At 39.0% G+C, this 71,593-nt stretch overlaps 5 protein-coding genes across 5 annotated transcripts; 1 reads left to right on the plus strand and 4 right to left on the minus strand.

Annotated features, from left to right (window-relative positions):
- Positions 1 to 5,243: 5,243 nt before the first annotated feature.
- Positions 5,244 to 12,480, plus strand: ccnd1 (cyclin D1). Its single transcript, XM_026930325.3, has 5 exons — positions 5,244 to 5,784; positions 7,172 to 7,387; positions 7,776 to 7,935; positions 9,481 to 9,629; positions 9,724 to 12,480. The coding sequence occupies exons 1-5, from the start codon at positions 5,587 to 5,589 to the stop codon at positions 9,877 to 9,879; spliced, it is 879 nt and encodes a 292-aa protein (XP_026786126.1). The 5' UTR covers positions 5,244 to 5,586; the 3' UTR covers positions 9,880 to 12,480.
- A 5,550-nt stretch (positions 12,481 to 18,030) lies between these two features.
- Positions 18,031 to 23,370, minus strand: lto1 (LTO1 maturation factor of ABCE1). Its single transcript, XM_026930851.3, has 5 exons — positions 23,205 to 23,370; positions 21,160 to 21,265; positions 21,018 to 21,088; positions 20,783 to 20,900; positions 18,031 to 19,108 (listed from the first exon to the last, which is right to left on the minus strand). Exons 1-5 carry the CDS (start codon positions 23,267 to 23,269, stop codon positions 19,037 to 19,039), a joined length of 432 nt encoding a protein of 143 aa, XP_026786652.1. The 5' UTR covers positions 23,270 to 23,370; the 3' UTR covers positions 18,031 to 19,036.
- A 4,701-nt stretch (positions 23,371 to 28,071) lies between these two features.
- fgf19 (fibroblast growth factor 19) lies at positions 28,072 to 31,222 on the minus strand. The gene is made up of 3 exons (XM_026930795.3): positions 30,794 to 31,222; positions 30,346 to 30,449; positions 28,072 to 29,495 (listed from the first exon to the last, which is right to left on the minus strand). Exons 1-3 carry the CDS (start codon positions 30,978 to 30,980, stop codon positions 29,181 to 29,183), a joined length of 606 nt encoding a protein of 201 aa, XP_026786596.3. The 5' UTR covers positions 30,981 to 31,222; the 3' UTR covers positions 28,072 to 29,180.
- A 12,762-nt stretch (positions 31,223 to 43,984) lies between these two features.
- fgf4 (fibroblast growth factor 4) lies at positions 43,985 to 48,850 on the minus strand. Its single transcript, XM_026930737.3, has 3 exons — positions 48,121 to 48,850; positions 46,652 to 46,755; positions 43,985 to 45,518 (listed from the first exon to the last, which is right to left on the minus strand). The coding sequence occupies exons 1-3, from the start codon at positions 48,395 to 48,397 to the stop codon at positions 45,342 to 45,344; spliced, it is 558 nt and encodes a 185-aa protein (XP_026786538.1). The 5' UTR covers positions 48,398 to 48,850; the 3' UTR covers positions 43,985 to 45,341.
- A 6,819-nt stretch (positions 48,851 to 55,669) lies between these two features.
- On the minus strand, positions 55,670 to 60,680 carry fgf3 (fibroblast growth factor 3). The gene is made up of 3 exons (XM_026930757.3): positions 59,351 to 60,680; positions 57,884 to 57,987; positions 55,670 to 57,313 (listed from the first exon to the last, which is right to left on the minus strand). The coding sequence occupies exons 1-3, from the start codon at positions 59,613 to 59,615 to the stop codon at positions 56,885 to 56,887; spliced, it is 798 nt and encodes a 265-aa protein (XP_026786558.1). The 5' UTR covers positions 59,616 to 60,680; the 3' UTR covers positions 55,670 to 56,884.
- Positions 60,681 to 71,593: the final 10,913 nt, after the last annotated feature.

Consider the following 71,593-nt stretch of genomic DNA (forward strand, 5'->3'; position numbering starts at 1 on the left):
AGTTCTCTAAAAGGAGAAATTGAAAAAAAACATTTGAGAATGACAATAACAGGTGGTAAATGAGATGACACTAAAGATTACATAACTCTATGATTAATTGTTGAATGAGCGATTCTGCTGGTCAGAAGGGATCAATTAATTTTCTATAACAGCAGATCTGACAAAAGTGCCAGCTGCAATTCAAACTGCAGGTTTATATTAATGCACGGTGTTAATACGGTGTCATTTCTTCAGTAACAGATCATTCACAGGGACTTGTATGGTGGACATCTAATAAAAATTGGATTGTTGTTATCTAAAAAGAAAAACGTATAATCATTCACAGGAGATGTTTATTTAACATTTATGAAAGGAGTCTCCAGTGTCAGTGTTCTGTAACAGTCAGTAGGTTTTCTGCCACTGTAAAGTCTTCAGGACAGAAGAGTTTGTGTTTTCCAGGTTGTCAGTTTCCTGACCAGTTGCGTGTGTGTGTGTTTTTTTTTACCTATTCACTTCAAGAAAGGGAAAAAAGACAGGTTGGTGAGGGAATGACTGTTTATAATGCTGCTATAAGGTAAGCAATATCAGGAACTAACTTGTCGTACAGATGTTCCACATAATTATAAATGGTTAAAACATGTTGTTCATTAGTAAATAAAAAAATATTTGAATCATTGGAAAACCACTGTGGTATAAGAGGACTTGAAGACGTGACATTTTTTTTTAAATAGTCCACTTCTGGTGATAAGAGTGCCTCCTCCTTGTGTTATCTTTGTAGCTGCATCACACCAGCCCACTGGTGATTATTTCCTGAAACCCATTTCAGTAAGGTCATGAGCATACTATGTGCTTGAAAAAAAATGGATTTGTTGGTGGTTCTGAACAACTGACAGTGGACATGTTGCCAAAACAGGCTAGCAAGGAAGTGTGTTCTTATAGAGAACAAGGATCTTTGATGAAGAACTAGGTTCTGAATTAGAGTCGGGGTTGGAGAGCGTTTCTTCATTAACGAAGGAATCATGTGCGAATCATTGCGCTATTTATATGCCTACAGGATCATGAATAAACAAAATGAGGTTGTAGGGACATGGGATGGCACCTACAGCCCATGTACATGCATACGATCTTTCATTTAGATTTTGGTCTCTGTGCATAAGGAAATATCTTAAGGAATATATGCCAAGTTTTAGCTAAACATGAGGTCCCTGGCTGCTACCCCGAGTGCCCAAACCCATACACAAAGTGTCCCAGGCGAAGTTGTTGGCCAAAATACTGAGGAGACAGCCATTAATCTTTGATACCTGTTACACAGAGCTTTACCACTCCCTCTGTATTTGGTTCTGCATTATAGAGCCATGATTTATCGTAGCATTCAGGGGGGTTGGGGGCCATTTCCAGGGCACAGGATTTATGATTTCTGAGACATCGCCGCTCAGACGTTATTGAATAGAGAGCACCGAGGTGCTGGAGTCCCACTGTTTGCTCTATGCACTGAGGATCCTCGCCGGTGGCCTTCCTTTGGTGTCACACGTTGTCTTCACTTTCTATAATAAATCGAAATATTCATTATGTCACAACCTATAAACACATCTGTATACAAGTATCTACACATAGTTTCATTAGATAGGTGTATTTTCATAAAGTCATATGAGACATCCTGTTTTACTTGTATGAGGAAATTAGTGGGAATTGGCCTGGCTAATACTTCTGAACTGTGGAGATGGGCTTAGTGTGACCAGCAGGAGCTTAACGAGAAGCAATATAGAACAGAGCAGGGTGGAGATGGCAGGTGGAGTCAGAGGGACCTGCAGGTACATCGCCGGCTGGAGGGATTAGTCCAGGTGATTGACGAGATCTAATGCTCTCATTAGGTCACTGATAGTCCTGCAGTGTGTGGTGATGCTGGTTTAACAACCATTAAAGTTGTAGACATGCCTTGCAGTGCTTGTAAACCCACACTAATACAGGATCACTAACTTCTCAGTTATTACTTGGTGATCGCATAAAATTAATACTTTTTTTTTTTTTTAAATCCCTCATACTCTAAAAAAGCTATGTAAATGAAACTATATAAGTGACTCTACTTGTGTTATTTTGGTAAAAACAGGGATTGTGAAAAAAATAATTATTTGCAACACACACACACACACACACACACACACACACATATATATATATATATATATATATATATATATATATATATATATATATATATATAATGCTTTAGATTTAGAAGTTGATTGAAAATGTTCTCACTGGCTGCTGAATTTTACACACCAACCCACGTCAGACGATTTCAGTTCCAGCGATATCAGCCAGCGATTTCTCGCGGTGTCTATAAACTAAATCTACACTGACACTTTGTCAGAGAGAAAGCTGAACTTTTCTCCTTTTCCATTCTTTAAAAATACATTTTAAATACTTTGAGGAAGTTTTGAAGAAGTAAAGACAAAGAAAGACAGTTCAGACTCACTGTGTTGTGTACAGTAACCTGCGTGTTGTGTCCCTATGAGCAAATAATTTCATTTACATGGAGATTGCAGTGTGAACAATGGGTCCAAATTGGGGCTGAAAGGCGTAAGATGGGGCTGCGGGGTGGAGGAGAGGGGTGCTGAGCACTGAGCAGCAATTAGACCGGCACCCTGTTTGAAACCTCGAACAAGGACCATCTTTTGTCCTTTTGTTTCCTAATCTTCTGCTCTCTCCTGGTCTGACGACTGCCGCTTGCCCTTAGGTATCCAGAGAGAGTTATTTATTATGCCCTCACCCTCACGTTTAAGTACAGACAAGCATGCCCGCTTTAAATGTGCTCCTAATGGAGAGCGTATTTGAGCCTGCGCCTCAGGGTTACCTGGCGTTAATGCTGGGCGCTCCGTACCTCGCCCCTTTGTTATAGCCTTCAACAATTTTTATTGCTTTCCTCAGAAAGAGTCCTAATAAAAGTAGTTCTATTAAAAAGTCTACAAGTGGCAATACCTATCATGTAACCTATTATAGGTCTGAGCAGCAGATTTTCACCCACTTATTCATAGTTATTACTATTCACTTACAGGAGCTCATTTTAGTACTTTAGAATCACAGTGCATTAAGATTTTATAACACCGTAACACAAATCGGTGATTAAAAAGAGGCTTTGCCAGCTAATGAACACACAGCAGTTTGGCTGTATTACCTGGATTAGTATGATTAGTACTAATCACAGAATAAATACACAACATAAGATGACACTGTACTTTCTGATACTATCTAAATTCAAACAATGCTCACAACTTTTTTTTTTTCTCCAAAGAAATGGGAAACTACTCTCAGCTATTAACTGTGCACACATTTTATAAGCTGTATAAATAAAACTATATATTCTAATGAGCTATTTTATTATTTAAGCTCTTCCAGTGTTTGGACTACTTACTGATTGAAAAATAATAAATTAGGACTCAGGGAGAGTTGTCTGTGGTGAAAGGAGCATGTGCAAGGCCTTTAAACTTCCTATCCATTTTACCGTAATGGCCATAAGAGGAGTGAAAGCAAAAACTCACATGGCCTTACACTCAACAAAGACCTGAATGTTTCTGTGTTGAAGTAGGCATAGCACTGAGCAAAACTTTTGCAGTTGGAAAATGTGGGTGCTGAATTAAAAAAAAAAAGCTATAAAAAGAAAGTTTCTTGATAATATTTAGGTTCTGTAGCCTGAATATTTTTTAAGTAAACATAAAATATGTTTTTATTTATTATTTTGTCTGTCTGTCTATCTATCTATGAATATTTGTCTGTTTTTTTAATTAATATCTGATTATGCCTAATAGACAGAAACCAGTAATTAGAAAGATAAATATATTGAATAAATTATTCTCAGAGTTTACACAGGCAGGTCTGGAAAACAAAAGAATAAATCATGATACCTTAGAAGAATCTGAATAAAATACTACAGTTCAATAAACCAGTAACAATGACAGAATAAGGTTTAAAAGCACCAGATTGCATTTGTGTCACTTTTTGATTGAAGCAAGAGAGTAGCAAACTGTTGGTACACTGATTCAAGTCAATATTAATATTAAAAAAAAAAAAAAAAAAACATTTCCATCTCTTATTTTATGTGATGGATGTTGATATGGATATTTTACCATTTAAAAAGTAATTTGCTGTACTTTAGGTTAGTTCAGATGTCCTGAGTCAAGTTTTGGTTATAATTAGAAAGAGATGTCACTGTATAAAGCAACAGGTAACTTTTTTGGGGGGTTGGTGTATATTAGGTGTTATACGGTACGTGAAAGTGCAGTGACAGGAATGTGAGGAATTTGAAAGGCTCCGATTCATCCTGAAGCGACAGCAGTGAGGTCTTTAAAGTGAGAGCGCCCCTATTTGAGCAAAACTATTACCACCAGACAAGTTTTAACTCGCGTCGTTTCTTAGCAAAATGTCATGCTAATCGTTTAAAAGAAGATAATTTCATGAAGTTTTGGGAAGTAGAAAGTAGAGAAGTATTTAATCTGCTTGGAAACATTGCAGGCTGTAGTCCTATAGGCCTTCTGCTATGCTATGCTATGAGCTTTCATATGTGAGGTGGTGATAAGTTATGGCTGCTAACAACAGGCGTTTGTGCTAACTGTTGGTTTTAAAGTGCACGTGATGAAATGATGGTTGGAGTTAATGTGAGAAGGTTTTGTCATTGCTGCAGAGTAAAGCGAGGCGCAGTTCTGCCTGGCAACTGAACTTTCCCCTCATTGGTTTAGGCTCATTTCTGTTTCCTCCTCTTTCTTGGTGTGGGACAAAGGATTCCTGAGTTTTAAAACTTATTTTTCTGGTTAAATGATGCACCAGAGTGGGTTTAGAAATACTACTTAGGGTGTGAAATGTTTTTTTTAAAGGTTACTGAACCTTTAAAGGTTATTTAAAGGTGGTTGAAAGTTGTGCAGCAGAAACTTGACTTAAATGAAACTTGGCTCCCATGAGTTAGTGAGCAGTGTGTCGCTTAATGAGACAGGGGACGATTATACACATTTAGTCTGTTATACCGCCCCCTACCACTTTTTTCACCAATGCACATGTTCACACCACTAAACAGGCTTTTTACCCCCATCATTTAGGAAAAAGCCCCCTCGCTCCTCCTCTGTTGCCTGCCCCCGTTTTTCACCCCCATAGCCGTTCGCCACCCGGGGTAAAAGGACCTCCCATTTCCAGACTGGAAGCAATAGGAAGGGCCGCAAAAAAGTCATTTAAGAATTATCTTTTCTACGCTCAAGCAGACAGCCACTCTCTCTCTCTCTCTCTCTCTCTCTCTCTCTTTCTCTTTCTACCTCTCTCTCCCCCTCTCTCTCTCTCTCTTACTCACTCACACACTCACACACACACACACACACACTCACACACACACAGGCCGCTGCTGTCGCTTTGATCTTCCCTTAACAACAGTGCACGTCACAGGCTGCATCGCACAGAAAGGGAGTTTTGTCAGGCGGAACGCGGCGCGAGACTTGTTCAGTGGCTTGCGAGCAGCACAGACGGCGAGAGCGGCATCAGCACAAACCTCCGTCCTTGCCGAAAAAAGAAGACATTTTTCTCTCCTCAACTTTTTTCTTCCTCCGTGCCAAAGTCAGCGCCGAAGCCATGGAGCACCAGCTGTTCTGCTGCGAGGTGGATACCATAAGAAGAGCTTACCACGACGCCAACTTGTTGAATGATCGAGTTTTACAGACAATGCTCAAAGCGGAGGAAAACTATCTCCCCTCGCCCAATTATTTCAAATGCGTGCAGAAAGAAATTGTACCCAAAATGAGGAAAATCGTCGCCACATGGATGCTAGAGGTTTGTAGAACCCGACATTTGTTAACATTACACAACTTTGTCTCAAGATGATTGTCCCTTATGCTCTTTGGACCCGATCTCCAAATGCAGGCCCATTAGTAACAGGAATATTTTCTCATCTTTCTATCTCTAATCATCTTCCTCTTTTGCTGTTTAAACGCTGCAATCATTGCTGAATGACATGTTTTGGGGGTTTTTTTTTACGAAAGTAATATTCCCCACACTTCAGGGGATTGATGTCGTTTCCCCTTAAACATCACCACTGAATTGTGTAGAATTCTTTAAACTCTGCATGGTTCGTTTCGTCTGAAACCAAAGTAAGGTGAAATGTATTTTACTCGAATTTATTTCAATTTAATATCAATGTACACGTATGCAATCCCACTCGTGCCAGTAGCCCATTATGCGCCATCTTTGCTGTGGTGTGGAGAAGTTGTTTTAATATCTTAAAAATTCAGAAAACGCCTAAACATTGACATTTCTCACATATTGTTGTTCAACCTCAGACCTTTAAGTCATATGTATAAGTTAGTGTCGGTTCCTGGAAGTAGACTTTATATTTATACGCTAAAACTTTTGTTTCATTTCGCCATGCCTCATGCACAACGTCCCTGAAGGTCGGAGTATAAATAAGATATTTACTTCGTTTCCGACGATAAAATCGTGATATAAATATTCGGATTATGATCCTCATCGGTTATCTTGGATTTACATGTGCTTTATGTGCGATTTTGTCCACTAGAATAATTTATATTAATTTTTGAAATGTGTGCGGAGTGTAAATGCGGCATGCTCCGCATCATTGCGGACACCCTGCGAAATTAAATTAATTTCACTCGCTTTTCGTTATCAAATTCAACAGATTTTAGTTGGGACCGATAGAATATACGTGGCGGAACATTTCCATGTAACGTAGAAGCGTCGAAACAATTTTATTATATTTTTAAATGTTTTTTGAAAAGATGACGAACTAGAAATTGCTTTCTGGCGCCGGACGCCACCTTTGTGTATTAGGAAGCAACGACCACTAGCATCTACTGCTAACTTCAACTAGTGTACTATCAGCCTAAAGCCTTATGAACAAATCCATCGATTGATTAAATACTTTACACTATATTTCATTTGATAATCAATCATCTGAATGCGTTTTCTTTAACAAGCAGAGACTGCTTCACATCAAATGCAAAACAAACCTGGTGCCATAACTCGATTTTTCAATTTAGGCCAAAAGCAAAAAAAAAAAAAAAAAAAAAAGTTTTTGATAATGAGATATTTCGAGTTTTTTGCTACTGAAAAAAGCACATTTTCTTTTTTTTTCTTTAGCTGTTAGACTGTCTGTTCTTGCTTGTGCTCCAAGCGCTGTATTCTCATATACGTTTCTTACCAGGTGTGCGAAGAACAGAAATGTGAAGAGGAGGTTTTCCCTTTGGCCATGAACTACTTGGACAGGTTTCTGTCTGTTGAACACACTAAAAAGACGCGACTGCAGCTGCTGGGAGCCGCCTGCATGTTCTTGGCCTCCAAAATGAAGGAAACCGTGCCATTAACAGCTGAGAAGCTTTGCATATACACAGACAACTCCATCCGCCCCTGCGAACTATTGGTAATTACCTCTTAATGTCTTGTTAATTAGGTGATTCTGTCACCCATCAGTTTGGATCCTTCGATGCATTCATTTTGTGCAGGTTGTTCCTGTATTGCCTTAGTTTGCAAGAAGGACAAGTTACACAATGCATGCAGACCTGAGTCTTTCTTCATTTTGGTGCACAACATTTTTCTTTGAAACTATCTCCAGATCAGCCATCAAATCCTTGTATTTTGTAATTGGCCCTAAATTGAGTAGCTTGAGTCAGGAGCAGATAAGGCCATTTGAGGAAGGACACCATCTAGAGGCCATATGATAGAATGCTTTATGAACAAAAAAAAGTACTTCTCTAGAAACTTTTGAGGCCCTTTATGTCAATCCATGCACTTCCATGTCTTCCTCACAGCAAATGGAGCTGCTTGTACTGAATAAGCTGAAGTGGGATCTAGCCTCGGTGACACCACACGACTTCATTGAACATTTTCTCACCAAACTGCCCATTCATCAGAGCGCCAAGCAGATCCTGCGCAAACACGCACAGACGTTTGTGGCTCTCTGTGCAACAGGTATGCACCTTTATACCTTCGTTTTGATCTGTGTAGATTTGTGGTGTTTTGAAGTGACATGCAAGATTATTCTTTGTTGCGAAACACTTGAAAGGATTTAAATGGAGCGTTTAGAGACATCACTTCTGTTTTCCTTTTTCAATTTGCAATCAGAATGCGTTTTTTATTGGGGTGGAAAGAACTGCCCTAATTCCTCGTGCAGAGGTATTATAAACTGACCTGAGTGTCTCAGAGTGAGAGGAAGTCTGTTTCCTTTTGTGGTGATTGCTGTGTCTGCACCATGCCTCTGCAGAGGCCCAAGAGCTTCCCAGCAGCAGCCTGCTAATGCACAGTCTCTGAACATTTGACAAAAAAAAAAAAAAAAAAAGAGGAAGCTATCTGGTACTTCTCTGTGAAATGCAGGAGATATACAACGTGCTGTGGAGCTGAGTTATTTCGTATAAGCGAATGGAGCATGCATCTGCTTTTTGCGTAAGGGTGTAACTCTTCCCCCAAAAGATCCTTTTTTTGGTTTGTGACATGTGGAACCCCATCAGTCTCTATTGTTATGTAACCTATTGCATTCAGCTCATGGTCAGTTTATCGTCTGTCTGAAGTAGCCTTTAGTGTCTCAGGAAGGAATCTCTCTGCTTTAGCCCTTTCATTCTTTCTTTGTCCTTCTTTTGACATGGTGGGTATCACTGCAGCTCACACAACTTTTATGTTTATGACCTCAATTTCTTTTGGGAAGTGGCCTGGGATAGCAGCCAGGAAGATTGTGCTTGGGTGGGTAGTGAGGAAGGGGGCTAGCCATGGTCATGAATAGATTTCGGTGACGGCTCCCGTGCCTTTATGTTCAATTTGTCTTAACAGTTGCCCTCTCGTCGCTGGGTTAGCAATGGTAGACTGCTACCTATGAGAGGGGCCGTTGTGTTGCGCTGCTGCGCGCTCCATGTGTGGGCAGAACCCATAGTGAGTGAGTGAGAGAGGGAGAGAGAGGGGAAAAGTCCCTACTTTGATTTATAATGTCTTCCCTCTCATGCAGGCAGTGTGGGAAGACGAGTTACCACTGTGCAAGCACTCACATTATGTAGAAAGGAAGTCATTTTCTTGGGAACATAACTGAACTTGGATATAAAGGTCTATATGCTCTGGGTGTGTTGCACTAAAGATATATTTGTGTGTATGTTATGGCTTTGTTTTACTGGAGAGTTTCTGTTTGGTGGTAACAGAGTTAGAGTAGGGGTGGGGGGTACTACCCTAGGACCTACAGCAAAGTTTCCCACCCCCCAAAAACCCCTAAATGCCCGGAGTCGCAGTCTGGTGTCACCTCAAAATGTCACGGACTGTCCCCTGCCCTGCCACGACCGCCTTCATTGTGATTTAGTCATGCTATGCTCCATTATGAGCCCTCCCAGAAACATCCCCCAACTGCGGGTTTCCTCTTTTAGATGGCTAGTTTTAGTGGGTTTTGCATTGTTCCCTCTCGATTCTCATCACATGTTTGAATCGAATGCTCAGCCTGGTTGATTCTTAACAAAATGGCACCATTTCTGTGATCTGCAGATGTCAACTTCATCGCAAGCCCCCCCTCGATGATCGCGGCAGGAAGTGTTGCCGCGGCTGTGCAGGGACTCTACTTGAAGGGTGCCGACAGTTCTTTATCCTCCCAGAACCTCACCAACTACCTGTCCCAAGTTATCAGGAGTGACCCAGTAAGTTCCACACTTCCACATTGCTTTTTTCCAAACAACTTGTCTCAGTACCAAGTTTCAAATTGATACTAAATGTTTCTGGTTCCTTCCACAGGACTGTCTTCGATCGTGCCAGGAGCAGATCGAATCTCTGCTGGAGTCCAGTCTGAGGCAGGCGCAGCAGCAAAGCAATTCCACAGAAAGCAAACGCGTGGAGGAGGACGTGGATCTCTCCTGCACTCCAACAGACGTCAGGGACATTAACATCTGAAGGTGCCGGCCTTCGTCTAGAGTCTTGTTTTTTCATTGGGGTAATGGGCTTTGACCATAGGCTTCATGGGACTAGAGGGCACACAGCCCCCGCACCACCAGAGCCCACACAGACACCTCGACCAATCCTAATCAGTCCCTCAGAGTGCCCTCGCTGTTGACCCCTCAGTGGCACCCCCAGTGCCTTCACGATTGGGCTGTTGCTGGCCAGGACCACCAGAAGAGGACAAGGGAAGGATAAAAACCTTGATCATCCCTTCCACATTGCTTATTTCTCTCTTTTTCGAACCCTCTTCACATAACTTGAGTCAAAAAAAGACAAAAAATGTATAGTTAATCTAGGATTTTTTAAATTGCAACAGCTGCATATATTATTTATGTAGTTGGTACTTGTCTAATGTACAGACAAGGAAATAGGTTGGTAATTTTATTTCAAGTGTATCAATAACCATTATTTGAAAGAGAAGAGGCATTATTTTTGTTTCATTTTATCTCTTTCTTTTAGCTATGTCACACATGCTAACAGTCACCCCAGCCATTTCTTTTTTTTTTTTTTTTTTTTTTTTGCAGTCTAGGCATGTGTATGTATCCCCGCTTGCTTATGCGTTTAGTCACTTTATTCTATTGTCTAGACTTTTAAAATCCCTAACATGTTTCTTTTTCTTTCAAAATGGCTTGTGTAACCCTAGTATATTTTGTTAAGCATGTGTTATTCTATGTTATGATTTAGAGGCCTGTGGATTGCCAAAGCTAAGGCTTTAACTTAACACCAGACAGAACCATTTCCATTTTCCCCCATTTCTTTGTTTTTTTTTTTTTTTTTTTTGATTGTCCTCACTGCCAATGCCATCACTGGTTGTGACACAATAAGCTTCTCTCCTACCCGCTTCCTATGTTACATTCGCAGTGCAATCCACAGTCTACTTTCTGTTTAGATTTATGTATTATAATCTAAAACCATTCCATTTAAAAAAAAAAAAGCACTTTCAGTTCGTCTTGTAAGGCTGACTTATGAAAAAAAAATCCACATTTGTAAAACAAAACTGAAAAAAAAAAAACTTGGAATGGAGTAGGATTTGACGACAGGTTTATTTCCTGTCTGCAGCATGGAGCAGGTCTCTTTATGGTGTTATAGTTTAGAGAGAGAGAGAGAAACGGAGAGTTGGAAAAGAAATGGATTCTCAGAATAGTAGAGGAGCATTACAGCAACCGCCACTATCCGACTGGCTGAGATGGATGCTGGAGAACGTTGAGGTGCTCTCAAGCCTGCCACCGTTCAGTTCCAGGTGCATTGATGCATTTAAAACACTAAAGTTAAAAAAAAAAAAAAAAAAAAAAAAAGCTATATCAAAGATTGAGAACTATTTATTTTGTTCTATTCCCCCTCGTATAAGGCCAGTATGGAATGCAACAACAGGATGCCTGAATTTTGAAGTGTGCTCAATGCACGACTGTTTGCTACCTTGTGTGAAATGGAGAAGCCCCATAGTTATTGTTCAGAGCTGACAAACTCTGGATGAGAAACAAACAAACAAAAAAAAAAAACAGAATTACAAGAGAAAACAAAGTGCTGTGGCCTCTAGAAGATTTTGCACAAACCCCAAGATGTAATGTCTTTTCTCAACTTTCGGTGGAGGAGAAAACAGGGACGAAGGGGGACGTTAGAGGTGGCAGAGTGAGACGTTAAAAGGGGTGACGCCTGGACATCAGAAAGTAACTGCAGAACTAAACTAAGGTGTTTGTACAATGAGAAAAGAAGAGAACACGGGAGCACACACTCCTCATATTTAGCTGCTATGGTGGGATTTCCGGCAAGTATGAAACTTTGAATGAAAAAAAAAAAAAAAACAAAAAAGAAAAAAAAAAGGAAAAGACATGCTTTGTTCTCTTGTCTTGTTTTGCTGCTATTTTTGGTTTTGTCTATGTATAATGTCAATATACTGCCATAGGTTTTTAATTTTCTCATAGAAAATTATGATATTGACATCTGTTTCTTTTGGTAGTTTTTTATGTGATCAGTTTTTATTAATGTGATTTCTGCGCTATTCCAAAAAAGAGGAAAAAAAGAAAAAAATAGACAAATGTTCCTGTTTTACCCACAATACCTCAACCAGTCATGATTTAGTAATGATGATTTTTTTTTTTTCCTCAGTTCTGTCTTTTGTTTTACTTCATTATTCAGTGTCTGCTGGTCTGGTAATTGGACACCCATTATACATTACATTCTCCTTCTGGGTCCTGATATGAGCAAAAATAAATAAATAAATAAAAATTTAGCATTAAAGCTAAAGAAAAGCATTAAATGAAATTGGTGCCATAAACAGCTTGATTATATAACTCATATGAGTTTTTAACTGTTTCATTAAAAGAGACTTTTATGCCCCTGCCTTTAGGCCCCTTTGTGGCCTGGTCTAAATGTATTTATGAAGCTTTTGTTCAAATTGAAAGCAGATATGAATTTGTGAATTTTACAAAGCCATAGTATTGTAGTAATTTAACATGGATCCCATGTCAGAAGCTGGATATGTTGCTTTGAACACAGGAAGCTTGGCATGTTAACATCACATGTGTCAATATCACAATAAATGGCATGTAGATGCAACCAGCAGTAGTTCTTTCCTTTTTCATATTGCATTCATGGGATGTTTCCAAAATTGTAAAATTCTTTTATTTTAAAATATCAAGAGTTGATCCTTTTCCCCCTTTCCCAGTCCCGTTCCCTTTTAGCCATAGATATGGTGCTGCTATGTGTTCTACATTGTGACTGGAGATAGTACTTTTATATAAAGAGGTGCAGCTTGGAGTTGTAGGGTGAGCTACTGGCTAACCCAGGACCCAGGGGGACAAAACCACACATTATCCTCTGTACAGTATCAGGAATGCTTGTTACCTCAAGACAAAAAGTCTGATGAGCTGCGCGTTTCGCAAGCCAAGACATATAGGTTTTTAAATAAATAAATAAATGTAAAAGAAAAGACAAGCTGGTGTGGAGGTTTTCACCCCAGTTTTTCTTTGAATGTGCAAAGGAGAGAGATTGACTGAGACAACGTCAGAGAAGTCATTGCATCCTCCCTTCCCCAAACCCTAAAAAGCTTGGCTTTGTGTCTTGTAAATGAGAGCAGTTGCTCTTTTTAGTCTTTTTAGTCTTGAATGGTGTTAATCAAGGAACACTCTAGTAAATGTGGTGATGACCCAGAAATAAAATGTCACTTCATGTGTTTTTTTTTTTTTTCTTTGCTGGTCCGAAATGCACAATCTTTATTTGCAGACCCGTTCTAGACATTGTTAGCTAGAATTAAAGTTGAGCTTCAAAACTGAATGTCTTACCTTGTCTGTTTTCTGTCTTTAACAGCAGCCAAGAAGTACTTTTAATACTTGTTGGGGTAGAATTTTATTGAGGATAGTTTATCTAGTCATAAATAGGAAATAAAACACTTGGGGTGTGCTGTTATAGGAAAAAAATAATCAGCAGCAGGGTGGTGACGCAGTGGGGTTACTGTTACCTCCCTGAAGTGGGTTATTTTCCAATAACAGCATGGCCTGAAAGTTTTATTCCTCTTATACCACAGCAATTTGCCAGTGAAAGATACATGGTGCTTTCAACCATAATTAGTTATATTTAATGTCGCGGAACATCCACGATCTGCTATCACACTGCATTGCAGCAGTGATAAACAAGTGTTAGTCAATCCATCATCAGACTTTGGTTTTTTTCCCTCTCTTTTGATGTTAATATGAGAGAAAACGCAGCTTGCGATGTTACCAAGAAACCGGAAAGTACAAAGACCTTCCTGTGGTGAAAAGCTAAAGTTTCAACTTTACCTCTGATGGTTACAAAACACAGACAATGGGGACTCCTTTCCTAAATGTTAAACAAACGTCTGACCAATTAGATTCGAGAATTCAACAGCGCTGTGGTCTAAATATTTGTATAGTTTTTAAAATAATCATTAAGTTACAAATAGAACCATTATCGTCCTAACAGAAAAGGGTTAAAGTAAAACCCCAAACTTTCCAAAGAACACTTGAAGGGTTGTTTTCTATCGGTGCAGTATTATGCATTACAAAATGATTTTTTTTAATTGAAATGAAAGAGTTCATTCATAGCCTATTTATGTTTTATATACCTAGCAAATATGAGCATTAGACAATATATCACAGTTCAATAATCAACCCTTTTAAAATACTGCAGGTTTAACAGTGCTCTGCTGAATGAAATCACCATTCTATTCAAGCTTTTCATATTTTCTAAGATATTACTAATCAATTTTGGACATATAATGCAGCGCTATAGATGTCCAAGTACTTATAAAGTACTTATAGTACTAGACCAAGTACTTATAGAGGTCCACTCTTACTCAGAACCTTGTGAAAAATGCTTTTGATGACTATCCATAAACGAATAAGTAAGTTAGTAAATCCCACACATGTGCATAGAGAGGAGCTCAGATCTTTGTCTTGTCACGGTACAGTCAGTCATACAGACTTTGTTTAGATCATGTCCTTGATTTATTGGAAAAAAAATCATAGGAGAACAACTCTAACTATTTCACACACTCTCCTCACTGACTAAGGTCTGTGATAATGCTGTGTCTTTGGCACTTGGCATCCTCGTGTTTGCGGTTTTTGGAGGAGGGAGCAACATTTCTTCCCACACTCTAGCAAAGGCGTAGCGAAAGGCTAGTCCGAACGTGTGACTTCCACAGCACGAGCACGAGCGACTGTGCAGCTTCCAGCCTGGCGCCTGTAAATTTAACTTCAACCCGAGCCGTCACAACAAAGCATCCATCTTCAGTGATGTGGTTTACCTGCACTGAGGAGGCCAGTCACACACACACAAAAAAAACATGATCTCGTGTGATCTCTGAGCAGCTCTGCTCTGATCCATCTGAGAACTATTCCAGAGAGCAAACAATAGATGGAGGATGATTAGCGGTTTCCATGGACTTGGATTGAAACGTCAAATTTGTTAGAGAAATTTATGAAGCAGGATTTCCTATGGGGTTTTTAAGAACGTTTCTGTGCCAGTGCCAAATTTGCTGCATAGTGAGTTAACATAATAAATAAAGAGTTTAATCTCACACTGTGCACTTCCTAATTATACAATGCAATAGCTTGAATGATATCATAGTGTATTGTCTAATGGTTGTTTACTTTATAGGTCATATAGGAATTTGAAAATGTAATACAGCTTGTAAAGAGTAAGTGGTTTGACCAAGCTGTCACATGAACAATCCACCCTGAATTAATCTTTGTAATTTAACATGTGATCTTCAATAGCATCCAATATTTATTCTGCAATGAAATTTTGAGCTTTTTTTTTTCATCTACATGTTGGTCTATTTTCACTTCTGTTAAGTTTCCTACATTACCCACAATGCTGTTCACTAAGTCGGGAAAGTCTCCTCAACCCCAAGTTCAGCAAGTGACATCATGTCAACATGGCCACTCACACTATCAACTGTAAATAAAATATCACTTGACTACTTTAAATGAGTTCACAGGAGGATATCCTCCTGATCATTCAATATAGACGCATTAGTCAGTTAAGTCTATAACACTGACCATACAGTGTGCTGTTTTGAGATCATGATCATCACTAACGGTAGCTGGCTAGCTTGTTACTAACAGAACACACACTTTCATTGAGGCGTCTGTGTTTTTCCCACTTTGTAGCTCAAATGTGCTGAGCTCGAAAATGACAATTATGAGTTCAGACTTCACACTTCTGAGTTAAATCATCTCTACCTAAAGAGAGTGATGCAGCGGCACTTTAGTCTTTTAATGTGTTCAGCTCAAAAAGACGCACCCCTCTATCTGTAAACTCTGCTCAAACAGATCAACTTCCAAAGCTTCAACTTTCATGCTAATGCTAATACCACCATCAATGCCATTGGTCCTGTCATCTTGTAGGTTGCTAACTAGCCAAGCAGATTCTCTGCTGTAACGCACTACAACTGTGTCATTTAACTGCATTGCATTCTTTAACTCTGAGCCCAACAATCGCACAAACATCTCCACCATTTCTACGTTGGATTTCTCATTAATATGACATTGAATATAGCTGGAAAATGGTGAGTGAGAAAAGAAGCTGTTGCTCTTTTGCTTTTAGGAGCAAACAGTGAAACCTGAGAGAGAGATCACAAATATTTCAATATTAGTCTATTTAATGTATTACAAGGATGGAGTTTTCCTTTAACTATATGTTAACATGCAACTATTAAAAGTTGCAAATAAAGCGAAGTAGAACAACTTTCACACATCTGTCGAATTAAGTGCCAGGACCTTTCTGGTCTGTGCTGTGAATAGGAATTACACATTTTATCATCCACATCATGAACTATGCAGGCAAGCGAGTGGCTTAATGCTGAGATTGGAGCTTGTGCGTCTGTCTATGTGTGTGTGCATGTGTGTGTGTGCGCACGAGGGTGGGGGGTATGAGGCACCGAGGAGGAAAAAAAAGGGAGATACTATGCCACCATTCAACCAGGGGCCTTTTTTTCTGGAGTGCCCGCCGGTTGCATTTGTCACGTCTTCCTTTCATGTCACCACTCGCCACCTGCTCCTGAAATTCCTGAACATTTTCTGAAACCTTCCAGCGTCCTCCTTCATTTGCTCGGCCTTGCTCCCTCTCGCTGGCCCCAGCCACTCGGCTCGGCCAGCTGAAAGAAACCAAAGAAACATCGCTCCTCAAGCTTTCTTTTAGCCTTCGTTCACCAGCCCCCCTCCCCATCTTCATGTTCTACTGTGCTGCATTCGGAATGAGTCAGACACACAGAAAGTTCTAGTACAGATCCATACATAATCATTAATGTGAGTATCCTAATGAAAAAGTCCAGCTTTCAGTGTGTAATCAAACATCCATTATTTCAATACAAAAACAACCCAATTTCTATAAAATTACTGTACACACACACTATGCCTTAATTATAATACCTTAAAGCACATCTGTAAAAAGAAGGCCGTCACATAAATCTCTATATTTCACACACACAAAGGCAGGTCACACTGGAAAGAGCGTTGCCGTGTTGTGATTGGAGGCCTTTAGGGAAGAGTGCGGTTTTATCTGTCAATGCTCTGAAGGTGCCGCCATCGGGCCCCGTGTTCACCTGCTGCTGCACAGAGCGCAGACCAGCTGCCACTTCCAGCACCACCCTCTCATTCTCTGCCAACCCGGCTGAATTCAGAGCTGCACCTCCGTCTCAAAGCGCCAGCAGAGTAGAACAAAAAAACGGCAGTGCGTTGCCCGGCCCCTGCCCTCTTGCGCCGGCCCCAGCGTGGCATTGTTGCAGTCGAACGCTATCTGTCAGCAGACTTTTGCTGACCACCCGTGAAACGGCATTGAGAGACCCAGCGGAGGAATTTCATGGGGCCCGGGGTTGGTTAACCAAAACTAACAAAAGGTAACCGGGATTTAGGCCAAGAGCAGGTGTAAGCATTCGCATGATAAAAATCACACTCGTTCTCTGGGGGGAAAGGAGGTAACTAATGATCCAGTGTGGCGGCACTTCTACTGAAATCCAAGACACCTTTGAAGCTTTTATGGCAGCGTTCTTCAACAAAGGACGAGGAGAGAAGGCAAATTCTCAAAGAAATTAAAAATATTATTCCAGAGTATACGAGGTTCAGTCCTTTATTGCAAAACCTCACAAAGCACAGAACTACAGCAAACTAATTTGGGAGACACACAAAGGATTTACCAGATGCGCAAAACTGGATTAATGCCAAATGGCAATGTGTATACAGATTACACACTGAATTAAAATTTTAAGAATGATGTTATTTTGTAATCAGTTAAATATATTTAAACCGTAGCAGTGTCGAATACTCAAATTTGATTGAGCAGAAGGTGTTGATTAATTTCCGATAACAGCAGCTATGACAGTAGTGCCGGCTGCAATTCAAATCACAAGTTTATCTTAATGCGCTTGTTCTAATACGTTATCCTTTCTATAGTAACAGCTCACACAGGAGCTTGTGTAACAGTAGTGCTACATAAACAGTTGAAATGGTGAAGCTTTCTGTAAGGAGATGTTTCTTTAGCATTTTTGGAAGGAGTCTCCAGTGTCAGCGCTTTGGAACAGTCCGAGATAAAGCTGTAACTTTAGGTTTTTCAACATGGGAAGATCTTCAGGAGTTTACGATTTTGCAGTTTCTCAGTAACACGACAAAATTGTTTTTTTTTTTTCTTGATTAGAGAGGTTCATAATCTAATTGACAACAGGAGCTAACTTGTTTTGTGGGCATTCCACAACTTTAAAGGTAACTACAAATGGATATATAGTATGACATGATGTTCTGTAATAAATAAAATATTTTGAGTGTTGGCAAATTGATGTTGTTTAACAGAAATAAAACACTTCAAGATGTGCTAACATCGCACCACCCTGCTGATTATTATTTTCCTATAACAGCACGCCCTATCATCTTTTGTTCCTTAATTATGCAGTTATTAAATTATTACATCATCAAAGCGTCTTGCTTAGTGTAACGATACATGCAAAACTGGCAATCTTACCCAAAATCCCTTCTTGGATATCCCACACTTCTGATCATTATATTAATTTATTTATTTTGTTAATAATACGCAAGACACTTCAAATGTTCACAAACATTTTTGTGTAATTCTATTAAGAAAAATCTCAATTCTGAGGGCAATATTGTTGAAATGCTGTATAATAGGTGTTGATTCTGTAAAATAAAACTGTTAATAATCTAGTTCTGATTTGCTCCAGCAGATGGAGATGTGCATCCATTAACATAAGCATGTCTGCTGGTGGCTCTGTTTTCTCCACCTTCACCACCAGATGGTGTTCACACACCAATTCAAGCAGAAAGCCAAAGTCAACCAGTAACTGATCACAGATCAGCACATACTCACCTTCTCAAAAGGACTAACCCAAGATCCTAAGAGTCATCGTCTGACTCATTTCCTGGCATATTTACTGTATGAGGTCACAAGGAAGCATCGACCTTTAACACCACAGCATTATTTACCAAAAAACATTCCCACTGTTCACTTCTCAAGCCTTGACTCTGCATATACAGCACAACTGCACCGTGTCTCGCTTCTCTTTTCGGCTGGCTGTGAGTCGAAGTTGTCTCGTGATGTACACTGCAGGAGGACGCCTCAGAGCAGGGTTCGCCTCTGTAGTGTTTCAGAATGACATTCCTTCTGATCCAGAAACATACTCACGGAAGTCTGCAGCCACGCTGAGTAAAGAACACACCTATGGCACAGAGAAATGTTATAATTGCGCAAATGCACATATTCTGTATTGTTCTAGTTCACCCAATGTTAACATCATATACAATATTCCATCCAGGGGTGGACAAATCATAAATTCAATAGCTAGCCTCCGAGCAAGTCAAAGCTGCAATGTGCCCAGAGTTCCAGTTAACTAGGCTAAAAATGCAATTTAACTCACAAATATGACAAGCTAATTATATACAGACTATGGAAAATGGAAAACCTGAATCCCTATGAGGGGCGACTTTATGTAGTCATAGACTCCTTCTACTATCCTGACAATTTCTCTGGTGATGAAGGATCTTATTTGTAGAAAAAGTCTTTGGCTAACATTTCGGGAATACTCTGAGCTGTGGTGTTTTCTCGTCGCACATAAAGACGTTATTAGAGTCTGTCTAGCATCATTTTTGCTTGATGAAGTGATGAAATGTGTGGTGACTGTGTTGCTGTGTTAGCATTAGAGCTATATATAACAGTTTTTGTGCTGTATTTTACTGAGTCACTGTTTCCTCACCTGTACTTATTCCCAATTCTGGAAACAGTGGGCTGTATTTATCACTCTTTTAGTAAAGTTGAGTGTAAATGTTTGCGTAAGCCGAACCGAACTAAACATTTCCGCCCGATTTACAAAAGTTTCGGAAACGCTGATTTTCTTCAAACTCGTGTAGTAATGTTGATGAATGCCAATCACCCGTAAATTACCAGGCGAATGAACAGCACAGCTGATTTGCATTTGGTTACAGATATAAAACTCCTTAAAAGGCAACACTCACACAGCTGAAATAAACTTTCTCAGTGGTAGAAGTGGATATTATTTTGACACATGTCTATACCAATAAAAAATGTTATGTAACAGCGTAACATCTGAAAGGCCAAAGTCTGGAGCCAAATTATGGAAAAAGAGAATTAGAAGTGAAATAATTAGGTGAAAAGAAAATAGTTTGACATGAAAAGGGAGGGAAAAAATAGATCTGTACCCAGGTGACTGTGCACATGACACAGAGAAACCGCTATGATTAACTGTTTGTTGTTTTTGTTTTTATTCAAAGCGACTCTCGGCCTGAAAGTGTAACCTATATATAAAAGTGTAATAACTCATCACGATTTATATGACTTGAAGCCAATTAGTTAGTCTTCTTATGCGTAAATTTACACACACTCAGGAGCATGAGTGGGATACGAACGTTACTCCAAAATTACGAGATTTTCATTAATACCGAATTTCTTGTGTAAATGCTCGTAGGAGCGATTTACGAATAAATCCGTTCATATTCAGCTTGATAAATGAGGACCGTTGTCTAGCATATGTTCAAGCTAATTAAAATGCCTAGCCAAAATAGTTTCTAACAGCGAGATTACATCGCCACTTTGTACATGCAGTGCAGCAGGTGCTGGGATTTGGAAAAGAGTAGCACTGAGCACAGAGAATTGGCGCATGCTGCATTTAACTGAAATTTCACATGATTTTTAATTAAAAGGTTCTCTATGGAAAAGTTAATATAAAGTAGTAAGGGAAAAAAAAGGCTTACTGATATAATATCTGCGGCCAACTGTGAATAAAAAATAGTCCAGATACGTTATCCACTTGTCCCACGCACCCAGGCTAGTGATTTGTCCACCCATGTGCATCATTAAAAAACAGAAACGCCTCTACCTGTCTAAACTTGGCTCTCACTCTTTCCATGTGTTCCTGGAGGTTCTCATACTGTGGGTCTTCATACGGAAACTTCTGGATCATTGCATTCAATGACTCAACAGCTTTCAGTCGTTTTCTGGGAAAACAATCACACTCAGAATGTCTTTATTCCACAAATGTACAGGACACACAGAAATCTGACCTGGCCTAAATGGAGGTGAAGATATTTCCATGCAAATCCCAAACAGCCTACCTTGCTTTAACATCTTCAGTGTTTTGTAGAAGACATTTCCATGTGAGTGCAAAGCCATGATAAAAAGAAACCTAAAATGACGGACATCAGTTTAAAAACATGGAAAAGCACAAGTCGTGGCGTGTGATGTAATTACGAGTACCTCAGCTGAGAGTTTGGCACCGTGAAGCATGCCGTGGTTTCTGCCCTCGATCAATCCCTGCTGCATTCCTTCCTCAAATCCTTCATGGTATCCATCTACATGGAACCTGCAGCCATGAGAAAAAAAATGTGCACTCCTTGGAGTTATGTGCTTTACTGTATTAATCAATGACAATGTGATTTAACCTTGATCAGAGTCCTAAACAAGTACAATGTTACTGAGGTCACAGAAAATTGATCGGGGTTGGTGCGAGCCTTGCAATATACAGTATATTTTTTGTTGGTGGTGCAGCGGGTAGCATTGCCACCTCACAGTTCCAGGGTTCCTGGTTCGATCCTGAGCTCAGGTTACAGTCTGCGTGGAGTTTCTTTGCAATTTCTCCCCATGTGGATTTCCTTCAGGTTCTCCAGTTTCCTCCCACCTCCCAAAAACATGCCTGTATTGTATAACATACCCTACATTAAATTGCCTCAGGTGTGAATGTGTGTGTGTGTGTGTGTGTGAATGGTGCCCTGGGATGGACTGGTGTCCCATCCAGGATGCGCATTCCTGACCAACACCCGGTGTTCCCGGGATAAGCTTTGGTTCCAGAAAAAAAAAGAGGTAAAAATGAGATTCCTGAGACAAGGAAATTACCAGGGAAAAGTAGACAAACCATTAGCACACAGAGTCTAGGGTTAGACTTACGGTTAGAGTTAGGATTTTTTTTTTTAATTTCTTTAAAATAAAAGTCACTATAACTAATTACTAAATACTTTTTAATATACCAACAAAATAAAAAAAAAATAGATATATAAACCTAAAACGATTTATATAAACCTATATTAGAATAAACTATTATCTAACTCCATAAAATAGAGCTATAGAAAAAAGTAAAGATTTTTTTTTAGAAATAAAAAACTAAATAAAGTTCTTAAATCATGGGTCTGTTCAAATACCATTCAAATACTATTCAAATACTGATCTCAAAACAGGAAGACTTTTTCCTTTTAATGCACGGGCTCACCGATTAGAACTCTCCTCTCCTTTAAAAAAAAAAAAAACAGAGGAGAAAAACCAGGGGGCAGGGGATGAAATGAGATAACACTACTCTTTTCTGCCTGCTCACTTCTTTCTCAAGTTCAAGGTGGACCAACCAAAGTTACAATACTCTTGGCCCCTGCACACTATTCTTCCTAGGTACAGAGGGAAAGGAAAAGATATGAGTAGTTTTAGAAGAAAAAGAAAAGTTATAATTAGGGGTTATGGTTACGGTTATGGTTAGGATTAGGGTTAGAGTTAGGGTTAGGGTTTGTGGCTTATTTGATTCTGGTGTTTAAATCAGTTCAGGTTAGGGTTAGGGTTATAGTTAGGATTATAGTTAGGGTTATAGTTAGGGTTTGCAGCTTATTTGAGTCAGGTGATTAAATCAGGTTAGTGTTATAGTTAGTGTTATAGTTATGGTTACAGTTAGCGTTAGGATTATAGTTAGGATTATAATTAGGGTTAGGGCTCAGGGCTTATTTAATTCAGGTGGGTTATAGTTAGGGCTATAGTTATAGTTAGGGTTAGGAGTACAGTTAGGGTTTGCAGTTTATTTGAGTAGGGTGTTTAAATCTGTTCAGGTTAAGGTTACAGTTAGGGTTATAGTTAGGATTATGGTTAGGGTTAGGGTTATAGTTATAGTTAGGATTATGGTTAGGGTTATAGTTAGGGTTATAGTTAGGGTTAGGATCAGGGTTTGGAGCTTATTTAATTCAGGTGTTTAAATCAGTTCCGGTGAGTCTAATAAGCCAAATGACTCATTAAGCTATTTAACGGATGCTTAAACAGCAGCAGTAAATCTGATACGACGAGCTAAGAGACATTTGTTTCTCAATTTTAAGGAAATTTTACCACACAGCTAGCGGGCTAAAAATATGGGACACTAACTGTTGAAACCAACATGTTGTCTGCTAATTAAACTGTACTGTAGAAACGTCGAGAAATCTCTTACTGATTCAAAGTATTAGCAAAACACCGTTAGCTCGGTAGCTAGTTAGAAAAATGTAATATAGTTTTTTTACCTGTCGTCTGCCATTATAATTGAGTCGAACAAGTCGTCTGAAACATTATGCGAAAAACCTGCCATTTTAATAAAACAGAAATATAGTATTTATCCTGATATTTTACTTAGAAACTGCACATATAAAGTAAACACGCTACTGGCTTCCGGAAGGACGACTTCTTCCTCAGGCTCACAACAGTTAGTGATTATCGCCACCTTCTGGAGCGGAGCGAATACATTTACCGTAATGTAGATAATATGACTTAAACAGTCTTAGTGTAAGTTACAAGCTGTGGCCTAATAAATATTTCTAAATTGCACATGTACATTGTAGGGTTGTTTAGTGCCTGAAATTCAGGAGTCGACTCAGAATCGATTCCTACTCCCGAAGTTGATACAGATGGAGTCGATTCCAAGAGTCGATTCCATGCAAAAAAATATTCTAGATTTACATGATGTGCTGTAAAGTATAGAGTACAATATTAATTAAGAAAACAATAAACTTTTACTTTTGACTGTATGATTGACACCTTTATTAACTTCATCTTAACTGTTTCTTAGGGACACAAGATGTTATTTGAACTGTTTTGTTAATTATTAATATGCAATGAAAAAATGTTTATCTTCACAAGCGTAGGCCTATTTGATGTAATTTCTTTAACAAGCACTTATCAAGCAATTATTTTTTAGGTTTAATACAACAAAAAAATGTGTGAAGAGCTAGTACAGTAAATGAATTTATTAAAACTAAATGATTTCCATTTAAACAAACCTCTATAAAGTCAGTAGACTTTTTCACTAGAAAAGCACAATAACAGTGACACCGGAATCTCCAATCACTCTGCATCAAATCAACCAAAAAAATTTTGGCCCATTTGGCCCAAGCCCAAAATGGCAAAATATTAAGCTTTTAATGGTCGTAACAACAAATCATTTTTAAGAAATTAGCAAGAATTAAACAGATACATAAAGGAACTTAGTATGGAAGAGCTTTTCCCTTTGATTTCTCTAAATGTTTAAGCTTTGTGGCCCTCGATGGGCTGCATCAGGTGTGGCAGATAACCATATAATGACTAATCTTTTAAGGAAAAAAAATCCCAGAAAATATTTTTGGAAAATTTTGTACATTCAGACATGTTAGTGTACAAGAAGACTATATAAGTAAATCTCCCTGTTTCTAGCTTTTTAACAGTTCACTGCAGCAAAAGCAAACCCGCACATAGTGGCACAGGAGCTCTCAGGAGTGCACTTGTTTCATTCTTGCTCATTTTCTGACCAGTGATTTGTTAAGATCATTAAAAGTTGAATATTTTTATTTTTATTTATTTAGTTAGTTAGTTATTATTATTGTTATTATTATTTATTTTATTATTATTTATTTTATTATTATTATTTTATTTTATTTTATTTATTTTTTTTGCCCAGGATTGTAGAATCGACTCCAAAGCTTAATTTCATTCTGCTTTTACAGTGACACGAAATGTATTCTGTAAAGGTTTAACAACTTATAAACTAAATATTGAGCATTTGGATTGCAGTAATAGCCAGATATCATGTATCATGAAAGATCATATTCTGTAAATGGGTTTTTTATGACATTTACCCTATGTCTGTTTTAAGATAGAATTCATAATGAAAAAAAATGCGCTCACAAGATCCAATTCGCATTTTATGAAAGGAACATTTGACATACAGTATTTACATTTTTAACCACAAAAACAAACAAACGAACATAATTGCAATTAGGCAGCAAACCACACTGTCAATGTTAATTATTTATTTTATTTTATTTTATTTCTTTGGTCAGCAGTCCTGAAATAATCTCAAAATAAAGCCATGTATTTAATGTAAATGTAGTTAGACTACGTCACCACTAGAGGAAGCCATAACACCACCAAACATAGTAACTGGTTATAACAGGTCCATGCAGAGTGATCTATATAACTCATATTATCATGTGAAGATGTAATTATTTTTAAGCTCTGGTGATTTTTGATGATAATTATAATAATGAATTCAGGTATATTGGGACATCAGGTGTGTTGGGACAGTTTAACTTTTATTTTCTGGCCTGATAAAAGAAAGTCAAAACCTATCTTAAGCCCTTGCAGAGAGACTGATGAAGCCACTGGTCAGCCATAACATTAAAACCACTGACAGGTGAAGTGAATAACATTGTATCTCATTACAGTGGCACCTGTCAAGGGGTGGGATATATTAGGCAGCAAGTGAACAGTCAATTCTCGAAGTTGACGTGTTGGAAGCAGGAAAAATGGGCAAGCATAAGGATCTGAGTGACTTTGACAAGGGCCAGAATGTGATGGCTAGACGACTGGGTCAGAGCATCTCCAAAACGGCAGGTCTTGTGGAGTGTTCCTGGTATGCAGTGGTTAGTACCTAGCAAAAGTGGATCTAAACATTGTTGCACCCTTTCATGGCAGCAGTATTCCCTAATAGCAGTGGCCTCTTTCAGCAGGATAATGCACCCTGACACACTGCAAAAATTGTTCAGGAATGGTTTGAGGAACATGACAAAGGGTTCAAGGTGTTGACTTGGCCTCCAAATTCCCCACATCTCAGTCTGATTGAGCATTTGTGGGATGTACTGGACAAAGAAGTCCAATCCATAGAGGCCCCACCTCACAACTTACAGGACTTAAAAGATTTGCTGCTAAAGTCTTGGTGCCAGATACCACAGCACACCTTCAGAGGTCTTGTGGAGTCCATGCCTCGACGGGTCAGAGCTGTTTTGGTGGCACAAGGGACCTACACAATATTAGGCATGTGGTTTTAATGTTATGGCTGATCGATGTATATGTAACATGATTTAATTAATTTAACATCATATGAAGGGGTGTGGTCAAGCAGATCAAACAGGAAGCTGACCCCAAAAAGCTTGACGCAAAATTGACAAATGCTTTGACTAGTTTTTGACATGAATAATAAACGACACATACTGTATTTAATGTGCATATACAGTTGAGGTCACAAGTTTGCATGCACCTTGCAGAATCTGCAAAAATGATTATTTTCTTAAAAGATCTTATTTTTTTCATTTAGTACAGAAGCTACATAAGATATTTACATGTTTCCAAGAAGAGAAAATAATAACAGTTTACCCCAATCATCCTGTTCAAAATTTTACACCCCCCATGGCTTTTAATGTATCATGTTGCCTTCCTGAGCATCAGTGAATGTTTCCACCTACTATAACAGTTGTGCGCGAGTCCCTCAATTGTCCTCAGTGTGAAATGATAGATTGTAACATCATATTGCCACTGGAAAGGGGTCAAATATGCAGAAAATGCTGGAAAACCAAATAATGTGCAGGACCTGGAGGATTTTTCTGAAGAACAGTGGGCAGTTTAACTGCTCAGGCCAAACAAGGGCCTCATGAACAACTATCACGAAACATAAAAACAGTCACTGATCATCCAGCTAACAACACACAGTATTAAGAATCAAGCATATGTAAACTTTTGAACTGGTTCATTTGTGTAAATTCAGTTATAATTTTGTCTTGTGGACTATCTGTAAATATCTGTTATGTGAAATAGCTTATTCAGGGCTGTACTAAATAAAACACAAAATGCAATTTTTATGATTCCTCTTATTTTTTAAAAAAGAAATTATTAACATTTTGCAGATTCTGCAAGGCGTATGTAAACTTATGACCCCAACTGTATAAGTACATAAGATAATACAAAGTACTACAGTAACAAAATGAGGAAAAGTGAAGAGATTTAATGGACAAAGGTATGAATAAATAAAATGTATGATAAATTGTATTCATTGTATATTACGTAGTGTTCACATAATTTTAGAGATTGATGTAAAGTTTTTTTTATTATCCTTTTTATGCCACTGTTGAAAGAAATTGATTTCCGCTGTGATATTTACTTAATCGGTTCATACTGAAATTTAGAAATAATTTTCTAAACCTGTTCGTGCTAAATTTTAGATTTAAGCTATAAAACATTTTATTGCTGCTATTGCTGTAAGAAACAAATTATAGAATGTTACTTAGGCCAACACTGTAATATCGAATTGATTTTACTATCTTCATACAATAGTTCACTATCTTCATACAATTTTAGAATATATTAATGACTTTCAATTCCTGTTCTAGAAATTTCATTTTTAAATGTGTCATTAAGCATGAAAGTAAAGACCTGACCCAATGAAGATGTGTCCTACATTTCTGTCATTAAAATGGTTTTCAGTCAGTTTTGACAAAAAAGGGGTAAACTATACTTCTCTAGGATATAATAGAAACATTTTTTCTATAGATAGTCATTTCAGACTATCTATCTATCTATCTATCTATCTATTTTTTTTTTTTTTTGCACTGCAAAAAAAATCTTATCAAGTGAATATATCTTGAATAAAGGAAAAGTTAATTGATATTTCTCATTATTAGAAATGAGAGACATTTAAGCTTATTTCTGGACATATTTACTTATTTCGAGCTCAAATCCTTTTTTTATTGGTAGATAATTAACCATCTTTCTAGAAACGAATGCTTAAAATAAGCAGCAGAATAAGAAAATCTCAAGCTTGATATGAGTAAAAATATTTAGAAATAGGCTTAACAATCTTATATTTGTTTAAAAAACAGGTTTAAACATATGTTAATAACATGTTAATAAAGGGAAATCGTAATTGAATTTGCCTATACTAAAGATATTTTTACTTGCTCAGACATTTTCGGAGTGTGTGTGGGGTATTTTGTTTTATTAATGCCAAGAAAGCATAGAAAAGGAAAACGTATATTTCCAATATACCTAAATATATCTCAATTCACCATGTATACAATATAATCTGGAATACATCATTTAAAAATTATGTACTGTGCATGGTGTTACAAAAATTTCTGACTTTGAAAGAAGTATTGGCGTCAACATCTTATCACAAAATGTCAGTAGGCAAATGAGAACGAACTCATTAAAGATTTTGTGAAACAGACAGCGCCATGGTGTAGAATTGTGTCAAACTGTAGCCCTTTCTTTAAAAAAAATCATATCACACAGGTCAGAATATTCATAAATGTTTGCAGATTCACTGACATTGACATTATAATGCAGTATTATGTGCTATAGTATGATCATTTGTACATATTGTGAACTCTTGTGATTCGTTCTCCCTCCAAGATATTTGAAAAGAATGTCATCATATTCGTTTCCAGTGTATGAGTAAGTAGTATAATATGTTGGAAGATATTAGATTTCATTATTAATCCATACATACTTTTATGTGCCGTTTTTATTTATGGTTCGTTTTATCCAAAACTAATCATCAACATCCTGCATTACACTTATACGTTTTTATTGATTGATTCATATGACAGACACATATGTACTGTACATTTTATAGATGTGTGATCCTAACTATTTCCATGTTATTTTATCCACGACAAATAGTGTGTGATTAGCATTCTTTTAAATCTTCACAATCTTTTCTCATAAGAATCGTTGAAGTTTCATTATAAAACCAGACTTTAAAAGAAATAAACATGTTTGAGTCTAACAAAAGTAGTTCATAAAGTCCAGCCTAGGATAAATACAAGAAATATAAAATCCAGTCTAAAAAGATTACAATTTAGATACAAGTGCACAGTAAAAAAAAAAAAAAGAAAGAAAGAAAAAGAAAAAAAGCACTATATGATACAGAGACTAGGCATAACAGTGAATATCATCTTCAGAAATAAATAAAACTAAGAAGCTGCTCATACATTTCTTTGGGCCTCAACATTTGGAGTGATCTAACATTTGAAGTAGTATTGAACTACTACTTTGAAGCGTATTCTGTGTAATCCACCCGTGCAACCAGGGGTTAAGAATGATCTTTGGGAAACCTGATCCTCCTCTTTCCCCACGTCTGTAAGTTCTGTCTGTTCATCTGGGCTCTGCTTTCAGAACAGACTGGTTCCGTTCAGCCTCTTGCCTCTGCATAAGAGATTGAACTGAGTCACATCTTTGGAAACTTTGAACTCTACTCATCTTTTGTTGAAACTTGGGCTTTGAATGACAATCTGGGAGATCTTCCCAAAGGATTCCATGCTGTCTGCTTGTACGCCTAAGTAAAGATCCTGTTCTGGGTCAACTGGCGAATGCACTTTTCTCATGTTGTACTCTGTAGGCTCCTGTGGCAGAGTATTGAGCAAGGGCAGGAACTGAGCAAGAGAGTTTTGACGTCGGTTCTTCCCACCACCCAAGCTCACAAGGGTCCCGTGTTTGCCTGAGAAGTAGATATTGTAGCCGTCTGGCATAATTTGCTCAAGAAAAGAGCAGTCCTCCTTTATATAGATGTGCTATTGGGAGAAATAAAATAAATGAACACTCAATAAGAGTCATATACAGTAAACTGCATTTCATTTTGTATCAGTCGTGTGTTCACTTTAAGTTCTTCGATGGCTGTTTGCTGTGCACATACAGGGGCCAAGGTTGCTTTCCTGTCCTGTTTCATTCAGCTTTTAGCTTTGCAAACCCAGCACAGGACAAAGGTTGCTAAAATGACGTCACAAAGTATGTTTAGTCAAGTTTATAATATCATCTTTATAAATTTAAACAGTTCCGCAAACTGTACACTTACAGCTACATGTTCAGGTAAATTCTTTTAAAGGTTGCAAAGCATTTGGACCAATTAGGGATGTTAAAATAGTTTGTTTTGGATTTGATTTGAATTGAATTGGATTTACTTGTTTAATAGTGTATACTTTTGTTTTATATTATCCACTAACATGATTAGAGCCTTTTTTTTTAGATCCCTCAGACCAAATCCAGCATGTTAGCCCTGTAAATCTAGGGAAACTGATCATGTCTAAGCTTATTATTTACATGCATGATGGGAGGAATGAACTTTTAGAAAGTAAATTCTGATGAACTCAGAAAACATCCGTTGCAAGATCACATTATTTGTAATCCCTAAGCAAATAATTGGTATTACCAGCATGTGCATGTGTATTGCCAGCATGTGCATGTGTATTGCCAGCATGTGCATGTAGGATTCATTTGCCATTTTACAATTAGACCCATTATAATGAATTATCAATATGTGCATGCAGATATGTGTATTAAAGCACGTGTAACAAGAACCTAAATGATACAAATGAGTCAAAACACAGGCTTTGGAAATAAATGCAAGTTGTATAAATGACTGACCGAGCCATATAGCTTGCCGTTGGCTTCCATGCAGAGATACTGTGAGCTCGCGACACCTTTAATAACCACGCAGCCTGTGTCGACGGTGCGGATCTCCACCAAACCTGGAAAAGGAAACAAAAACTGTTAATTTATGCACCTGGGATTGAATCACTACCACTGGGAAAGTTTAAAAATTATTCTAAATCCACGACAAGATTATTTATAGATGATTTTTTCCCCCTTACAATTTCTGGCATGTCTAGATACGCCCTGGAGCAGGATTCTTAAAATCTAAACATGATGCGCAATGGGAATTTTGCGCATCATGGCTATATTTATATGCTATGATCAATCAAATAAAAGATTTTTTAGCATACTGTTGAGTTAGTTATACGTGTAGGCAATTGTAATAGATAGACTGGGTGCATTTTTTTTTCTTGGTCCAGGGGAAAACTCCGGTACTCACTGTGCGAGCTCTGCACGTGCGATCCTCCGATCTTCCCGTCTTTGCTGATCTGCAGGTGCAGACCGGGTCTTGCCGCGTACAGGTGCCTCAGGCGGACAGACTCTCCCCAGTCATTGGCCAGGTGTGGTCCGGAGTCGGCCAATGCGACGCCGATCCAGCACGCGCTGAGGAAAGCGACGAGCAGCATGTCTCGGTATTCCTGTTAATGTGCGGTCCAGGGCGCGAGGACTGGTGCTTGATGCGCGTGACTGTTCGCTTGTGCAAGTCGGTCGTGTTCTTTTGTTTTGACCTCGCACATCTGGCCTCTTAAATGCTTCTCTTTATCAGTTCAATCGATAAGCCGCCGTTTCCCCCTTTTGGCAATTTCTGCGAACGGGATCATAACACACCTTCTGGACATCCAACAGATGGTGGGGTTTGGGCTGCTCTGGCGCGCGCGCGCAGACACACACACACACACACACACACACACACACGCATATGCAGAAATGTTTGTTTTGCTATCCTTGAACCTTCCAATGCAGCTAAGCAGTGCAATGCCTTCACCTGACTCTAACCATAACCATAAACTCAGTAACTAAACTTTAAATGGAAACCTTAAAGGTGAACAAAACCTTCTTTTTTTAAATAAAAGATGCAGTTCTATTTAAAAAAAAATCTAAAAGAGACAAGAGTAACATAAGGTAACTTAAGGTTGTGGTTAAGGTTAGCAGTTTTCTTGAGATATTCCTTTCTTTGTGCGACACACACACACACACACACACACACACATAAACTGTATGGCTGCATGATCTTTAATTTAATCCACAGACTTTTGTTTTCATAATTTTCACAAAATTACACTCTATTATATACTCTATTATATACATTCTATTATATATATATATATATATATATATATATATATATATATATATATATATATATATAAAATTAACTTGACCTATGACTTCCAGGAGTTACCACTATTATATGCAATTATATGCTATCTGTTCATAAAAAACGATTTTAATTCCAAAAAATTATAAAAACAAACTTATGGAATAGATTTGACAGAAAGAAAGAAACTGTACAGGTAAATGGGCTGCTGTAAGACAGGTAAATGGATTGCTATGAGCATTGCACACAAATGTGAAGCAGGACCTCCCCCCTGCAGGGCTAAAGTACAGGCCTGTGTATGAGTGGATGGGATCTGGTGGACACACAGCACCAGCAGGTCATCTTAAACAGATAGTGCGCCCTTTTCCCCTGGCTGCTATTTACTCCGCTCCCTTTTTTTTAATGAATTGTCAGAACCTGTAGTGCGGCGAGTTTAGTTTGCACAAGGTTAAACAGTAGCCTGCTCTCACCAAAGCATTCCCATTCATGAAAATTCCTCCTGACCAAACCGTTCAGTTTTACAGTCTACTTTCTCAGAATTTGCTGGTGCTGAAACAGATTCTGGGCCCTTTACTTTTAATTCCTTGTTGTTATTCCGCCCTTTATGTAATGATGATCATGATATAACTTCTATAGATAGTTTCTATTAGGTAATATACAATCAAACGCAACAGGCTACTCAGCAGAAGCTCCATTAACAATCACCTGTTATTCTAAGTCACAGCCGGTAGATGGCGCTCTATAATAATATTAGGCTACCCTAGTACACTCTCCAGAGTTGGAGGTACTAAACTGTGCATTGGAGTAGTACTATCAAGAGTACACGTTTTATATCTGTAATATGTATCTTTCAATTAGAAATGTGAGAGTACCTTGAAGAATTATTTAAGGCACATAACTGGACCTTAATTTCAGTAACCACTTTATCCTGATCAGGGCCATGGCAGATCTGGACCTTATCTCTTGAACACTGGACTTGATGGAGGAATACACCTGGATGGGATGCCAGTCCATCACAGGGCACCATGTCTATATATCTTATATATAAAATATATCTTAGCCAATCCACCTACTGGTATGTTTTGGGAGGTGGGTGGAAACTGGAGAACCCAAAGGGGGTGGCATGCAGACATGAGGAGAACATGCATGGAAACTCTGCACAGACAGTTTTCCCGAGCTCAGGATGGAACCCTAGAATGTGATGTGGCTGTGCAATATGCACCTTCCCACTTAAAAAAATACATACCTTAGGACTAAATGGGCCAGTGGGTCAGTCTTTGTTTAGACAAGGGAGCGTCTGTGTCTTTCCTCCATAACAGATGAATAGTTAGCCTGTTGACTGTATTACCACCTGGATAGGTACCTCACTCCTTTCAGAAAGGCCATAATAAGTTTATAAGCCCCCAGAGTGATGCCATCAACAGTTCTGTGTTGTGAGGTAGATGTGTATGTGGCTGTTTTTTTCCCACTCCTACCAGCTCTCAAAGACATTCTGACCAATCTTGTCCTGTCCAGCAGACACTCTGGCCTTTCTATACCCATGAGTTTTGTATCTGACCAACCACTCCTGCCTACATGTGAGTAAAAAACAAATTGTGATTTCAGTTCTGCTTCACACCTCTAACATGCGGCGATGGCTGCTACATATACCTTTAGCATAGATGGGGACTAGTCACTGTCTAGCAGTCCTTGGAGCAAAGTATTTTGGGAATCAGGCAATGTACCAGATCGACCCGATGGTGTGCACACCATGCAGAACTTGCCTTCCAGCTCTGCTAAGGAGAACCACAATTGGCAATGTGTTGCATCTTGATAAACCTCTCCTAGATGCCACTCCCCTGGGTGTATGCACTACCTTAAAAGTGCATCTGCAGCACCTTTGCCCCATAACAAATAATTGGGCAAAAACTACTGTCCTTATTCTGAACAAGAAAGTAAATTCAACAGAACCCCTTGTTTTGAGCTGCAAGGTCTATCATTTCAATAGCATCGCTGTCCAAGAGAGAACAAATCTCTTGGATCAGAGCAATAGTTGCTGGGTTGTTGGGGTCTGAAGTCGACGAGACCCTGTGCCCAAGTTTTTATCGCTTGGACATTGCTATCAGGACACACTGATCTGATGTAGTGACTCAGCATCCATGATGACTATTCTACTCTGAAGATGTAACCTTTGGAAAGCTGTGTTCTGCAGCAATGGGAACTTGTAAAAAAAGAGTCCAATGATATGAACTAATCCTGCTTGAATCTCATCTGACAACCTTACCAAAAAGGGATTGTCTTTAAGATCTAGTTTAATCCTCTCAAATCTAGAATTAGATGAAAACCATCATTCTTGTTTTGAACAAGAAAGTATGTTGAGTAGGACCCGTTATGTTTGATTTACATTTTCAATTGTGCCTCTGTCCATCAGAGAACAAACTTCTTGCATTAGAGCAACAAGTTTGCTGTGGTCAGAAATCAACAAGGCCCTCTGCCTCCAAAACACATTTTTCCCCCTGGGGCAGGACCTACATTAGGACTATCAGAACCTACTGATCTGATGTAGTCACTGCCCACTGGGTGATGTTTTCAGATGTAAAGTGTCCCATCACCAGCCCCTGTGTCCCTTCAGTGTCCATGTGTATTGGAATATGAAGTGAAATGAAAGAGTCTTTTGAACAAGTTTGCTTTACAAGAACAACCTGAACACTTCTACAAACTCAAACAAGCATTCTACAAACACAAGGGAAAAACTTTAACCTACACCTCAAAGGTTCGTGAAGGTTTCAATGGATAGGGAAGGGTTCTAAGCCTCCTTAAAGGCTTCTACGTGGAATCCCATCTGTTAGAGTAACACTCTGTTGTAAGGTTCTACATAAAATCTTTTGGGCTTCCCCCAGAGGAACAACCAAAGAACACTTACAGGTTAAAAAATTTCTAAGGGTGTACTATTTCCACCAATGCATAATGGTATATTTAGGTTATCAAACATAAATTTCACTGACCACTGAGATTTTCCCAAGGGATGTATTAAGTCATTGTATTCATTCAGGATCCCTAGGCTGTGTCATTTCCTTTGCAGGAAATATCAGTTATTTCATTGAAAACAGCTGATTATTTCACCAACCAGTGACATCATACATTATTTGGAGCTTGATTTTTGCAGCTAGTTTGAAATACTAAGTGTCTTGACCTTATCTCAGCCACATTGTTGACCTATGCTGTCATTGCAGAATCTTACTAATGCAGACAAAGGCAGTTCAATGCATTTATTCAGATATTTATATGGACTGCTTTCATTGTTCAGCCTCTTCCTTCTCATGATCTCAGTCCATTCATGAAAAATGTTAGCCCTCTCCAATCACATGGAGGCCTTGGTGTACAATCTGTCTATTTGTAATCCATTGTGCAATAGTGCAATAATGTTCTGTTGGATCAAAGGTTATGTTGGGTGTATTTCCTGTCTATGTTGCGTCCTAATGTGCCATTATGCCAACTGGCAAGTAAGAGAACAATGTATGTATGCCACATTGCTCAGTATCGTTATGGGATACATATCTGCTGGGATACATATGGAGGTCTTGCACAAGCATTGCAGGGCATTAGAGTACACCATAGTGATATAGTGATGTCAAGAGATCATCTTTAAAATAAACAGTTATGCAGGATGTTTACTTTTGGGTCGATATTTGTGGGTCAAACATTTCATGAAATTTTTTAGACACTGCTTTTTACACAGGACAAACTCCTTTTAAGCCAGACAGGTTTTTTCCATATAAGACTGGGATTTCAGCAGCCCCACTGGTTAGCACTGATGGTCAGATTTTATTTCAAGCCTGGATAGTTACGTTATGAATGTCTTAGGCACCCTATTTTTTTTTTAGTACAAACTTTGTTATAGATTTTTATTTTATGACTTCTACATTATCAAGGCAATACAATGCAAAGATGCCTTCAAAAATAATGAAATTAAATGTTTCTACATTAAAATACTATAAAGAGCAGCACACAGTAATAAATGAAATAAACTCAACATTTGGTGTGACGACCCTTTGTTTTAAAAAAGTAGTAAATTAGTTTTATAAGGAAATTAGCTGCTAAGTTTTACTGAGCATGTTATCTTGCAGAACCAGCCACAGTTCTTCTAGAGTTCTTATATGTATATATATATATATATATATATATATATGCATGTATGTATGTATGTATATATATATATATATATATATATATATATATATATATAATCTGTAATGTTCTAATGTAAGGTACAATATAAAATTGAAAATGTAATGACGTAATGTCACAAATGCTTTACTCAGTGAAAACCTTGTACCATAATATAAAAAAAGAGAAATTAAGAAAGAAAAGGTAGCTAAAACTAAAATAATATAATAGCAGTGACAAAATTGAGAAAATAATAACAGTACAAAACATAAGAAATATATAATAAAAAGTGTAAAAATAGTAATGTAAAAAGTAATGTAAATGTAATATAAATAATTAGTTAGTTAAATGCTTTAGCTTTTAGCTGTTTTTTTTTTCTTTTCTTTCTGTTTTTTAATCAGTGATAGATGGAGCCTGACCAGTGTTTATTGGTAATGTGTTCCAGACCTTTGGTGCATAAAAACAAAAGGCTGCTTTACCACTCTTTTTTAGCACTACGTGATCATAAACCTTTATTTGGAACATTGTTTATCAGACATTCAGAGATGTATGAAGGTTCTATAGCATAAGAGCTTTAAAAACAAGTAATAAAATTTTATAAACAATTTTAAAGGAAACAGGCAGGCAGACAGTAGAGCAATGCTGAAGCTGCTCTAATATGATCTTGTTTTCTAGTATGAGTTCCTATTTGCTGATACATTTTACACAATTTGTATAAGGTATGTGACAAATTGTGGACTGTAAAATCACTTATTGTATTTAATGGCAGAATATACTACTAATATTAATAAATGACACAAAAAAGCAGTGCATATGGCTCTAAAAGGGTCTAAGAAGTTCAGAAGTTCAAGAGGTGGCCTATGGCTTTAAGGCCACCTTGTAAGCAAACAAATGTCTATCTGTTGCCCTCTTGTGGAAATCTCAGTCAGATCACAGTGGCATACAACCTCACATCCACTGATCAAAAAAACCCCAGGTATAATAGTGTTTCTTCTATTCCATACACACTTATTCATCCTGCTGTACGTCTCATTGTGCTCATTGACTAGACCCACATGCACACTCAGCAGACTGTCTGTGCAGGCTGTTAAGGGACTGATTAGGCCTCTGATTTGCTTGCGTGTTCCCCCACCAATGCCTCATCAGGGCTGTGTATGCAGGCACTCAGCATTCACTTTGAAGCTCAAAACGTGTTTTGACTATGATGTCTCTTGTTCTTCGTTGTACTGTGATCGACTTTGTTGGTGCTACTTTGATTAAAACCACGTGAAAGCCTCTCTCTCTCACTCTTTAAAGTGCCCAGGCTAATGGCTGTCAGGATTACTGCCAAATTCAGGGTACTTTATTTGCTCTCCTAGCTCTTTTAATGTCTTGCATTGAATCGTGTTTTTGCACTTACTTGTTTGTGTTTGAGCTAAAACCACTCCCTTTCTTGAGCATCTTTCTTGAGAAACACTGTGTTCCAAACCAAAACTGCAAAGGAAAACTGTAAAATGTATTTACTATCTCATTAGCAGAATAGCTTTTGAACAACAAAGTCAAAGCTTTATAGTTATATCGATGGCTGTGTTTTTGTTGACCAGGTCACCTCCAAGTTCAAGTTCAAGTTCCCAAGGGAAAGCCGTGCTATTGAAGCTATTTGGGAGTTTCGGAGCTCGGCCTCCTTGCCTGGAGATGTCATGTGGAAAGTGACTGGCAGGCCTGTTCCAACCCCTTACAACAGCCAGCTGCATGATTACAGGGAAAGGCTCCATGTTGTTTCCCCTGTCCTAATGCCCCAGTGTACAGCTCTAAGCACAGTTCACAGTGAATGAGCTGGTTAGGATGTTCACAGCCATTTGAAGTGCCTTGTCTTTATGAGCAAACATCTGGACTGTCCCAAACAGACACCTCGCAGCTGGCCTTACAAAGAGAACGCAGGGTAAAAACACTCTAAATACAGCCCTTGGGCTGTCCTGCCAGAGGCATCGGTATCCCTCTTCTCTGCATCTGCAACAACATGTAAAAACACACCTCGTTGTGAACAGCAGTGGCTGCAGTCTGAACAATACCACATTACATATGCGCAAACTAGAGGTCTTATGAAAAATTCATGGTACAAATACCGTATTATCCAATATCATGGTTCAAGTGTTAAATTATTTGCTTAGGGAAATGGTAAAGGAAAAAGGTTTACAAAAATTATTTTCTCTGATTTGTTCCTGATATGTTTGTTGTTTTGAAATCTAGAGGTAGAAATGTGGTTTTTGTGACACAATTATCTAAACCAGTATCCCATCACATTAACTGTATATCTAATTCAGTTCTTATAATGTTTCCAGTTATTCCAATATACACTCACCATCCCTTTTATTAGGAACATCTGTTCATTTATGCAGTTATCCGATCAGCCAATCATATGTCAGCTGTGCGATGTAATAAAATCATGCAGATACAGGTCAAGAGCTTTAGATAATGTTCACACTGAACACCCGAAGAGATTACACAGAATGGTGCGAGTTCTATGGGCAGAAACGCTTTGTTGATGAGAGAGGTCAGAGGAGAAAGGTCTTAAGACTGTTTTAAGCTGACAGGAAGGCTATGGTTAAACCACTCTTTACAACGGTGGCAAGCAGAAAAGCATCTCAGAACACACAACACACTGAACCATGAGGTGGATGGGCTACAACAACAGAAGATCACATCGGGTTCCACTCCCGTCGGCCGAGAACAGTGGGCACAGGCTTGTCGCCTGATCTTTTTCCAATCTTCAACTGTTCAGTTTTGATGAACCTATGGTTATTAACTGAAGCTTTTGACATGTATCTGCATGACGTAATGCCTTGCGTTGCTGCCGCATGATTGGCTATTTGGATAATTGAGTAAATGTGCAGCTGTACAGGTTTTCCTAATAAAGTGCAGGTAACAGAGCTCTAACAGAGGCAAAACAATTGATTTTTTTTACTTTTTTTTTTGCTTTTTAAAATATTTTTATCAAGATGAAACAAATGAAACATGGAACAGATCAGAATCAAGGAAATTCCCCGCAAGTTGAAAGTTTGGGTTTTCAATTCCAATAGTATGCACAATTTTTACGCCTAGCGATTTTGTATAATTTGTATATTAACAATCAATGTATAGTTGCTTTATTCATTTTTTAAATATTTATTTGTTTTATATGCTTTTGGATTATATCCAGTTGCTTATTAAAGGTTAACAACATAACTAGTGAACTAATGAATGTATAATATGTATCTTCTGTGATTGCTCACTGTATATTATTTTTTGATATTTTTAAGTGGAAGTCTATATAAGAGTGTGTTAAGGAGTTAGGCATAGGATTCAGCGCAGCACAGGCGATGCCGTTCAAGGGTGGAGCAGGTGCTTGGTGGTGGTTACTTGTGGCCCAGACCAGGTGTGAGAATTTGAATTCATGCATGAGGCTGATTTGCTTCAGTTGAGTCCAGCCCATCCCCCAGTTATGTTAATCTTTTTCAACATTCTTGTTGCTATTTTCTATTACAAGGCATTCACTGAAAAGATTTTCCAATTATATAAATCAGTAATTCTAAACGACATTAACTGTTGTTTTTGAATGTGTAAAGTAGAACAAATAAAAATTACCTGCACACACACATGCATATACACACACACACACACACACACACACACACACATATATATGCAACTGAAAGTTTAATTTCAATTAAGTCTGCTCAGACAATAATATATACTGTATTACAATATACAATATATATTACTAGCTTAGAGTGGAATTAATTGAAAGTAAACTTGAAATTGCTTGAAAACTTAAATAAACTTAAAAAGTCTGCTTGAAGACAGTTAAAGAGCACTAAAGACAGCTCAAATAATTTACTGTTAATTATTAATCATATATCATGCTAATTAATCATCAGCTTAGGATGATCTGTTTAGGATTTTTTTATTGTTATTTTTATTTTATTTTATTTATTTTGTTTTATTAATAGGCATTTAGTCCTTTTGAAAGTTTAAGAACCAGCATAAATCTGCTTAACTATAGATAGATAGATAGATAGATAGATAGATAGATAGATAGATAGATAGATATATAGCCTTATCTCTTACTTTAACAGTGGTCATTTCTTCTGTATTCATATCATCCCTATTTTTATCTTGACATCGGAAATGATGCCGAATCGGAAAACCAGTCCAGTAATTGAGGCCACCCACAGCTGGAGACTGAAACCTACATGAGAAGCCCCCATCATTACGTATCATTTCAATGGGATGAAATAAGTTCAGGAAGGAAATAGAATTATCCACAGACATGAAACCATATACCATGAAAAAAAATTTTTAATTTCACAGCAACAAGTAAAGAGCATATGACAGTTTTGCACAAATAAATAAATAACCAATTAAAAAGCTCCTATTATTTCATGATGGCTGTACATAAAATAACATATAAAACAGATCTGACCATCACCTGAGTCAGTGGTTAACCCAAATTTGAATGTTCAGTTCTAATAGTATGCACTGATTTTACTATGGAACAAACAAATCAACGACTTATTTATAACACTTTTATATGGAATGATATAAAGGCTGAAACCCTACTACTAGTGATGTGACTAAATACTGTATCTAAACTATAAACTATATCTAATATTACTATCCCCCTAAGAATATGTGCCATATTTTGTTACAGTAGGTGGTGTGTATATATACAAATAAGCTAAGCACTAGCAGTTCCATTTCCCCAACATCTGCCTGAGCTCTTCTCATGGAGTGCCAATCACAGACTAGTCAATTAGCAGCCAATGCACTTCCTGTTAGCAAACGCATCGTTGTGAGCTGTTTCGGCCAACGGGGTGCCCTGTGAAGTCTTTGTGCTGGAGAACTTGAAAGGCCTGTTGTGATATAAAGGCAGTTTCGGGGCCAAACTGTTTAGTGGAGAAGAGGCACTTGAGAGGCGGTTGGATGTTTATTTGGTTGACAGACGACGGAGCTGACGCAGGTAGGTGGAACAGGGCAGCTATTTTAAGGGGGGCCTTTACAACCCTCATACATTCTGTTTATTGGAGCAGAAAGCTGTCATTCTTTCAGGCAATGACAGAGCTCCATTTAGCTCCAGCTCATGGCCAGGAATACTTGTGTATTAAGTGACCACACCTGTCTCCGTTTGCCTGCTCTTTTGTTGTGGCACAATGTTTATTTGAATAGAAGTTTGTGGATGCTGTGAATTCACCGACACTATCAAAAGAACCTTTTGGAAGTCATTTCTGTTTCTAGACATGGATTATGGGAATGTTAATGAATCTGTAATGGTGCTTTTTTCTTAGAAATCAGCAGACATGATCTACTTTTTCAGTAAAGTGTGGCTAATTATACTTCCACTATGACCTCAGTTCAGATTTAAACAGTTAAATGGTTTTGATTCTTCTGTAGTCATTCAAGTCCACTGTCAGAGTCCTATTGACCCTAGATCTATTTCTGTGGTCCATTTGGTGGCAACAGCTAACATTAAAATGACAGAGAGACTTTGGAGCTTTGCAGGGATTTCTATACGCTGATCTTTCGTAAATACAGCCAAGCCTGCCAGCTTGTCCACCCTCGTGCCGAAATTCTTTCAGTCAGAGAGAGAATTGGCCTGTAAATGTCATCTCCATTGCACTTGTTGTCTTAGCGAACTGTTTTGGACTTAACTGGTGGTGTACTGTCATAAACTGTGTCTGAAGAATTAAAGAAAGTAAAGTTGCTGTAGAAGATTGGAAAAATCCCTTCATTAGTCAACACACAGAAAAAGGAAGGGCCCTCTCCAGCTCTCCTTTCAGGGAAGTGCATGCCTGGAAGGGCAGAGACTCGTTCCCTCCTGCACCCTCCCAGGCGTCTACTGCATGAAGCTTTCTGAACTAAAGGGGGAGGATTACACTCCTGGGAGTAACCGTTCGGCCTGTAAAAGCCGCCCAATCTGCAAACCAGGCCCTGGACGAAGTAAACAAAGGCAAGACAGTGACTTGGCACTGCTGTCCCTGCAGAAATGCTGCCCACGCATAGTCTAGCAGTGTCTGCTAGCATATTTTTAGGCTCACCAACAAACTTTTTTTTCTATACTTAAACTCCAAAGTGGCCTATTCTTACTAGTGTTTTATGTGACCAAGAACTATTGATGCCTGGTTAGGATGATGCTACAGTATGCCAGTTGTGGATGTGGTTTGTGGGAACGGGTTAAACCCTGCTTCTACTCAGCCCTGCTTTTTCCTCTAAAGGGAGGCATTAAAAGCACACAGCTGTCTTTTTTTTGTTCTGAGCTTTATTAACTTCCACTTAAGTTAGGGTATTGTCATGTGCACAGCACATACATCACAATGTTGAACAGGAACTGTATAAAACTACAGACAATATTTGGTAAATGTCAACAAGGTTCAGAGCACACACCACAGGACTGAAGACAGACCAACAGCTTCACCAGAGATGCGGAGTAAAGGCCGTAAAGGAATTGACAGAAATATAAATGAAATGTTTATTTCCATACTGTTCATATTTTTTAAGTACAACTCATAAAAATAGACATCAGGCTATTAGAGGTGGTTGTGGAGTGGCTGATTAGATTAGGCAATGATGCATTTCTGTTCATTCATTCTTGCTACCATCGGAGCGCATGGCCGTGCTTGTTGATACTGCACGCTTTTGGTTAAGCAAATCTAGTCCGGTTGATTTGTATCTGTTCCAGATCATGATGAGGGTCAGAGAAGCTATTTGCCTTCACTGAGCATCCAGCCAATTGTAAACAATATCCACAATGATGCAAAACAGCTCCATTTGGAAAGAGGTTTGACACGGCTCTAGGAAAGGAAGAAGTAAGGAGAGGGAAATGGCTCCTCTGACACAACAACATTTCAGGTAAATCAATCAAAATGAATAATTCTCCATGGTCAGGTAGATGAGAAACATGAACATCAATAATGCAGAGGAATTATACAATGCAAAATAGTGGATTTAAACAAATACTGTAATACACATTCCTCTGATTCTTCCTCAAGATTTCGCAATAGATATGGCTGTGATTTCTGATAAAGACTTTTGTTCTTGAGTCAGTCTAACAAGAGATTTTCTTTCAAATTTGAACCTAGTTCAGAGTCACAATCACCCCTATCCATCCAGTCATCCACCTATCCTTATCCACATTCACCATATAACACAAAACATGTGACTTAAATTAATTAAAGGACATTCTCAAACTATTTTCATGCTAATTTAATTTTGTACCTGTAACAAACAAAAATAATAATAAGGAATGCTTCACTTGAGATCATCTCAGTCAGTCCTATATGGATTTGATAAACCTCTTTCTGTTATAGCAGTAAGCCTACTTCTCCTGAAACACCCAACCTAAAAAGCAGCCATTCGGCATTTCACCAATTACGCAATGTTCTATTTAACAAAATATATAAAGAAAAATATAGGGTTACCGGTCAAGCATATAGTGCAGTCTCACAGCTGTCTTCAAATATTTCCACCATGATTATCATTTCTAAAAGTAAATCACAGGGTAAAGATAGCTCAAACGTGACAAGGCGCAGCTAGCGGCCTTCCAGGACTTCAGCCGAGGGGCGATGCAGCAACAGGAAAAACATTTGCCGTCAGCAAAACTGGGAAGAGGAGTCTGTCGGTCAACAACATTATGAGGTAGAGAATGACTGAAAGGGACATATGTCTCCTTTGAACTTATCAAATTAATTAGAAAAATAAATAAATAAAAGAATGAACCACAAAAAAAAGAGAAAAAGATGAATATGAATAGACTATAGTGTTTCTCAACCCAAATATTCCTGCATTTAAGCTTTATCCCAGACCTGAACACACCTCTACCAAGCAATCAAGAATGCTGAATAAGTGGTGCAAGTGTGCTGAGAGCTCGGATCAAGCAACATGTCCGTCTAGGGGTCCTTGAGGATTGAGGTGGAAAACGTTCAACTCCATGGCCGTACATTTCTAGTTCTTTTATCAGTATACATGAATACTGATTTTTTTTTTTATAACTTCCCTGATCACCACCATGGCCCATAATGTACCACAGGGAAGACTGAATCGAATTTCATTTACATGAAGTGGTCTGGATTTTACTTGAAGATACCTTCCTCTCTATAGATCTGACAAAGATTGACAGCGGATAAGTTCAGAGTTCAGCCCCCCACCCCACACCCCCACTCCACCCCACCCAATTGGAGCAGAGCTAAAAACAGATTTGAGGGGTGTAGGACTTCAACAGCCCACTTTCAGTGGCCTAGAGTAAGCCGATACTGTTTCGGTTAGACCCCCAGAGCTCAGACATTGGACAATGGCTTCAGTGCGTAATACCATTGGGGTTGGTATGATTTCACAAGTCAAGAAACTTGAACTAATCCTGTGTTCATGCTAATCCTGCAATTCACATATGCCACTTTGGAAGTCATGAATATGACTTGGAGCATGTTCAAGTACTTATATCAAACTGTCTATAAGCAAACAAAATACAAAATACAATCTCAGAAATAATGGGACCAAACTGATCTCTTGCTTGTCGCTGGAGTGGTACCATCATCTTTTGTACCATTAATATGTATTATTATACCTTTAAGCATATTATAAGGTACATAATTGGACCTTAAGGAATGATGTCCTTTTACTCTAAAGATCAATTAAAGGTACAGCACATGCACCTTCCCAAGTAAAAGATACATACTAAAGGTACAAATGTGACAAGAATAATACAGTTTGTTACATTTATTTCTGAGACAGTAGATGGTGTAAGGTTTTCCCACAATGATTTGCTTTATATTCCCAAGTCTTAACTGCTGAAAAAAATCACTAATTAGACTACATCTAGCTGCAGCAACACAACTCATAGCCAATAGTAATTATAAGAATAAATATGTCCAAGTCATATTGACGAGTTCTGCTCATTTTTCGACATGACATGCACTCCACCATAAGGCTATGTCCAAAACGCATACTAAACAGTAGGTCAAAATAGTAGCTTGCATGCGTCAGCTTTCACGCATGCGCAGTAGGTGTGGTTTGCTGTGGTTATATGCGGTTTTAGACGTAGCCTAAGATGTAGTACACTTTCTTTTCGAGGGATAGAGCATCCATCACTCCTCTTTTTAACCTTAAAGAAAGAAACAAACAAACAAAACAAAACAAAACAAAAACAGTGCAAAAATCCATATTGTAGTTAATTGTAGGAATTTCAGGTATTAAACACTCGGTAGCAGCAGAAAGGATAAATAAACAAATAAATTAAAAGTGTTTTTTTCCACACGTAGAAAGAGGCTGTTTAAAAGGAAATATAAAACGAACGATTATAAATAAGCTAATATACATGATAATAATAATGATGATGATGAAGATGATGATGATGATGTTGATGTTGATGTTGATGATGATGATGATGATGATGATGAAGAAGAGAGTAATAATGCGATACACTTGACCTCGTGTGTAAGATTTGGAGAAAGTGCATCGTCCGGGTTTCCCCCCCGCACTGGCTGCATGTCTCGTGCCTTCTTCCCGTGTTCGTTTAGATTCTCGGCAAGAAATGTGTCACCGTCATTGCTGTTGACACTCGGTTTCCTTTTTTTGTTTTGCCTGTCCTGCTCAGTCCGATGTACATGCCCGGGTATGCCACAGACTCGTACGCGTTGTAGTTGTTTGCCAGGAGCGTCTCTCTAAATTTGCACTCGTCGGTGTACTGCGCCTGGGACGGAAAAAGAAAGAGTGGGGAAAAAAAAGGTTGGAACAATATCAATCTTATGCTGTGTATAATATAACCTTAAGAAAAACATTATTCTGTAATGTTTAAGAGGGAAGCAAAATAATATGCGTAACAAAAAGGCAAAAATAGCACTAAACTGCACTTTTCCTCCTCGCATAGAGGTCATCTGAAGGCTACATCATTTCATCATTTGCACCTTTCATTTCATGGATATAGTGTAACCTTACTTAACTACTTTTAGAGTTTAAAGATGCATGCACCTTTAGATGCCATAGGTACTTTCTATAGGTAAAAGATACTAAAGGTAACCTTTAAAAGGTGCACCCTGGAGGATACCACCCCAGCGACAAGGAAAGGTACTGCTTAGTACCCTTTTTTAAAATGCATACGTAACACAGATATCTTGAAAGCAACTTGTTTTTAAAAAAAAAATGATTGCACATCAAGAGCATCTTGAGAAACCTCAGATATTCAAGATGAGTAGCCTAATCATAGCCTTCTGTAGCATTCACACATCATCCAACAGAAATAAATAATCTAAATATTGGTCCAAATAACTGTTGGATCAAGGGATAAAATATCTGTTTAAAATATCTTTAAAGGACTCCCAAAAGCAATTTGTGGCTATAAAGGATGTTAGTACAGACTACCTATTTTTCTGTGCAGACCAAATCAATCTGAGACTGCTAGTCAGTATTCTGGGTGGGTTTGGGATGGGCTGCCTGGGGTGTGTGTGTGTGTGTGTGTGTGTGTGTGTTGGTTCTACACCCAGTGTGGGTGGTCCTGTCTCTTTGGCCACTTCATCTTTACTCTGGAGCAGGACAGTAGGTGCGCGCTCCGGGCCGCAATGCTAAGAATGGAATGCGCGCGTCTAAGTGATGTACTGCGCTCCCGGGTTTATCCGGGCCCACAACCAAAACACGACTATAAGCAATCTCAGGATAGACAAGAGAAGGGGTGGAGGGTGTGTGTGTGTGTGGTGTGTGTGGTGTGTGTGTGGTGGTGGTGGAGGGGGGGGGGGGGGGTTATAACTCTAGAACAGGGTGACGTGCCATCGGGCTCCGATAAGCAAATCTACAGGAGGAAACCGGTTGTAAATCATCTCGTGCACTCACAGATCCGTAGAGCTTCCCCTTGCTGTTCATGGCCACGAATAGCTCGCTCCGGACGCCGTACAGTGTCACGACTCCGCGCTCGACCGGAGATATCTCAAGAAGACCTGCGACCAACAACAAAATACATCCATGACCTTGGGTGACTCATATCTGTAGCCATATCAGGCCACTGCATTTGTAAAGTGTTGGGATTGTTTACATTGTAGAACCCTACAGCATCCTTCTTGAAGGAAATTGTACTTTCCGCCTCTGGAGTGTTTCACAAACTACACCTATTATCATTCCGTGTGAAGATCTTTACCCTTCCTCCATACTTGCCCAATTTTTAGACTCCTCAGTATTAGCTGCGTTATGGAGCAATCTTCAGACTAATGTATCTATATCTCTGAAATTAAGTCAAATTCGAGGAGTTCAGTGTCTTTTTAAACCATTCACACATCTAGGCTGTATTAAACGCCTGAACAACCCTTATATATAACATTTTAACACTTGTCCTGACATATAGACATACTTACACTTCATCCACACTTTTATTAGACTCCTTATTAGATTTTGTGATCCCTTTCCCAAGTAAGACATCTTTTAAGTTGATGTATTGGATAGAAGTTCGAGATCTTTCTAAACTTTTGGCACACATCCTTCGCCTAGGTTGTGTTTAATATAGGCTAAATGTGTGCGTCCTACTCAGAATGTTGCCTCCTACCCTTTATAGAGGTGCTGCGAAGCTCCTGCGTATGTAATGAAAACGTATATGTAATGTATCCCTGTCCAGTTTTATGTCATGCCTTAAAATAGTCCATGGGGACACAAAACAAATCTCAATATCGATACTGGATACACAAGTGCCTGGCGCGCTGCTCTTTGACTGCTGAGCAACTGCTATAGCATGTGTAGTAATAACAGACATATGCTTATTATACCCTCCGTCTGCTGCTGTTATACACCTTAATCCGGCTTGGCTATTAATTAGGCATACAGAAGACCTTGGGATTAATCTTCCGTAACAGATGGGTTTTATCCCAGGCCCAAGTTTAGGAACAACTTTACATGTTGGCCCGGTTCCGACCCATCTCATGTTACACAGACCTGTGTGGTATTAGCAGGGTGCGGAAAGCATTCACGGACCCAGATGTTGGCCTCCACATGTGGATTGTTTTACAATAAGACAAAATCAAGCAGCCCAAAGTGTTTTACAGTGGACACGTTAGTCATCTACTGTATCACCAGATCAGTTCGACTTAAAAGTAGATTGGTGATTGGGTAGATCCACACATCAGATCACTGGACCAAAATATTTCAGGATATAGATATCTTCCTTTTATTATTAGACTATTGATATTAATATTGACATCAGACAGGACAGATTTTTTTTGTTCATTTTCGGTTAGTACTGAAAGAATGAAAGTATCCTAATATGTCCTAAGCACTCGGACCAACGGCTCAAAATAGGCCCACATGATGGAACTTACTGTAACGGTTTTCGTTGTGCACCCCAGTAATCCTACCGTCGGGTAATACTTGGAGATGAAACCCAATGCCCACGTTGCAGTAGAGGCGCCGCAGTCTCTTAATGCCCGTGAGATAGTCACTGTCCCGGTTGACTTCTCGCTTCTCCCCGGGAATCCGGGCCAAAGAGCGCGAGTAAAGAGTCTCCCAGCGTCGATCCACGGGCAGAGGAGCGCAGCGCACCGAGCTCGCCACGAGTCCCAACACCAGTAACGGCAAGAGGGCCGAATGAGCACTCATCCTCCTGACCAACACGGAGGCACGCGTCACTGTCTGCAGGAGTTCAAATACGCTAAAAATACGCTCTTTGTCTATTTTGGTGTCCACTGTCCCCCCTCGCCGCCCCCCAGAAAAGATTCCACAGAGCAAAAGCGCTTACTCACAGGCGAAGCCGCGGCTCGCGCTGTTGAGCGACATGAAGTCGCGCTCGATGTGGTAGCGCGAGCGCCCTGAAATCACACTCGAGTCCAAGTTTGCAGGTCCGGAGTGACTTGACCACAGCTCAGCACCAAAACTCGGCCATGCCGTGCTTTTTTCAGCCCCGACAAACTATATTTATGCGTGTGGAGAAATTACATCACGCGTCAAGCGCCGCATCACGGGGAGACACGAACCACTGACAGCGGACCGAGTCCTTATAACACGCGCGCATATGAGCTGTGGGGTTTAGCGAGGAGGCAGCGCGCGTGCGTGCGATTGGTCAAGCGCGACCGTGTGTGTGTGTGTGTGTGAGCGTGTGTGCGCGCGCGAGCGTCAGTGCGCGCTCTCATTCAACAAACGTCATAACGGCGCTTTAAAGATAATGAAAGTTTTATGGCGCGTTATAAAGTGAGTGGAAATAATCCGGGTGTCGCGTTTCTTAGCCGCCTAGAAGCCTGCAGTTACAGCCACTCCGTTTGTTTCTCTTCATTGCAAGAGAGAGATGAAATAATTTATGTTTGAGAGGATGTCAACTCGGAAATCACCAAGATAACAAACGGCTTTGTCAGCCAGGAGGTAGTTTTATAAATGAACAATAATAGGAAAAAACAAAAGTCAGGTTTAATTCATTGGAAATGCTAATTAAAGACTGGGTTCAAAAAAGGAAATTGACTCATGTTCTCTGCGAGAACAATACTCTATCTCTCTCAGAACAAAACGCGTCTTAAACCATACCTTTCCTTGTCACTTGGTCTGGTACCTTCAAGTATTTCCCCTAGAAAAATGCATGCACTGTACCTTTAAATCTTTACTCTGTTTATGCTTGTTAAATCAATGTTACAAGTACACTATATCCATATTTCCATGCGAAAGATACATATTAAAGGTACAAAATATAAGAGTGCCAGTAAGATCCAGATTAGTGCCCATTTAATGGTGAACAAGTGTACATGTTTTCGCTGTTATTAGCTTCTCAGCAAAGGGACAGCGCAGTTTGGTGTAGTCTATTGTCTGGTGTTGATTGCAGGCATAAAACCTGGTTGTTCCAGGTTTGTTGTACTGACATGGTCCGAGCACGGAGATCACTCAGATTGACCATTTGTCAAGTCGAGTGGTCATGTCGTGAATGTTGTGCGTCATTGAAGCAGCGTGGGGGACACAAAAATGGAAACCACTAAACATCAACACTATGAGTCAAGCCCTCTTCTGTGTGAGTCTGTGTGCGAGTGTGTGTGTGTGTGTGTGTGTGTGTGTGTGCGTGTGTGTGTGGCCCCAGGCTGGTGTGGACCTCTAATGCGCGCTCCCTACTGATGCAGCAACGTAAACCCAAAAACCACAGGAGACACTAAAAGCCTTAACGACATGTATAAGGACATGTCGTGTCTCTTCGCATCCTCACACCTCAGGCTCAGAAATAAAGGTACCAAACTGTAGGCTGGTGAGGTGCCATTCAAAGGTTATATCTTTAGTATACCTATATATTTTAACCAGAAATGTGCATGTGGGGAAGCTTTAAGCTTTTAGCTTTTAGAATAAAGTTACCAGGGGATCAATAATGTACCTTAAATTCTTTTTAAAGGTAGACCATATTCACAATTCCAGGTGAAAGATACAAACCAAAGGTACCACCCCAGTGACAAGGATAAGTACCTGAGGTTTTTTTTTTAAACTATTGTTTATTAGTCAACAGAGAAACCATTTGCATAAGAATATCTGACAGCTACAAAAATGTCACATTTGTCTGTCTGCCATTCTCATATTAGATAAGAAGAAGAAATATATATATTATGCATAAATCAAGGTGCCAAGCTGTTCTTTCCTTGTCACTGTACTTGATGCTACCATCAAAGGGGCATGTTTATATAGTTAGTATGTCTACTATACCTTGAAAAGTGCATGTAGTGCTTTCATTAGTGCTTAAGGTCCGATTATAAATCATTTTTCAAGGTTTCCAGGGAACATATCCGTAGTAAAGGAACACAACATGTCCCCTTGGTGGTACCACTAGAGCAACAAGGAAACATACAGCTTGGTACCTTTATTTCTGAGAAGTATTTCTAGAAGTATTATAATGTTAATTCAGGTTAATGGTAGTATAGATCAATGTGTCTGATACACATAGGCTACAGAGACAGATAGCCTATTAAATGTAGCCTATAAAATGAACATACAGCTAAAGGAAAAAAAAATAATAAAACAACTTTAAATTTACAACATCCTGCATAATAATGCATAATAACTGCAGTTGTCCCCCTTGTCATGATGACACGTTTTCTCACGTTCACGTCTGGCTACACCTCATTGTCTATTGCCAGGACCCCCTTTCTTTATTCCAAGACATCAAACTGAAATGTCCCAGATGCTTCTAGATTTCAGGCTGTTGCCCGAGTTTGCTCAACCTGCAGTCCAAGGTTGGGTGGTTCACTAATGCTACCCGCTGATGGGGGTCTTCTGCACACAGAAACACGTCGTTTGATCTCTGCGCGTGTGTGTCTAGTCTGCGGCGCTTGTAGATGACGTTGTGGACTCAGGCAGTGATCAAAAACGCTCCATTGTTGGGGCAGATTTTATTATAATACCAATTGAACAGGCGTGTCGTTGCTGTGCCCGTTTAGATGTGAGCATATTAGGCTATTTCTCAGGGAAATCTTAAATATAAATATATCTGGCTTTGTGTTATATGTGTGCAGTTTGAATTATTACATCTCTACTACTATTCTTTGTGATCTCTCTATATGATCATGAAGATTTGATTCGGCTGTAGTCTTACATTTATATGTCGTCTGTGTCGGTGTGCAGATCAAATCATTTATGGTCTTAAATAGAACTGACAGAAGTTTACAGAAGTTTTTTTTTTCTGGAGGATTTTTTTTGTCTCTATATCTATCTCACGTTTAATAATCATAATAATATCGGCTGCGCGCGCGGCCGCTCTCCATGGTGCTGCAACCCGACTCCGTTCAGAAAATGAATTTCAACTCGGAGGAAGTTTTGCGCTTTGATATCAGAAGGAAATTGTCTTCCTTGTCGTTGTCATTAAGATTTAAGATCCAGAGAACACACTGAAATGTTAAAATAAAAAAAAGATCTGCACCAAAACAAGAAAACAACAATTATTTTTTAATGTTTAGAGCAATTCAGTCCATTTTTTTTACATAAAAATTAAATGTATCCGTCTTTATTTCTCATTTTATATTCTGATAACGTGCACCAATAAAAATGTAGAATTAAAGAGAAATAGTTAGAGCAGTGCCTCTAATATTAACTAAACCATTCAACCAGCGGATCCACAGTGATCAATAATTACCAGAAGTCAAATGAATTAACGGATTATTATATTATTATTTTTCGGGTTTGTTGAGAAAGTGGACTAGGATTCCCTGTCTCTGTCTTCCTCGCCCTTTCTACGGCATGATTATAACCCATGGCAATCAGCAAGCCTCTGTTATATTGCCCTTCTTATGACTGTACCATTGATCCCTAAAAAAGAGAAAACATAGACATTGTATCCCATCCCGTTGCCTCTTGATCTTTTGCAAAGACAGCTGGAGCTTATTGCCCCTGTGATCCTGCTGTTTGGGTCCAGAGAGATAGCAGTTTACAGTTTTTTTATGTACTTGAGCGGCACACATCTACATAGATCTGATAAACAGTGCTGCCCTCTATAGGACATTTATAGAAATTACAGCCAGGCAATATATGCGCTGCTTCTGCCTGTAGCCTGGATCACTGATAACCATTAGATTTAATTTATTGTAATAAATTGTTTTAGAAGCTTGCATTCTAAATCATATTATAAACCAAGAATTATAACAACATTAAATTTTCACATATTTCTTTACAGAAAAATCTAAATAGGTCTATCTATAATAATCAATATGAAACTGCTAAGACGCAAACACATACTATGTGATGTAAAAAACAAATATAAACTAGGAAACATGCTATGACTGTATCCAAAATGAAATAACATATTTGCACATGTGATTGACAGGAGGTTATAGCAAACTACTTTGAATAATGTCTTCCAGTTAAATGGAACTGAATTGGAACTTGTCTCAATATTTTCACTATCAGATTAATTACATAATGAATGATGTCGCAAATAATGTTTTCTCTGCTAATCCTGCTTAATAATTAAAGAGAGAGGAGGAGCAATGTTTTTGTTGCAAGTGCATGACACCTGTTAGTGGATCTTTTCCTGTTTCCTATAAAAAAAAGGCTATTGCGACTGAGATCGAGAGGATGTAGGTGCACTTATTTTTGCTCTTGCGACATATAAAGTCACAGCAGGAAATTGATATTTGGCAAATATCGTCTGACAAATGGAATTGACATTTTCTCTGTTCTCATTCATCTTATCACAGAAAAGTCCCCAGTGTTGGGGACCAGGTAACTCAGAGCTATTTCAGCACTAGGGATTTTAGCACAGTGAGTCTCTGCATTGCTCTTTTACTAACGTCCTGTACTGAGAGTTTAGAGAATGACAGGGAAGCAATCTGCACCCCATAGGGAAGGTGGAGTGCTCCTGTAGAGCAGAGGTCATCTGAACTCCGTGCTCCCCGCACATGGCCGGTAGGAGGCCTGTCTGCATCAGCCAAACCCCCCCAGAGCCCGGTGGGTGAATAGCGCAGGAATTCCCGACCACGCCAATTAGACAGGCACGAGGACCGGCGCTCTGAAACCCTCGGGCCACGGGGTAAGGAGCCTGAATAGCCCTGATTTTAATTGGACCAGTTTCCACCACCCTGAACCTTGCGCTTCTGGTCATTTGTGGAAACATTTGGTTGAGTGATCGACTTAAGTGTGAACAAATGTTAAACACACTGGTTAGAAGTGATCATTCTTTAGCGTCAGGCAATTATGTGTTTTATGCATGTGGTTGGATAGAGAAAAAGAAATAGTGGGTTAAATCGACAGGCTATAAACATTCATTTTATAGTTAATTTCTACATCTTAATATCTTAAGAGTCTATTTAAAAAAAAAAAAAAAAAAAAAGGTTGCTATTTAGTTCTAACACTGAACATTGCATTCGCTTTGCAAGGGATTATAGAGATTTTCAGAATTTTTTAAAAAGTCAAACCCTTAATTGCCCTACAATAGCAACATGCAAAACATAGCATTTACTAATGACATTTTTTAATATTTAATATTAACAGATGATCTTCCTACTGCCCTACATCTCTGTCTAAGAGCAACACATCGGGTGTGAAATTATATACTATCTATAAATCTATAAATCCAGAGGATCAGCCACAATTAAACTACCTGGGGAGAAAAAAGTAGGAAAAAATTAGTAGGAAAAAATTTAGATCGACTAAAAACTAACAAGGTGTCATTTTTTTTTTTATTATTTATTTATTTATTTTTTTTAGCCTTCACTCTGAATACCTTCATCCTCTCATGTCCCGCGGATACAACTGGAAATAACACAAATCTGCATCTAGAAAATCCGCATACCAACCTGCTTCTGGATGCACGTGCAAAAGTCAGTTCCAACACACAAGCTCATTTATTTATTTGTTTAGATTAATTTCTTTATTTAAATTTCTTTCTTTAGCTATTTATGACCCACGGATGCATAAACGAGCTCGAGCTCGGAGAGGAAAGGAGAGAAGAGGAAAGGAGAGAAGAGGAAAGGAGAGGAGAGAGGAGGAGAGAGGAGGAGAGAGGAGTTGTTGTTTTTTTTCCGCAGTCACGTTAATGAGCGTCTAGCTCGCTGTTTAACACGGCGGCAGAGCCGTTATTACTGAGCGCAGGTCAGCTGAAGGCGTCACCTCTGGACCTCAGCTTAGCCCCGTCTGTCACTGAACTAATAACACTCAGTAGCAACGTGTGCCCGAAGAGAAATGAAAAGCAAGCACCAGTGAGCACTGCAAAGCTTCTTTTTCACCCAGATGCGTTTTAGCGGGTTTTTTCTTTCTTTTTTTTTTTTTTGTAAAATTGTAAAAATGGATTTCACTATTGTATAAACACACATAGCATAAATAATTTTAAATAACCTTCAAAGATCACCATTTAGTTAAAATGTTTTTTAAATTGTTTTACTGTGTAACCATGCATCATATTTATATATATATATATATATATATATATATATATATATATATATATATATATATATATATATATATATATATATATATAAAGTTTATTTAAAGTGATCTAGAATTATGAAACTATATGAAAATAACAAAACCACAGCTAATGCATGGTTGTCATTCTTTCATGTCAAATAATTTAAATAAATATTTGCATTTATTTATTTATTTTTTTTAAAATTGTAAAAATGGATTTCACTATTGTATTTATTTAAATTATTAACATTATTAACATAATAAGCTTAAATAATAGCCAACATTATTTAAGCTTATTATGTTAATAATGTTAATAATTTAAATAAATATAAATATTTATTTAAATTATTTGACATGAATGACAACCATGCAACATTTTTAAAATGAAAAAAAAAACAAGCAAACTAAAATAAAAGAGGCATCTCTGACCCACAACAGCCAACTGAAAGTCAAACTTCTATATATTCAGTATAATGGTAATATACTGGCAGTGGTGCAGCTGCTGATTTTAAAATATTAAATATATCAGAGATTCAGAGAGTTTTTGTCCACTTATTTTTCTGCATGTCTTTTAAGTAATATTAGATTTTAGTATTCATATCCAACTATAACAATGTGTAACCATTTCTATGGGACAATTTTCACGTTCTCTAGAGATTTGCCTTGTTTTCCACATTGCCAGCTTTAGTTGTTTTGAAAAACGGCTAAAGAATGTCTCAGACAGCACAGCTTCCCAGGTTCCCCCTGAGATAAGCCATTGTCAACCACCAAAAAGCTTTCAAAAGTATAGGATAACATTTCACTTTTCGTATAGATTTCAAAAGCTGCAAGCCTCTTGAGCCTCTTCAACCAAGTTTACGACCTTTAATCGAGCAAATAGTACAATTCCAATTGCAGGTTATAAAGTTGTGCAGACAATTTTATCCCCTTTTAAAAAAAATTCTTGCAGATGAAGTTTCTTACTGCAGAATGAGGATAAAGGGGGCCATCCCAAGAGAGAGTCCCTTTTAGAGGGCCTGTTTAGAGACCGCTGTACCTGTGTGATCACTTTTACAGGTGGACTGAGCAGGAATTAACTGCGTCCTCGAAAAAAAATGCATTATGCATTAGGATCAGTATTGTTGAGAATCAATTATACGTACGTTTGATTGTTATAAAGCTAAAATCTATTGCCTAGATTGTTCAGGAATAAATTCATTAGCAGGCTATAAATATTTAGTTTGAGATGAATGAATTAACAAACCTTAAAATCTTAAGGCACTATTTGAAACCAAAATTTGCCAAAATTCAAATGTTTCTATTTCATTCTGGCTGTACAATTTGCATTTTCTTTGCAAGTGATAAAGATTTTCCTTTTTTTTTTAAAAATTAAAAACCTTGAATGCAACATTTATATGTATCTATATTTCCATATAATTTATTGGTGACATTCCTCCACAAGTTTAGCTTTCAGTGTTGAACAGCACATCTTTACTATACGCTGCCACATATTACAGTGTTCGATACATAAGAAAATTCATTCACGACTTTACAAGTGACCAATGATATATTAACTTCCCAGCTGTAGACAAATGAAAAGTATTTTTGGATATCACCCCAGAGAATCTGTGTTCATGTGAGCACAAACAACATGATTTTCTTCTAATGGTAATGATAATGATTAGGCTATTATTGAACTGTAGAAACTATGTCATCAATAACTTAACACATGGACAAAATAAATATGCATAACATTAGTAATATACAAAGTACTTCTCATTGCAGTTTAAGAACAGTAGACTATCACATGTACATTTTGTAAAAATCCCTCTGTTTCGCATGTACCTTTGTCACCTACTATACATGTTAATGTGATAAAAAGTGCTTTTCTGGACACCTTATCTATAAAGTCTTTTAGTCCAACAATATAACACATCTTCGGCACTTTTATCCAAATTCCCTAATTTTGTCTTTTAAAAAAATTATTTGCTTAAGAATGAACAAAAAATGTTGAAAGTGACTACACATCTTTCTACAATACACATCTTCCCGATGCACAATGTCTGAAAACATCCAGCAGTATTCAGTTTTGGTCATATAAATGCATTTGGACTGTCCTTACATATCAAATGCAAGATTTTTTTTTTAGGAATAAAATATAAAGGAGAAAATGCTTCTCTTAATATAAGGAAAAGATCTTTATATCTAAAATGATAGCATATTGCCATGAAAGGTCCTCCTTGAAATTGTCTATTCCAATTGTCCATCTGAAGTCTCTGTTTTGTGGCCAGATTTGCGTCTATTACCCCTTCTGCCATGGCGTTTGGGCTCCTTGTGCCTCCGACTCCTTCGCTCGGCATGGCCCATGCGGGATCTTTGATGGCTCGTCTCATCTTGTCTGCTCTCCAGGAGACGTGAGACCATCTCATGGTCCTTGTTGCCCAAAACACGGGGCAGGAAGAGGGAAGCTTTGTCCGTGCTCTTCGTCTTAAAGCCCCTCCTGGGCCGACCTTTTCCATTAATAGACACGTACCACTGCTTCTTGACAAAGGCCCGATGCTTGTTGCCCCGTCCACTGGATCCTGAGTGCTGAGTCGTCGAGTGGTGCCGTGAAGCGTACGTATTGTAGCCTAACTCGTGAATGCGCTCCAGAAATTCACACTCCTTGTTAAAGACTTCCTGAAAGGGCAAGGAATAAGAAGCTGTTAGATTTGCGCAAAGGGCATGGAACAAACGTCTGATGATGACTACTTTTGTGGGATTAAAACATTTTTTCAGCCAGATATAATGGATATAAACTAAGCAAATTTTCTTGTTAATGTTTTCTTTTATTAAGTGATGATAATGCCTTATGATAATGGACCGCAACATTGTACTAGTGACCAGATGTTGGACGTCTGCCTAAAATGATCATTTTGAAATTGTATGTTTGCTGATAAATTATAAAACTTGTCTTATACTCTTCACAGTGGAGACCAGAAATCAGAATTGCTTCTCATATTCTCACAATAACCTGAACACACTGACTATGACAACCTCATTCTCCTCATCCCCTTCTATTTTGAAGGTTTAAAAATGTGTTATATTCACCTTAATAGGGTAACATGTGGGCATGCTGGTTATCCATGAAAACACCACCATGTGGCGATGGAATCAAATTGCTTATGTGTCATCTGAGCCTATGAGTAGCTTTGCATCTCAAGATCTGTATCTGTTTTTTTTTTCTCCCCTGTGTGATGTAACCCTTACCGAGGCATATAGGCGACCTTTCTCATTCATGGCTAAATATCTTCCAGAGAACAGGCCCTTGATGGCTACCACTCCAACATCCACTGCTGTGATCTCTAATATACCTGGAAAAGAATAAAAGAAATATGTGTTTACATACAACTACTATTAAAATAAGCCAGAAATGTTTTTCAGATGTACCCAATTCCATGGAACGTGTTGAATTAGTCACAGCATTTGCAATTCACTGTCAGTGCATATTGCTGAAAAATTATTGAAACATGATACAGTATTTTCATGCTGGTGACCCTTGAGAGTAAAGTGCAAACATTTCTCTCTCCCTCCCTATCTCCCTCCCTCTCTCTCTCCCTCCCTCCCTCCCTGGTTTAATAGACTATAGAACTTCAAATGACTCGTTATTTTATGAGTTCTTCAAATGATTTGTTAATTATGAGCCTGAAAATGACTCAGTGTTTTAACAAGAGGAGGAAAGAAAAATGTGATTTTGGTTTACATGTTCCCTACACAGCCAAACCATGCGCACCTTTTCCCGTACAATCTAATCTTCTTTTTTCCCTCTCAATTAAAAGCTTTGCGTGTTTTACCATGATCACAGACGTATCTGTTTATTTTTTGTGTATGCTAGTCGCGCTGATTGAGTTACAACCCACAGAGCAACTCCCGACAAAACCAATCCAGTGACAAACACGCTGACAGATTAGATAGCCCGACACGGAGAGCCGCTTTAAGTGCATGTTTATTCAGTGATTAATGGCTCCTCTTCATTCCAGCCCCACTGAATAATCATCCCATTTACTGGATAAACACATCCGCTCTCTGTCATTATGTGAAACTGTCTGCTAAATCCCATTTTCATATGGAAATGCGCGTCCATTCCGTGTTTGCGTTCGGCTAATTGAGAGCCCCGCGTCTGACAAATGACCTCAGAGTTGGAGATAACCAAAAGAAACACCGATCACAAGTTAGAGAACAAACAAATGAATAATTAAAACAGCCACAAGACGCAAAGTGGCAATGAATTATTCCGAAATGCTAGAGGAGTTGCGTAAATTAAACATTCAAACATGTCGTGCGTAAAGAGTAAATAAATGAACAAATAGATAGATAGATAGATAGATAGATAGATAGATAGATAGTCTGTATATTCCTCTCTTTAAATGGCTCTATTCTTGACTGAAATATGAATATGAATGTATTTCCATATTTCCATTTTGCAGTGTTTTGCGCATCTTCCAAAGCCACTATTCATACAGAAATATTTCTGCTTTTACATTAATACGACATGTTTGTTGACACTGAAACGACCCACCAAGTTTGTTTTCTATTTCACTCGTGGAAACCTTTAATAACCTTTAATACCCTTTCCGAGCTGCCAGGGGATTTTAAGACTGTCACTGCACGCTTCGCATGTTTTAAAATCACACCCGCTCTTGAATTCTCCAAAACTATGAAACGATGTGTACTTACTCAGAGGATTGTCCTCTTCCAGAGATCCGTCTATTTTCCCGTTTGGATGTATCTGTAGGTGATATTTAGTAGCGCAGTAGAGTTTCCTGCGCCGCGGCGCGCCTCCGAGGTGCTCGTAAACGCCACCGCGTCCTCCGGCGTCGCGCCGGTGTCGCGGGTCACACGGCTGCGTCCCGGCACACGGCTGCGCCCTCGAGCCCGCCGAGCCCCGCGCGCCGCCGAACAACAACACGCTGAGCAACACCACGAGTTGAATTATAAGCATTGTGGCATGGTAGGACACGGGCAAAACCTCGCAGGATCGCAGAGAGCCTCCACTCGGGGTCCCATCAAAGATGCAGCATCATGATTCGTCCGCGCCGCGACGGCCGAAGCGCAGCTAGCCGCTCCGCGGAAACACGCGGAAAGTTTACGCGTGCCACCGTGTCCTCTTTAATCTGCCGTAATCTGGCCTTGGAATGGCCGTGGCCATTTATTAGAGCCGGCGTGGTGACAGCAGCGTGGGCTCCTCTCCGCGGTGGTCATAGGTCCTTCCTATCCTCTCCCTCTCTCCCTCTCTCTCTCTCTCTTTCTCTCTCCAAGCAGGCTGCTGGGGCTAATCTGGTTGACGAGGAGGAGGAGGAGGAGGAAAAAAGAGCCAGTGGATTTCACAGGGAGGCCTATCGTGAGATTTCCACTGATCGACGGTGTGTGTGTGTGTGTGTGTGTATGTGTGTGTGTGTGTGTGCGCGCGCACGCACAGAAATAAAGGGAACTCACCGCAACAATAGCCCGAGGCCCGACCAATTGATACAAAGGAAAAGGGGAGGCAAAGGTATCAGTCTTGTGTGAACCGAGAGGGTTTGCAGCGTAAAGGATAAAGTTACACAGCATTACACACAGTGCAAAAAAAAAAACACGCATCACACGCAGTGAGCCGATTTTCGTCTTTTAGAAAGAGCCAAAAATTACAGCTGCATCCGACACTCATGCGTTGTGGCCATAACAGGCATACGCACCATCCTGAGGCAGAAACCACTATCAAAAATCAATTTCACCACTCTTAGCTCGACTGAACAGTAATGTGACCATGCACACATGTATACATGTGGCTTCCAGGGCTCCATATTTAAAACAGATGCGTGAGAAATTAGTGACACGATTCTGGGGAAATAAAAAATACCTGTTTTTTTTTTTTTTAATATATATATTTTAGGTGTATAAAAACAAAGGTTCATTATGCTTTATTATGTATTAATCATGTTTTTTTATGTGCGTGTGTATGCATTTAAAATGCATTTAAAATGTATCTTGTTCACTAATCATATTTAGATATATTTTTTCAATAAAAATAACTGCGTGTAAGAGCAACTTGGTATTGCCAGATCTCCCTCCCACGCAGAAATAACGGCTCACAGTCTTTCAGTCATGTCTAGGAACATGTTTTGGTCACGATGTCCGATCTGATCTCCTTTATGCAATGACACTCTAAAGAAAAAAATTTTGCATTCCTCCGTTGAGCATGGTGTCGGATATTCTTACACATAAAAGGCCCAGTCGGGAAGGGGGGTATAGGATGCTTTTACTGGAGAGAATCGACCGATCGAGACCTTTTTTGTCCTTCATGACAGTCCAGAGAGGATCAGAGCAAAGAGCAGGAGGGTATCCTTGCCATGTGAGGAAAGAACATCCGGCAGTGTAGTCCAGACTTGCTGTCTGTCGTCCCACCAACTGATGAAACACCAATCCCCAAGAACGCACCTCTTTATTCTGCTGTTTAGAGAAATTCCTTGCTATTTTGTTTTCTGGCTACAACACTACAGCCATATTCGAATGCACTATTGCATGAATACGACCCAAAAAACTCCTTCAGCTGTTAGCACTGAAGGCTGAAGCTGCAGAAGTGGGTGGAAGCGCGACGCACAAATGGCTCCTGCCTAAATTGCTTCCATCTTGGTCACATTATGGTTACCATTCTCGTAATTAGCACCATCATCTACAAATGTGCTTGCCCTTTGGCGTAACACCGGCGCTTGCTATAGAGAGCATGCATGCTTTAAAACCTCCAGGGAGCGCGCTCTTAATTGGTCTTTCCCTGTCCATACATCACTGTTTGGACACACGGTTTTTTAAAAATACAAACACTAGTTGGTTGTGAGCGCTTATAACGCACAGCTAGACACACACAGCCGGGTATCGACCCACCGGGGTACATGACCGTGTGTGTGTGTGTGTGTGTGTGAAAGAGAGGCGCTGCTGTGATGTGGTTTAATCCTGACAGAAGGCGGGACTTCAGATGTGGTCTGCCTGTTTCTTTCTAGAAGCATTTTAATTACGAGCCCACAGCCGCCCACCAAGTCTCGCAGTAATAATCAGTAGGAGCTGTCTGAGTTTGCGCGGGCACTGCACAGAGAGCTTGAAGACGTTTTTGAGTCTTCTTTTATTTTTCATTTACACCATTAAGGTCGATTCTATATGCAGCTCAAATCCTCAGAGCTGCTCTTCCCCACCTTAAGTCAACATATAGAGCAGAATCAGCTGCTCTGGGCCTTCCCTGGTGTGTGAATGCGTATTCAGGCCCTGAATTGTCACTGAAGAGGACAAGAGATGCGATAACGTTAAGTGCGCACTTCCTCCCAATTAGAGGGTCTTCACTGACTCAAACTTCAGTTTATCTCAGTGGCCCACTTAAACGAGGGCTAATTGCGGATTTGCTTCTTTTTTAGCTTCACTATCTTATATATATCATATGGAATAATTTAATTTCTAAAATAATATTTGTAGAATAAATGCAGTGAAGCTAAACATAGACTTTTTTCTAGACTTTTTTTCTGTATATAGGACAGTATGCCTATATGCTCTTAGGGGGGGAAAATGAAACTTTCCATGCCACTGGGGTGGTAAACGTTTTGTACCTTTAGTGTGTATCCTTTATACAGAAAGCTGCATGTAGTGTCCCTTTTATGTTTTAATCTAAAAACTAGATAAGGTCCATTTATGTGCCTTTAACCATTTTAAATGCACAACGCGCGACGCCTTTACCTTTCCTTGGTAAAGTTTAATACTATCTATCTATCTATCTATCTATCTATCTATCTATCTATCTATCTATCTATCCATCTATCTATCTATCTATCTATCTATCTATCTGTCTGTCTGTCTGTCTGTCTGTCCAGAACTGTGCAAAAGTCAGACACCACCATTTTGTTTTCAATCAAATGGCCATTCACTTCTTACTGTTAATTATTTGGTGGCAAACGTTAACGATGGGAACATGTACAGTCCATTGATTCCATTTTCAATCAAACAGCCATGTAGTATTTATTTATGTAGGTCAATATTAAAGTTCAGTAGTACAAATACAATATTTACAGATATTTATATTTTGCTGTTGAAGTCCTCTGCGAAGAATAATGATGTGAAGGTATTTAACAGAAAATCACAACAGCAACAGTTAAACAGTCTGTATGTGTGTATGTATATATATGTATGTATATATATGTATTTCATAGTTAATTGAGAATAAGATAATTTACTGCTGAATAGTTTGTTAAAAAAAAAAACTGCCTGAAAAAAGTCATAAAAGTCCTCATAAAATTTAGCTCTTCTGAACCCTTCTTAACTGCCCTCCAAATTCTTCAAAATGTTGTACACAATGGCACCCCTTTTGACCTCATACCAAAGGTCAACAGTCACTAGTTCTTGCTCCAGCAGAAAGTGAGGCACCAATAGGCAGCAAAAGGAGGCATGAACCAAAATCAAACTGACCTCCAATCCCTTTTCTGCTGTACCTTTTTTCATGGTATGATTTCTTGCTTTTGGTGATGTGAGGGCCAGGGCTCGAGCTGTTCCCACTTTCCCAGACTCCCCTGCCTCTCGTCCGCACGACAAATCGCTGCTGAGGCCCTTTTGTTCGGTGGGTGCTTTGATCTCACCTGCCTGTCAGCGCGTGAGAGGGGAAAAAACGGAGTACAGTTGGAACGCACTGCAAACAAATTGGCCAAGCACTCTATTCCCGTAGACTGGCCTCATTAGTCCAGGTTGATCCAGGAGAAAAGTTAACCCCTTTTGGCCACACCATGTACACAAAGCCTTAATGTGGCCTATCTATCTATCTATCTATCTATCTATCTATCTATCTATCTATCTATCTATCTATCTATCTATCTATCTATCTATCTATCTATCTGTAAAAATGACTTTGAGACCTTCTGTGCAAATGAGTATATAGGCTACATATTTGGTATATTGTAACATTTTGACATTTTTAAACGTTTGCTATTTTTGCACTGCCAAAGAACACTCATCACGATCTCAGCACCATTAACATGCCCATTTTAGCAGAAAGGTGTTAATGATGTTAAAGAGAATCCTAAACTTTGGCCTCACTGCCTCATTGCCCGTTTTCCACTTTGTAGCCTGTGATGTCAAACGCGCTGGATTCATTTTCCGTCTGTGGTAAGGTCACGCCCAATTTCTCTGTGGTCGAACATGCCAAAGGACACTTTTTATTTGCTTTGAACTGATTCAGATACAACACCCTTAACAGATTTCAGAGCCCCTGAGACAGATCATCTCACTCATGACACACACGTTTCATAAATCTTAATGACAGATCAGTGTGTGATCTGTCTGGGTCGGCCAGCAGCACTTCAACAAGTTAAGCCCACCTCTCTCTCTCTCTCTCTCTCTCTCTCTCTCTCTCTCTTTCTCTCTCTCTCTCTCTCTCTCTCCCACACTTCTTGAAACCAGATAGGTCTTTCTTATACCTGTGCAGCCCTTTGATTCTTTCCTGCAGGTCTCAAATACCTTTTGGGAGGACAGTGGAGTGCTCTGCACCTTCCAACAGTAAAATGATTGTGGTGGCCTGTAACTGTATAAGCCATCAATGGCTGACACGCTGAATGCTCAGGGTGCACAGGGGAGTTTGTGCTAAGGAATGAAAAGTGGCTACAGGACAGCAAGAGCAGTCGACACCAGCAAATGTTCTAACAGCTGTACTGAGTACGTTGGTTCAAGACAAAATGGTGAATAGTGTTAGGGATAAATGAAAGGGTTCAGTGTATTACAACCAATAAAAATGTACTGTTTCCCCTTTTGAAAGGAGAGTGGTATATACTGGTATATATTTGCTTTGTACAGTTATCATACACTGAATCTTTCATATGGTTCCACCTCAGCACCCCACTGGGTGATGGGCGCTGGAGGAGGGCCACGCTGTCACTGCTCTCCCGACAGTGACGGAGCAGCTGTCAGTGACTCATTTGAAACTCAATGTCACCTAATTTCCCTTTAATATAAGGGCATTGACACAGGGGATGGAGATCCCAGCAGGGGCCGCTGCATTTGAAAGGTACATGTTGATAGTGTAAAAGATGGATGGCTGAGGAGTGTTTGCTGCAAGCTGTATTGTTCTCCCGACTCCTTTTGAAAACATCACGGTGACATTTATAAGGACCCTCTCTGGGCTTTTACTGTGAGATCCCCTTTGTCTTCTCTGCGCCTCTCTGAACATGCTCACACATGCACACACCCTCCATACCAGCAGTATCTGAATTGCTCAATGCACTGGAATGGACAATGAAGTGACGCTGTAGTTTCCCGTACAGGTGTAACACAGCCGGCTGACGCAACACTAAGGGGTTGGGGGGTGGAGGGTTTTGGACAACCAGTACAGTAATACTTCATTCATTATGTTTTATTTATATATTTTACTTTCAATTATCATACTATATTTGATGATAGTATTAATAGTTTTAATTACGCATTAATATTCGGGGCTATGGCTCACACTTTCTAATATTAACACACACAGTGGACCACTTTTCATGAGTTCATTCAAGTTTTCAGCAGTTTCAAAAATCAAAAACTGAATCTTTATACCCCATGTACAAGTTATTTTTCTTTGTGTATGTGTTTGCATTAGATATACAAATATTATATGTATAAATATCTTCATATGTATAAGTAAAGGTACAAGATGTACAAAAATTTCTCGTGTTATGTGTATATATTTGTATATTTTGTACATATATACAAATAAATATTTATAATTTGTCTTGGTGCGTGTGTCATTCTGTCATCATTTATTGACATGACTGAAATTTGCTGAAATGTAAGATTTTTAGATTAACTTACTTTTCATGTCAGAGGCCATTTGTGCACAATACATACTGTACAACATTTACAAAGAATTTGCACTGATACAGTCTATACTGTATGTAAAGATTAAAACAAGATGGGGCGTGCTCTTACAAGAAAATGATCAACAACAGGGTTGGTGTGATTTGCCAATGATTGTAATATTTAATTTATTAATCAACAACACTTTGAGATTTTTATCAGTTAATAGTTACATTTAACATTGTAGAAGCTAGTTCCTGTTATCCATTACATTATAGCAGCTATACATAGTCTCTGTTTTTCTCTCTCTTGAAGTTAATAAGACAAAAAGATGCAACTTGTCATGTTACTGAGAGACCAGAAATTGTAACGTTCTCCATTGTAAATTCCCACAGCAGAAAATTTATTGAATTAATTTATTTATTAAGTTCTCATACTGGAGACTCTTTCCATACACGTTATATAAACATCTACTAACAGAAACCTTTGACATATCAACAACGTTATACAACGTTTTTTTGTACAAAAACGACACATTTATTATTAGATTTAAATTATGTGGCACGTCCATAGAACAATATAGAACGATAACATATTAGAAAAAGTGAATTAATCTACATCTATAATTTAAATTACAGTCAGAACTACTCTCAGACCTGGTATTATAGAAAATTACAGTGCTTTAGTATAATTGGAAATATACTGTATAACATTCAAATATATTTCTAGATTTATCACACCCCAAGAATGCACCATTCTTGTGCATTTTGTACTTGATTGTACTTGCCAAATATCTGTATATTTGTATATACAAATATGGCCCACTTGCTGTGTTGACACTAGTAAGCTTTCCAGCAGGTGTGATGACAGAGCCCACAATGACCGGTAACCCCAAGGATCAACTCGCAACATTATACACTTCACGGGTCAAAAACATGGTTCTTAGGCATTAGTCATCTTGTATTATTCATCACTGAGGTGTCTTTAGTGGCCTAGAGCCTCCTGTGTGGCCAGCCAGTTTTGCCGGAACATGGAGGTTTGTGGGACAGAGTGTGGGAGAAACGGTTAACTTGTGGAGGGCAAATTGTGCTGCTGACAGAAGCCTGTCCTGAAGGCACTTATCACCTTAAGGGGTCTTAAAGCCAACATGGCCCAGCTATGTTAATGCTTCCCGTTTGATGTGCAGCCAATGAGTGGAGTGTGTTGAACCCAATGTTGTGTTATGCAGCAGGTGGTTTCACATGATTTCATACCACACACACTTAAGCATGCCCGCTACGTATGAGGTGTGAAATTTATTCAATACTGAATCTTATATGGAGGTGATCTTTGCCTGCAGACAAAGTTGCAAACCTATATGCAACCCATGGTAAAATTCAGAAGTTTGCTTTCTTTCGCATTTGCACCTACCTTCAGTGGACTTACATATTTTTCCCTCTGCTTAACACTGATTTGGATTTGGTGGGATTTCTACACCTGATGTTGTACTGCAAATGTACCATTGTGGTGTAAAGTGATAGCATGGCTTCAGATCCAGAACCAAGTACAGAAGTTAATGTTAGCTGCTACAGGACCCATGTTTGAGCCACAAGTCTGTGGTTGTAGTGTTCACTCTGATGACAAGGCCAAAGCTAATGACACAAATGAGGCGGAAGATTGTGGTCAGAGTACCCCAACCCTGCCAAATGAGTGTGGACGAGGCTCAGGATGGCTTAAACAAGACGCTTTAATCATTTAATTGTCCAATGTCCAAAGTTTAACCCAATGTTTGACTAGAGGTTGAGCATTTCTGGCTTCTAATCACATGTTTCCAAACTCCTTTGGCACATAAGCAATAAATCACTGTTGTGTCCAGTTTCTAGCCATCAACAAGAACAAGAGTAATTTTTGCTCCGTTGGCTATCTATAATGGAATCTTGAAGTCCTACAAAATAAGCACAATATAGCCATAATAGTGAGCATGAAACGTGATTCATTTAGTCATCCTTGATGAAGTCTGCGTAGAATGACTGTCTTGTTGAGCTGATTTCTGATTAATAGCAGGACTGGAGCATTGGAGCAACGAATTGTGAGACTGCACTGATCTATTCACTGACCTCGTCTTAGTGTGCTGGCCTGACTCCAGCTGATGACACTAATAATCATTCATCACATGCTCTGAAGCCAGGTTTATAAAGAAATGGTGGGACTTGTTGCTGGAGTAGTGCTAGTCTCTGCTAATGAAGCCCAGGCTATGAGAAATGCACACACACATACACAGAGAATGTTTTACAGTGGGCTAAGTTGGGGCTATGTTTCCATGGGAGGTGTTTTCTCCTATGCTTGAATTAACTTCATTGCTTTTCTGTAAGACTCCAATGATAAGCTTTGGAAGGTTTGGTTTGCAATCACACGGTTCTAATTTTGCTCACTTATCGTTTCTTACCTGACTGTCATATGTTCCAGGAGGCCATAGGATAACGTATGTGAACAAATGGTGAAATGGCAATGAATTCTGTCCAAACACGAACAAAAATATGTAGCTTAAAATAAACGTTTGAACCTAATGAAAAATGTATCACTTGTTGGAGACCTGAACATGCATTTCCATGTGGCTACAGCCTCAGCCGAGAGCCGAGAGCTTTGCCTCCACACTGGCTTGAATGTTGGCTTTGAAGAGGGGATTAGGATTAACATTGAATTCACATTTTAACAAAGACTTGACCTAGAACTCTTGTAGGAGACGTAGCCACTTGTCAAAACCAAAAGAATAGCTAATGTTGTTGCATTAATTCATTGATGAAAAGTATGCTGTGGTCTTTGACTTAATTGAAAAAAGAAGACCTCCAGCCGTCCAAGTTCTCCCACCCCATTCAGTGACAAAAGCTAAAAAGAAAAACTCCTATTTTTTTGGATTTTGGTCTATTATTGTTTCCTTCACTTGTGATGCTCTCAAAGCCCTTCAACTTGAACTCCTCTAAAATCACGTGATATAATGGCATGAATAAGTTACTCACTTTTTTAAATTAATTAGCAAAATTATAATGCTGCAGTGTGGATAAAACTGGTCTAATTCAAATGCAATGAAACAGCTTTGTAATTCGCTTGTGGAGGACACACTGGTGATGATCAGGATGAAAGTCTCAATCCCGTAACCACTTTTGTCATATTACATTGTACTCAGCTACATCAATACAATAAAAATAGGTAAACCAAACCTGTGTCATCATGCCTAAATCCCGGGTTGTGGTTAGGCCCTGGGAGCTGGCAGGATACTTGGACCAGCAGCGAATTGGGGGATGTGGTTAGACTCCCTTTTTGGGCCGTGAATAATGACACAATTGTTTGTCAGTCAGGCTGAGAACAGGTGTTACGGAGCTGCAGACTGTAAAGCTAGAGGCCAGTGGCCTTGCTCTCTGATTTCAGGGGGAAGGGAGTGGGGGGGGACTCGAAGTCCTGTGATACTTTTGACATGCTGGGTGGTAATCCTAGAATACATGTCCAGTATGTCCATTTTCAGCACATGCTAACAGAAAAGCTAGCTGTGTTAAACGATTAATCATAAACGGCTGACCTAACTGATTAATTTAATACAGGAAAACAATGAGGACACCTTATGTTTGAGCACGCATTCTGCCTTGGGAACATTTCAAAGTTTCAAAACCTGTTGCATTTATAGAAAAAAACACGCAGCAGGAGCAGATTTATATGCATCTGTGGAAGCCTGCAGATGATATTTAAGCATAAGTGCTGGAAACCACAGCAATGCTAATGTTTTCCGTCGCTAGCCCTCACCAGATACTTTGTACCCAAAAAACACTTTGTAACTCACTGATCTTTTGTAGGGAGGTTCCTGAATTTGCTGCCAATTAAATGTGTCAGTGTAGTCGTGCTCCAGCCTCAAGGCTCCCAGCATTTCAGGGGAAGGTGGCGTTTTGCTTAGAGCTTTCGCCCACTGTGTGTGACTTAGAGGAGGCAGGGAATCATCGTCAACATCGGCAAAGGTGATGGGGTTAAGTGTTGTTGGTTCACCCCAAAAATAGAGCATGGGAAGGAGGTTTTGTATAATGTGTGACTGCCACTTACTCTCAGGACAATGCTCTGTTTTTTTCTCCACACAACTAAGCAACATGTCTTTTCTCCAAGCAACATGTCTTACCTGTGTACCAAGCCACTTCAGTTTTCGATAAATTTTGTTTATGGTTTTGGACATTTTTCAGCTGAGCCCTTGAGGCCACAAAGTCGGGTCCTCAACTTTTCATGTAAATAGTGTTTGTTTTGGCCATTTCCACATACTTGGTCCTTCCAAAAGCTTTGCAAATGTACATGGCACCACTTTCCATATGATATGTCCTGTAACAATGGCAGCAGTGTTGTATTTAATATCCCCATGCATCATTGCTGGGACCATCTTGTTGGCAATGTCACACTTTTGCTTTTGGAAAAAGAATGAAAACACAAACCAAAACCAGATTTTTTTCCCTTTTGTCAGTGCCATTTTGGACACCTCCCCCACTACTCCACAACAGGACTCACATGCTTGTGCATACACACCACACACACACACAAATCAGGAATGCTTTTCTGAGACAGAAATTAGTTGCCAGGCAAGATGCTGCTGGGTGGTGGGCTAGTTAATGAAAAGCAGAGCTCTGTTCAATGAGCCATATGCTACTAATCCCTTTCTCAAACTCCCAGTGAGGAAGTGCGATGCTGTAATGCTTAGCATGCCCCAATAAAGTCTGGGACATCCTGTTTGAAGACTCTATTCCCATATCATGCTGGCTATGGGGCCGCGTCTTCACCTTTGTAAAAGGGGAACTTCCCTACCTTTAGGAAAAAAAACATTCCATATACCATGCTAAAAGGTTGTTTGCTTTGCAGCTCTAGTGGAACCATTCTATATTCTACACAGAACCCTGCAACAGAGGGTTTCCCTTCCAAGTAGAACCATCCAAAGAACCCTTAAGAAGAGTGCAAGCAGATGCCATCAGCAGTAGTGGTAGTACTGAGGTTATTACAGTCTTTAGAAGCAAGCAATTTTTAGATTGTGAGCGTGATAGTACTGTAAAGCTAAGAGTACAAAAGACTATCCAGACCTTTAAAGGTCCAATTTGGCTCACAGACCTTTTCACTTGTGGTATGTGCAAAATAAAGACTAATGAGCTGGATATCAGCCAAGAGCTACAGACTACCCAGGGGTGTATTACCACAACAACAACAACAACAATGAAAGCTACAATTTTACTGCACGGGTTTGCAGCCTCATATATAATATTGTCAATTTTTATTTATATTCATCTTAAGTAACTTTTAGTCTGCTGAAAATGTTTTCGGTCATATCCATCAGTGTCCCACAACTACGAAACAAATTACTGAGATAGACTGCCTGTTGCATTATGGTACTGAAGATTAAAAACAGTTTTTATAAGAGCTAATCATGATCAGTGGTTCTGCTTCTTATAACAGATGTGATGTTCAGAGTTGCAGGATTATGATACGCCAAAAGTTGATGTAGACATAGAGGTGATATAGAACAAGCAAGCCATGCCACTGGAGATGATAGATAGTGTAATTTGATATCCTGAATTAAAACATAGCACAGAAAAAAACATTCACATCAAACAAAAGCATATACTGACACCACACCTAGGGGGCAAGTTTCAAATTAAAGGACTATTCATTCTTTTTTTTTCTGCCATCTCACAGCCTGATAAATCAAAGGTCCTATGCAGTGAGGCTTTGCAGTGAATACCATGGCATGTAGCATGCACTGCACTGCATGGGAACGATTACAGAGGCCACTGTGGTGCAGTTAGGTGACTTGTGCCCTTGTGGTAAAAGAGCCAAAATGTCCAAATGATTGTCATGCAGAGGGCAGTGGCAGCAAGCAGCCAGGCAGTTGGGTCCGCCCCTTGGAAATGGAATAGGACTCGTGGGACAGGGCTTTCCTTTCGGCCCAACTCCACTCTAGAGGGCCAGGGCCATTAGCCGCCTTAATATTCTGCATTACCTTTCCAGCCATTTGTTGCCCCTTTGTTGTGATACCTACTTAAAATATCAAAGCCTGCGAGAGCCTCAATGAGACATTTGAAAACTGAGAAACGCAGGTTTTATGTGTCAACGCCATGTCCCCTCCCTCTCCCTCTCTCTATCCCCTCT

This window comes from Pangasianodon hypophthalmus, chromosome 11, assembly GCF_027358585.1.
Source record: "Pangasianodon hypophthalmus isolate fPanHyp1 chromosome 11, fPanHyp1.pri, whole genome shotgun sequence".
In the NCBI taxonomy this organism is placed as follows: domain Eukaryota; kingdom Metazoa; phylum Chordata; class Actinopteri; order Siluriformes; family Pangasiidae; genus Pangasianodon; species Pangasianodon hypophthalmus.

Bases quoted from the DNA above. Each gene is read 5' to 3' on its own strand.
- fgf4 (XM_026930737.3), bottom strand. From the start codon at position 48,397: ATGAGTGCTCATTCGGCCCTCTTGCCGTTACTGGTGTTGGGACTCGTG. The intron at 46,756-48,120 runs GTAAGTTCCATC...TGTTGGTCGCAG, and splicing joins GCACAACGAAAACCGTTACA to GTCTTCTTGAGATATCTCCG. The intron at 45,519-46,651 runs GTGAGTGCACGA...TTTCCGTCCCAG, and splicing joins AGGGGAAGCTCTACGGATCT to GCGCAGTACACCGACGAGTG.
- ccnd1 (XM_026930325.3), top strand. From the start codon at position 5,587: ATGGAGCACCAGCTGTTCTGCTGCGAGGTGGATACCATAAGAAGAGCT. The intron at 5,785-7,171 runs GTTTGTAGAACC...GTTTCTTACCAG, and splicing joins TCGCCACATGGATGCTAGAG to GTGTGCGAAGAACAGAAATG. The intron at 7,388-7,775 runs GTAATTACCTCT...TCTTCCTCACAG, and splicing joins TCCGCCCCTGCGAACTATTG to CAAATGGAGCTGCTTGTACT.
- fgf19 (XM_026930795.3), bottom strand. From the start codon at position 30,980: ATGCTGCTCGTCGCTTTCCTCAGCGCGTGCTGGATCGGCGTCGCATTG. The intron at 30,450-30,793 runs GTGAGTACCGGA...TTCCTTTTCCAG, and splicing joins GCACGTGCAGAGCTCGCACA to GTTTGGTGGAGATCCGCACC. The intron at 29,496-30,345 runs GTCAGTCATTTA...TTCTCCCAATAG, and splicing joins ACGGCAAGCTATATGGCTCG to CACATCTATATAAAGGAGGA.
- fgf3 (XM_026930757.3), bottom strand. From the start codon at position 59,615: ATGCTTATAATTCAACTCGTGGTGTTGCTCAGCGTGTTGTTGTTCGGC. The intron at 57,988-59,350 runs GTAAGTACACAT...ATTCTTTTCCAG, and splicing joins GGAAGAGGACAATCCTCTGA to GTATATTAGAGATCACAGCA. The intron at 57,314-57,883 runs GTAAGGGTTACA...TTGCCCTTTCAG, and splicing joins AAGGTCGCCTATATGCCTCG to GAAGTCTTTAACAAGGAGTG.
- lto1 (XM_026930851.3), bottom strand. From the start codon at position 23,269: ATGGCAGGTTTTTCGCATAATGTTTCAGACGACTTGTTCGACTCAATT. The intron at 21,089-21,159 runs GTACTCGTAATT...CCGTCATTTTAG, and splicing joins GTGCCAAACTCTCAGCTGAG to GTTTCTTTTTATCATGGCTT. The intron at 20,901-21,017 runs GTAGGCTGTTTG...TTGTTTTCCCAG, and splicing joins ACTGAAGATGTTAAAGCAAG to AAAACGACTGAAAGCTGTTG.